A 71,764-nucleotide genomic window follows, 5' to 3' on the forward strand; every position below is an offset into this window, starting at 1 on the left:
AGCTAACCTCAGCCCAAATTCGGCGGCAACACAATCCATCCGATTTTTTCCCTTGCTTGCCCAACCACATTATTGTTTAAAGAATCTCACACCACACCACAGTAATCATGAACAGCATAAATCTGTCAATAAGCGAATATGAACTTAAAAATCCTTTAAAATATATAATATCTTTTTACACAAAATCCAGAAAACTTCTGCTAGCATATCAGTAGATCTTGATCCAATAACCAAACCCTGGAACTTCCCCCAATCCCAATCCCTAAAGAATAATGCAGGCCTCCGACTACCCCAAGCCGAAAGAAACGAAGAGAAAAAACATTAGAGACTAAAGATTGAGACGATCAACGCACGAGAGGGGGAGGGGGGAGAGAGAGGGAGGGAGGGGGGAGGAGAACCCTTGTTTAAAAGGGGGCGGGGGCTCCTTGGCCCAAGAAGGGCCTCAACCCATTGGGATCGACACCCTCCAAGTGGAAGGCGTCCCTGAGCTTGTGGAAACCGTGGGCGAACACCCCGAAGCCGAAAACAAATCCGATCAAGAGGATCACCAGCACCAGCAGGAAGCACAAGCAGCACGATTTGCTCGGAAAGCAGTACATCTCGTATCAAAGAAGAAAAGGAGGAGAAAGCGAAAGTTTAGATTTCTAGGAGAAAAAAATGGGAAGAGACCGGTTTTGCCGCTTTGGCCTTTTTGGAGGAGGGGTTGGGGGGGGAGCGTATAAAAAGGAGGGAATGGGGGGAAGAGACTGGTTTCACCGCTTTGGCCTTTTTGGAGAAAGGGTTGGGGGGGGGGGGAGCGTATCAAAAGGAGGGAATGGGGGGAAGCCTATAAAAACGAGGGGAATATGGTGGGGTCGCAGAAAAAGACAAGGAGCGTTTTACCGGGGGCCACTTACTATCCGGAGCTCTCAGTAAATTAAATATAGAGGGGTTTGGTTTGGTGGGGTTAATTTTGTTTCTATTTCGAGGAAACCGTGGTTTCTACACGGTAGTCGTAGGGATTGGATTTCGATGCCGTCAAAGTGATGGTCAGGGAGACATGGACGAGGTTTTAGTTTGGCCTCGAGCTTCCTTACAAGCCGCAGGATTCTGGATTTCGAGATTTAAATTAGTTTTGTTGGATTTTCTATCGCATCCGAGATTAGCGACTTTGTTTGATTTGAGAATGGTTCTTCAATTTGGTGAAATCCGCCAACAACAAGTCTCAGTAGCAAATTAACAATCTTGACGAGGTTTCATCCAATAACTGAATACCATCCTTATCTTCTTTTTTTTTGAAAATTATATTCTAAATTTATAATATTCATTACAATCTATTAACTTATTTGTGTAGCTTCTAACCCATGATGGACTCATGAGATTGAATCATGATTGGTTACACACACACACACACACACACAAAAAAAAAAGCAAGAGAGAGAGAGAGAGGAGAAAAGAACAAGCAAGTTACAGCTAGATTCAACTGCAAGCACTTATAACAAGCACCACAAACGTGCCACTTACATCTCCAGTTTTGACATGAAACCTAAAGCCAAGTATGGCTTGCTAAACATGAGATGGTTCTGAGAATGGCAAACCCATAATATTTAAAATTAATTGTATCAAATAGATAAGAAGTATTGACCATGTTTTTTACCTGATTACTGCAGTTTGTGACATGTAAGTGGCTCATCAGAGTTTAGCTAGACGTATAATTGGTATTTAAAGCACATGCCTCCTGCCACTTGCATTGTGATGTGCAAATTGAAACCTCAACCGTGTGCAACAATTAGGATCAGTATATCAGTTTTCAAAAGGACGAAAATGCTTCACTGCAACTATAGGAAGCTCTAAGCTGCAATAGGAAATTAAGTTGAGTCGAATAGTTAGAGGCTCGATCTCGACTTGATTCAAAATAGTTGGACTCGAAACTCAACTCGAGGTCGATCGAGCCTTAATATCTAAGCTCGAACTCGGCTCGACAAAAAAAAGTAATGATCGAATCGACTCAATTTAAATATCAACCGAACCATGCTCGAGCTCGAATTCAAGCTTTGGCCATAATTAAAAAATATGGTTAGAACAAAATATAACATAACATTATATTTTAAAATATTAAATTAATAATATATATTATATATTAAATATAATATTATTGAAAATATATAAATACTCGACTAGACTCGCTAGCCAAGTACTTTGCTAGTTGAGCTCGACTCGAAAAACTGTATGAGCTACTCGAGCTCGATTATGGCCGAGTCGAGCTTGAATATAACTTGAGCTGGAGCAGCTCATAAGCTGCTCAACTTATTTGCACTCCTAAGTTGCATTATATCCATCGATGGCATGTGGCTAAACTGTTTTGATCAGTTTCAAAGTAAAGGGAGTGCCTCATTGAAAATGTCGTGGCAAACAAAAAAAAGAACTATTGGTGAGTTTTCTTCCAAGGGTTTTAGAGATAGATTCTGAATTTTTTGAAAATGAAAGATCTATTCCATGCTCTTGCGTTTGGGTGGTGTCTTTACTCTGCGTAACGGGAGATTCTTGCCCACCACCACCCCCTCTCCCAAAAAAAAAGATAAAAACAAAAGATAAAAGAAAAGTCTCGGAACTCAATTGTTTCATAAATCAAAGCCAAGGGATTAGTTTGCAACAAAGTGTTAAGACACCGTAATTCCAACTCAAATGTAGACCTGTTGGCTAGCTCGTGAGTTATGTATGGGTCAGCCAACCTTGACTTTGACATTTTCGAGTCAAGACTTTGAGATCTACCAACTCATAGAGGGATATTTTAACATTCTATCAATTATAGGCACATGCACCACTTCTTTGAAAGATGTGTCAAGTTTGGAAGAATTACCTTTTGGTGTTTGGATATAGCATTAGGGCAAAAAACTTGTTAAACTTGGATCGGCATGCAACATTACTTACAGATATGTAGGTTTAGTTTTAATTACAAATTCTTTTATTTATTACAACAAAATAAATTTATGATAATTTGTAGCGATTATGAAAAACATAGCCATACTATCGAAAGACACTTATATAATCATAAGTTGTCCAAAATAATATACCCATGTCAAGAAAGGTAGACAGATTAATCAGACACCCATATGCAAGAGTCCAAATCCAATTCAAGTCATTTGCTGTCCATGTTTTGTTCATATGCAATGCTTCATAAAGACAATTTTCCTACACCTAGTGATCACTTGAAAAGATGGCAATGAATGAAATCAAATCCTTCTCCATGAAGACAAAGCTAAGGCAGGGCTGTTGAAGGGGCCCTCCTGCCGGGCTGAGACTGGATAGGACCATATCATGCTTTAATGTCGTTCTTGACAGATAATGCAGGTGAATTGCAGAGGTCCAGGTTCCCACCATCCTTGAAGACTGTTACAAGCTGATGACTGAGGTCTGACAATTTTACATGAGTTGATTCTTTTGCTCCACAGCTACAAAAGTACTTAAGTTGTATTGTGATGTTCCTTGGGATAGTGAAGAACAAAATAATTGCATGTTTTGTGGCCTTCGATTGGCCTTTAAATTATCGAGAGAGAGAGAGAGAGAGAGAGAGAGAGAGAGAGCAATAACTCATTGCTTGCAACAAAATTATAAAACATTGCTGCCTGATCACCTTACTAAAAATTGGAAAAACATTGCTTCAAAACAGTGATTTATTCTAATGATCGATGTAGCTGAATACAAGCACTTGCAAAGACTCGATGTCCAAATTTTAGTAATCAAGGAGAAGGAACCCCCTTGGACTCAAGCAAGTGATTCAGTTTTGACCCCATTCACCTGTGCAATAGGTATTCCTGCTGGCAAAATCATGAGAGCTGCTGTTTTGCCATGCTCGAAACGTATCGATAGCTTTCATGTATTTTTTTTTATTCTATCGCCTTTGTCAATTCCTTACTTGAGAATTGTGCAACTGGGGAAGCAGGATGAATCTGATGTCCTTGTAATTGAGTTGTTGATGATGACAGACAATCATGGATGAGGATGAGGTAATGACTTTGAGAAGAAGGCACTCTCAGACAAATGCAAGTTGAGGGAGAGATCACTAGATTGCATATTTATGGAGGAATTATTGGTTGGAATAGGTCCACTGCTGAGTTGGTGGATCAGTCTAACCATGACGCAACATGCACAAAGAAGGACCAAAAAAAAATAAAAAATAGTACAATACACATGTTCGTGTATGTTGCTTCATGGTTGGACTTGTCCACCAGTTCAGTGGGGATCTGGTCCAACTATAATGCCTGATATTTATGGGGTAGTAATCATTCTTTGTTTTATGATTAGTCCATTGATGTTAACAACCAATGAGAGGGAAAGACTCACATATGTCTCACTCAAGCTACAAGCATTCCATTCATTGAGTAGTTGACTCGAGACTTAAAAATAGGTGCGCATGAGGACAATTTTCAAACTAGTGTGTTATAAAAGTACCCAACTCATGAAAGTAACCATGCCAAGGTGGCAGACCAGGGAGAAGAAGCTTGAGATAAATAAATGAATAAGAGTATATAAAAGCAAAAGGTTAACGATTTTTGGTAAAGAAAAAACCTGAACATTTTTCTTCCTGATCTTAGCTCCAAAACCTTATCTAATTTGAACTTATGTATAATTTAGTTGAATGGTTCTCTTCAAAAGACTCCACGCCTAACCCTTTGCACTACTGAAGTTCTATATTTGGACTAGCACTCCCTTTCAGCATGTGAAAAAATTATTGTGAAAATCATCAATTATCGCTTTACATGTAAAATTAGGTGACATAATATCACAAGTCGCTAGGTAGGAATTTGCGTGTGTTTGCAAGAGAATGCAAGAACTTGTACTAACTTCTCTTTAGAAACTAAATTAGATGCATAAGAAGCAATTACAACTTCAAATGACAAGAGAATCAAATATATGTGAATAAAAAGGCGAAAATGTTTCCTTTTTTAGAGAGAGAGAGAGTTCAAGGAAAAACACCTTTCTTGAGTTTGGCAATATCGATAAACTTAGTCATGTATCAGCCAAAGTGGTGCATGATCTAAGTTAATAATTAAGCCGACTGATGATGCCCGTGTCACCAAACAACTTTTAATGAGTTTGCTTTTAACACAAGGCATATATATGTAATTATGTATGTATGTATATTATCATATATTTTGCTAGTGCTATATCTATGAGATCCCCTAGATCACAAAGGTTTTATCTTTTCAAGATAACAAGGGGTTAAAGAATCTCATATTCTGCATACTTCAGATTATCAGGTAGGATGATTTTTTATGGAGTATATAATTGAAACTCAATATAGTGATTTCATTGTGAACAGAATGGCAACTCTCCATTGTATATGCATCATATACATGACATGTGATTTTTACACTTTGTATATAATGGAAAGGTATCAATTAACTCTCAGCATGCATTTCGTGAATATCAATATAAATATTATAGTTGCACCTAACCTCTTCATGAAATAGTTACAATCCATCACTAGCTACATGGTTGGATGCTAGACTCGTGCCAACGAAACGATGAATTATAAGGGTAGCATAAAAATAGAGTATGAAAATAAAGGGGCACTTGCAAGGGTGCATTATTTTCTTTTAAAAAAATAATGAGCAAAATTGCACAAGGATCATTTATTTAATTATTTATTATTTTTAAACACAAGAAAAGTGTTATCTTGAATTATATTTTTCTCATAATGGTTGTACTGTATAGTATCTACTAACAAAGCAGGTTACTGAGATAGAGCATGAAGTTGGACGCTTGTTTGAGCTCATTTCAATTCAGATTCTTCCCTCTCCTCACACCACAACTTTTTTGACATACCCTTCTCCCCTAAGTCTCTCGCACTCTTGTTTGAGTCATATTTCTTTTGGTCAGTTGCGATCTTTAGTTTCTAGTGACAAATTAGATAATATTACAAATGAACATCTTGACTATCAATCTTGTCAACTTGCAAAATAAACAGCATTATGTTTGTCTCATAGTGATTTTGTCTCTTATGAACCATTTGAGTTACAGCATTCTGATATTTGGGTTCATCTCATGTTGCTACTATGAGTGATTCATGCTATTCTGTTATTTTTTGCAGATGATTTTTCTTATTTTATTTGGATCTATCATATGCACAACAAATATGAGCTCTTTGACATATACTCCACTTTTGCCAAAATGGTTCAAACTCAATTTTCTCAAAAAATTAAGATCCATTGCACTAATAATACTATGGAGTATAAAGAGCAAAATCATCTAATTTTTCTAAAACAAAATGGTTCTATTCTTTAGCATTCTTGTCTAGATATATCTCAACAAAATGGAAGGGTAGAATGTAATCACTGGCAAATATTGGAATAATACATGTCTTACTTATTTCTATCTCCTGCCTTAAGTGTTTCTGGGGAGAAGTTGCTCTCACTGCCATATATTAATCGCATCTCTTCTCTAGTCACTAGTAATTAATCTCTCTATGAGCGTCTTTTTGGCATTAGATTTTTAGATGTGCTTGTTTTGTGCAATTGCAATTTCATGAGGGCACCAAATTGGAACCCTACTTTTATTTGTGTTATTTTCTTAGTTACAGAATTGAGCATAAGTGTTATAGATGTTAGGATACTATTTGCAAACGGCTTCGCATTTCTTGTCATATTTTTTCTTTTTTTTTTTGTTGATGGAAACATTTCTTGTTATGTTGTCTCTGGGAATATGAAATGTTTTCTTCTATGTCTCAATTTTTTGTTTCTTCTCCTTTCTCATTTTTTACTGATCCTTCAATTGAGTTGTTTTCCAAAGATTCTAATGCATGCCCTCTAGCAAGCTCACTTAGGCCTCTTTTTTTTTTTTTTTTTGCTAGACCATAAGGGAAGAGGGGGAGTGAGGAGAACCTCGCCCAAGTAGCAACCCCCAACTGGGCCTCCTCCCCGCTGGAGAGTGTTCGATGTGGGTAGAACATGTTTTATTCATACCCTTCCAACCCGTGGCAGAGCCCCCACCAGTGTGGCAGCCCTATCCCCATATGAGTACGTCACACCAGTACCACCTAAGTAACGGCAGACTAGATAGCGACTCCACCGGACAAATCAGGCAGGGGGGTATCTGGTCCCTGCATTTAATCGATGCCTGCGTGTTTCGAACCTGGGCCACTCCGGTGGAATCAAAGCTCCGTTCCCACCGTGCTACCACCTCGGTGGTCACTTAGGCCTCTTTTGATGTACCATCTTTTGATAAGAATGCTCTAACTGTAGATTCTACTCTTCCATCTTGCTATAGATTGAATCATTACATCGTTTTATCAAGGTAACTTCCTTCTCATTTTTGTGCCTATTATTGTTTATCTGCTGTTAATTCTCTTCATTAACCTCGCACCTTTCGTGACGCAAATTCTGATCCTCTTTAGCAGCAAGCACTGGTAGAAAAACTTTATGCTTTGGAGATGCTTGGGATCTGGATGATTTACTTCCTGGGTTGCAAATAGTTTATAAAATTAAAACTCGATAAGATGATTTGGTTGAGTGTTATAAATTTTGTCTTGCTGCCAAAGGTTTTACATAGGAGTATGGCATTTACTATGAAGAAACATTTGTCCAATTGCTCGACTAAACTCGGTTAGAAGCTTTATTACTATTGTTGCTACTAGGTAATTGCCATTTTTCAGATAAATGTCAAGAATGCTTTCCTTAATGGTAATCTTTCAAAAGATATGTATACATGCAGCCACACCAGGTTACCCTAATCCATCTAATAAGGCATGCTAACTTCGTCATGCTTTATATAGTTTTAAACAAGCTTCTCATGCCTAATTTGCAAAATTCAATGCCACTATCTCCCAATTTGATTTTCTTTCACGGTTCTTATGATTCTGCTCTTTTTATTCGCAAGTTCTAAAAATACCATCTCATTAATACTTTATATGGATGACATGATTATATTCAGGAATGATCTCACTAGCATTCATGATTTTAAATAGTGTCTTAATAAACAATTCAAGATGAAAGATTTGGAAGCACTAAGTTACTTCTTGGGTCTTGAGGTTACATCTAACTCTGATGGGTATTATTTATCATAGGCTAAGTATGTATTTGATCTTATTTCTAGAGCTAAATTAATAGATAGCAAGATTACTTTAACACCTTTTGAGACTTATGCCAAATGGACACCCATCCATAGAACTCCTTTTTTGGGTACTACTCCTTACAAACAATTAGTTGGTGATCCTGTGTATCTCTTGATTACTCATCCTAACATAACTTATGCTGTTCATATTATTAGTCAGTTTATGGTAGCTTCTTGATCTACTTATTATGTTGTTGTTTTGTATATTCTGCGTTATGTCAAGGATACTCTATTTTATAGTTTACATTTTACTGCCAATTCCTCCTTGCACCCGAGTACTTACACTAATGCTGATTGGGCTGGTAATTTTATTGATAGACTCTCTATTGCAGGCTATTATTTTCTTCCAGATGACTCTCCTATTTCTTGTTGTAGTAAGAAACAGACGATCTCTAGGTCTAGCACTAAGGCTGAATATAGGACTGATGCTATTGATGAACTCTTTTGGCTTAAATAGTTACTAAAGGATATGGGAGTTACTCATCATGGTGCTACTACTCTTTAATGTGACAAAGTACCATTTAGATTGTTCATAATGATATTTTTCATGAGCGTGCTAAACATATTAAAACTGATTATCACTTTGTTTGCCAACATATTCACCGTTTGCTCTATTTCTTCCACTGACCACATTGCAGATATTTTTACCAAGGCCCATCCATTCAGACGTTTTTGAGACTTAATTTCCAAACTCAAAGCTAGCTTTTAATATATGGCGAGGTGGAGTGTTAATATAACCAATTTATAATGTTAATGAGTTGTTATCATACTCAAAGCTTATTATAGAGCTATGATCGCACTTCAAGCCTGTTATAATTAGGCTTATATACACACTTTGTACAAACTATTGTAAATAAGGAACTTTTACATCAATCAGAGATTTTCACCTTCTTCTTTTATTTTAACAAAAAGAATTATATTTCTCCGACAAGGATAAAAAGATGATTCTTTTTTTGAGGAGATTAAACATCTAAATCAACATGAGAGTTTTCTAAGCTCTAAATGAAACTCAATGTCCCCATGAGAAGCTTCCCTCGTGGCGCCTTTGATGCCCGCGCCCGCCACCCCCCCCCCCCCCCCCCCCCCCCCCCCCGCGGCGCCCGAAAACCACTATTTAACTAGCTGTTTAGCCTCAAAAAATTAGGTTATCATAACTGTACGAAATTGTGCCCGAAAACCACTATTTAACTAGCTGTTTAGCCTCAAAAAAATTAGGTTATCATAACTGTACGAAATTGTGGCGAGATGTAGTGATCCACCGATTAAGTTGTGATCTCTCGTGATGCACAAGGTCATCTTTGTGTCTGATCTTGGACCAACTCTTTCAAGTCTATTTCATCTTAAATCCAAAAATTGATTAACCAATTCACAAGCCTTCCTACAAATAAAATATATCTTTTCAAAACTCACCCACAAACAAAAAACAATATCCTGTTGACCCTTTGCATAAACCAAGTCTTTTCTTGCACAGTAAACATCGGTCCATCCGAATACCTAAACAAAAATAAATACCCAAACCAGATCTCACTAGATCCAGTTCCAATCTTCCCCAGCAACAATGTAAGAAACAAAATCCGAGGCTTAAAAAGACAAACCCTTAATGCTCGTCGTCTGGAATCCTTAATCTAATCTTCTGTCCTCTCTCAAACTCCTCCGCGGGTAAATGGAACTCGGCACTATTTATTACTTTACTCCTCACTTACAAATATTAAGGGTAGTTCTAAATACACCCCCCCTATTGCTCAGGACACCCCCCAAAAATTTAAAAAAAATTAAATACTCTCTACACCCCCCCCATTTGCTAAGGACACCCCCCAAAAATTTAAAAAAAATTAAATACTCTCTACACCCCCCCTAAAAAATTAAAAATTCCTAAATTACCCCCACCCTCCCCACCCCCCACCTCTGCCTCCTCCTCCTCCCCCCTCCTCATCCTCCTCCTCCCCCTCCCCCTCTTCCCGCCCACCTCTGCCTCCCCCTCATCCCTCTCCCCTCCTCCTCCGCCCCGCCTCTGCCTCCTCCTCCTCCCCCCTCCTCATCCTCCTCCTCCCCCTCCCCCTCTTCTCGCCCACCTCTGCCTCCCCCTCATCCCTCTCCCCTCCTCCTCCGCCCCGCCTCTGCCTCCTCCTCCTCCCCCCTCCTCATCCTCCTCCTCCCCCTTCCCCTCTTCCCGCCCTCCTCCCCCCTCCTCATCCTCCTCCTCCCCCTCCCCCTCTTCCCGCCCACCTCTGCCTCCCCCTCATCCCTCTCCCCTCCTCCTCCGCCCCGCCTCTGCCTCCTCCTCCTCCCCCCTCCTCATCCTCCTCCTCCCCCTTCCCCTCTTCCCGCCCTCCTCCCCCCTCCTCATCCTCCTCCTCCCCCTCCCCCTCTTCCCGCCCACCTCTGCCTCCCCCTCATCCCTCTCCCCTCCTCCTCCGCCCCGCCTCTGCCTCCTCCTCCTCCCCCCTCCTCATCCTCCTCCTCCCCCTCCCCCTCTTCCCGCCCACCTCTGCCTCCCCCTCATCCCTCTCCCCTCCTCCTCCGCCTATTCACCCTCCTCCTCCTGCTCCTCCTCCCTCCTCCCTCCTCCTACTCCTCCACCCCTCTACCTCCGCCCCCCATCCCCATCCCCTCTTACTCTGCATCCCCCTCCGCCTTCTCCCCCTTCTTTGCCTCCTCCTCCACCCCCTATTCCTCCCTGCTCCCATTCCTCCTCCTCCTCCTACCCCTCCTCCCCCTTCTCCTCCACCTCCCCCTCCTCCTCCTCCTCCACCTCCCCCTCCTCCAACTACCCCTCCTACCCCTCCCCCCTCCGCCGCCTCCTCCCCACCCTCCTACCCCTCCTCCCCTCCCCTCCGCCGAACAGAAGGATTCTGTTCAGTTGAGGGTTGCCGAACAGAAGCCTTCTGTTCGGCACCGTTCAGCCGAACAGAAGCATTTTGTTCGGCGATCCAGTGCCGAACGGAGCACGAAACGGAGGAGGAGGAAGGGGGGTGTACTGAGAAAATTTCAAGGGCAATATGGTAATTACACTAAAGGTTAGTTTGGGTATTTTTTTTTTAATTTTTGGGGGTGTCCTGAGCAATAGGGGGGGTGTATTTAGAACTACCCAAATATTAATTGCTTCCCAAATCCAAAATAGATTAATATGTAAATTATTAATTCGCCCTCATTTTCCCCCCTCTAACTCTCGTCCTCTCCGCTCCGCTCTTCCCATTTCCCTCAGTTCCCAGATCTCTTAACCTACGCCTCGTCACAACCCGGCGCACGATAGCCTGAACCACAGCAAAACCCTACTCTCCACCGCGCTCCTTCGCCGCTATCGGAGCTGTCACCGCTGCCGATGGCCTCCCCCGCCGGAAACCCCAACCCTTCCGGCCCCTTCGAGCTGCACAAGCTCTTCAAGCCCCCAAACCCCAGCCCGAACCCTAACCCCAGTGCCCCTCCTCCCGTTCCCCTGCCCTCCTCCTACGGGGCCGTCTTACCGCCGGCGTACCCCTCTCCGTCACCCGGCGCCTTCTCCTACCCCCCCACCACCCCGCCCTTCCACCATCACCCTTTCCTCCACTATCCCCACGACCCCCTCCAACGCCCCCCCGTCTCCTACCCGGCTGCCCCTCCCCACCTCCCCAGCCCCAATCCGAACCCTAATCCTAACCCTAACCCTAGTCCCGGCCCCAACCACGGCGCCCGCCTGATGGCGCTTCTGGGCAACACCGCTACCTCCCACCTCGAATCCACGGTCTCGATGCCTCCCTCATCCTCCGTACCGTCGGAGTTCTCCGCCCCGGCGAACCCTCCGATACTCCATGCCATCCCCTCCGCGCCTCCGGCGACCCTGGCTTCCATCGGCCAACCGGCGCCGGCGAGGTTGCCGAGCAGCAAAATGCCGCGGGGAAGGCACCTGGTGGGCGGGGACCGAGCGGTGTATGACGTGGACTCTCGGCTGCCGGGGGAGTCCCAGCCGCCCCAGCTCGAGGTCACTCCGATCACCAAGTACACGTCGGATCCGGGGCTTGTTTTGGGTCGTCAGATCGCGGTCAACCGGACGTACATCTGCTACGGGCTCAAGCTCGGTGCGATTCGCGTGCTCAACATCAACACAGCACTGAGATCGCTGCTCCGGGGGCATACTCAGGTTTGATCTCAGTGAAATTTCTGATCTTTTGTTATCCTTCTCCTCGGTGAATAATAATTCATGTGTTGATTTATCTGTAAGTGTTTACGATCCCTTCTTCTTGTCAGATTTGGATGGTTGTGCAATTGGCATGACTTCGGTGTGTGATAGGAAGGCCAAACTAAAATTTTGTGAGGAGGGTGACATTTGGAACTGACACAGCTCGAACTGGATATGAAGTTTCTTGTTTAGGAGCTTTTTGGATTTTGTGAAAACTCTTCAGTCTTTAGGTTTGTTATGGTGCTTGTTCTTTTTGAGGGTTTCTTAGAAGAAAGTCCATGGTGCTAGTTGATTTGCCAGTGTTTTAAACTCAGGTTATTTACTACTTGTATGTTGGTGTGCTTGATGTCATCCTGGTTTTTGTGAGGTCAGAGAAATAATTGAGCTTATGACCATGTCAAATTTTAGTTGAAGTCCATTCAACTCCATGTTTGCTCTATAAAGTGAGTAAGTTGGAAATTATCACAACAGTGTAATTAATACCATATGTTAATTACTAATTGAAAGACCATATTTTAGCTGTAACAATTGAAACTTGGAGATGAAAAAATTCCAATAGAGACATATGGATTTATTGGAGTGATGATGTGAAATATTATGGAAATGGCTGTTCATGCGTTTGATTTAGCATATCTAGGGTGTTAGTCTTCACTGCATTTTATGGCAAGGGGGATAAAATGAGTTGGGTAGTTGAGAGAATGATAAGATGATATTATGATTGTCCTGTGCATGATATGAAGCTAGGAGAACTTTGGTTGGGATTTGAAATTTTCTTCTTCTGGAGCATGCTATATGAGTATTCTGGGCATTTGCAGAAGTAGGAATATTTGGTGAATGAATAAAATTGACCTCAAATAGTTGGGATGATGCCTGATGGCTGTGCATATGATATTGATTTATCTACAGTTTAGTGATTTATAGTTATTATGGTCACATGTTAATTGGAGTTAAATTGTAGTGAGAGTGTGGGCAAAAACAGGCTGGCTGGTTTGGGGGCAAACTGGGCAGGGATTTAGATAATTATCACATATGGAAAAAGTCATTTACTCATTATCCTGCTGATATGCATCAACTGTTATACTTTGGTTTATTTGGGCAGCTTGTAAGGCGCTCTGTGTAGTGGGCAGGTGATCCAAACTTTGTTATCAACGAGAGGGAGAAAAAGTACAGGACAGACCATGACAGGCATGGAAATTATTTTTGAAGATGACACAACTATAGCAGGGCTTTGAGGCTTTTGTTTGTGGAAAATAATAAATATTACAAGCTTATTCTTACTACAACTGTGTTCATGTGGTCGGTAGTTATTATCTTGTGTATGTGCTTCTTCTCTTTTTTTTTTTCTCTCAGTGAACTTGTATCATCAGACAATTGGAGAAAGAGCTATAATTTGCTTAGATGTGGGGCTTCAGATTTCTTTTGCCGGCTAATGCATATTTTTTGGTACCAAGTTTTCAAGTGTACATCAGCTTAAATTCCACTTGGTGATATGTCTAGAATGCTCGTGGAAATATATGCATAGAATTTTCTGAATAATTAACGGTTTACATAATTATCTCTAATCTTTATTTTTTTCTACTTAATTTGAAGAAAATGCAATCTCATTATGTAACACTGCCTTTGCACATAAATCTTTTCTTTACACATCAGCTGCTATTAAATCTTATATATTATTATAGATCTGTTTGCATATCTGGATATTCCAAGTCTGCTGATATGTTTAACTTGTTTTTTTAAGTGATCGCTTACTTTTAAATAATTTGACATGCTTTAGTTGGAACTTCCTTTTTCTTCTTGTAATGGAAGAAGTTGTTGCTTCTTCTATTATCTCATTTACCTAGAGTGACAACGAAACTCATGGATAAGATATTATTAAGTCATTAAGTATTGCATTTCACATTTTATATGCTTTTTTCCCTTTCTACCCTAGTTAGAGAGAAAATCTGCGGAACTGCTTATGTGAAGGTATTTATCATTAGCATTCCCAGCTGACTGGATTTGCATTTTCTCCAGAGGGTTACAGACATGGCTTTCTTTGCTGAAGATGTCCACTTTCTGGCCAGGTATTCTTCATCTTGTCTTCTACCTGTTTCTTCGGTTATCTTTGCTCTGCAGTTTCCTGGCAATTCACTTATTCTATGTTTTGCAGTGCAAGTGTAGATGGAAGGGTTTTTGTATGGAAGATTGATGAGGGACCTGATGAGGACAATAAGCCACAGATAACTGGAAAAATCATAATTGCTGTTCAGATTGTAGGAGATGGAGAATCCTGTCATCCACGAATCTGTTGGCACTCTCACAAACAAGTAAAAGCTATCATTTGTTTTAGTGCTATCTCATGGATGCTTTCTTAAATGGCTTTATTTCAATATATATACTCAATCCCTATCTTCTCCATTGTCTATTTAGCTTGGAAAGTTGCATCTACTATTGAATTTTCTGCTACGATGGAATGTCTGCAGTGTTATATATCAAGCTCATACTTCTGGTCATCAATAACTATTCTGCAGGAAATTTTATTTGTTGGAATTGGAAACCGAGTTCTAAAAATCGACATAACAAAAGTGGGGAGAGGAAAAGAATTTTCTGCAGAGGAACCTCTCAGATGCCCAATTGAGAAGCTGATTGATGGTGTGCATTTTGTGGGTAAGCATGATGGTGAAGTGACAGATTTGTCAATATCTCAATGGATGACAACTCGTTTGGCTTCAGCATCGAAAGATGGCATGGTTTGTACTTTTTCCTGCAAATCTTCTTGATAATCGTAAAGTTGATTTTCTAACATAGGAGGAACAGAAAGAAGTATGATTGTGATATATTGGAGAACTTGCTGCTGTTATATGGTATCTTATAAAGCTTAACAATGCATAATTACCTAGAAAAAAAATGTATGTTCCTTGAGGCAGTTTTCAAATTTTTTGACAACTTTAGATGATCTCTCTCCAAATAGTCATGCAATTGTTTTTTTTGCTGGCATGAAAAGTTGCCTTTTCATCCATTTTATTTTTCACGTATATCTTGTATGCACCAAAGCCGTCCGTAGCTATATTATTATTTTTATGTTTTTGACTGCATGCAATATTCAGTCTAGGTAAGATTTTCAGCCTTTTCTTGCTGGTGCTCCATGATTTCTTAAACAATAGTTTGAAACCACTTGGTGCATTGGAAGGATCATGCTGAGTCTCTGTTAGCAGAATCTATTATAGCTATATTGAATAGTACAATTTCTGTTGATTTATGCGTCTGTGTGATTTTGCAGACTTTATCTGAATTTCTTTTTAGTTTGATCTTAAGCTTTAGATGCTTTGGGCATCACATTTCAACAAGTCAATCATTTGATGTAGCCCAAGTTTTGTTTGTTTATGCATTTGTATGATTCCATAAACTGTTTGAAATTTTTGCGCATTGGTGTTAACTTTAGATGGTTTGGACATTACATCTCAGTGAGTTACTCCTTCGATTCTCCTTTTAGCGTTTACATGACCAGAATTGTCATGTCCCATGTATAGGAACAAGGTTTTAAATCTCATCCCATCCGTCCTTAATTTTTTTGCGGAATGAGAAGCACTGCCATTCCACGTTGTCCCGACACTTGGGATAAGGCATGCCCCAAGATGTGCCAGCTGGATGCTGGGATGATGGCGGGACAGTCCTGTCCCAGCATTGGGATGGTACCCCATCCCGGCATCCCATGGGACATCCCATTGAGATTTGAAACCTTGTATAGAAGAATTATCCACTTTGAAACAGTTGTGTCCCAACAATTTTGTTAGTCTGTCATGTTGCTTTAGTGTTAATAGGATGGGAATACAGCTGCTCTTGTTACATGACCTGTTTGCTTGTCTTGTTCCTACGAATTATTGTTGTTTCCGTACTTAATTCAAGGATTGAAGTATTGCATGCTGGTGGTTTGCCAACTTGGCACTGCAATGGTATGAATGGTCTGTGCTGTGCCATGCAGCACCATGCTAGTGCTTCGTAGACATCAGCATGGCAGCTTGTCAAGTACAAGCAACCGGCACAATACTAATGTTGCATGCTCGTAAGGCATTGTAAGAGTGCATATCTTTTCTTTCTGGTTCTAAGTCCATGTTTTGGTTCATGGTTCTCTAGTTGGATCACCCAATCTATCATCAACCCTGTTGGCTTTTCTTTGGTCTTTAATGTCAACATGAGTGAGAAGCAAATTTTCCGTGAATGCTCAAAGTTTCACTTATGCAATTTTTTGCATGCACCTATAAAGATATGTTTCTGGTTTTCATTTTATAGTAGTGGTGGCAAGACAGGCAAATCTTGAGCCATTTTGCCTTACTTGCAATTAATTCTTTTTGTCCATATCTTTTTAAACTTGTAAATGCTAACCTAGTCTTTGATGTTCAAGTGGATTTGTTATGATTTATGTTGTTTACAAATGATATTATGTTAATTGGTAATGCAAGGTTAGGAGTTGATGCGCATTAAATTTATGAAGGGAGTTTTGGAGAACAAGGGTTTTTAATCAATCAAGTTCGAACAAAGACTATTGAATTCAACATCAATGAAAATATAAATGAAAATGAGGCCTTGGTTGAAATGGACGACCAAGAGATACCCCAGTGTCATCTTATTTGTTACAAGGAATCAACTATATAGAAGAATGTGGAGATAGTTGAAGATATATTTGATAGAAGAAAGGCCAGTCAAACGGAGAGGTTGGATGTATAGTATGTAATTGTATGCCCTAGACTTGCATCAAATTGACAACTAAGCCTTGCAATGTTTTATGATTTACATTTTGGACACGGTCTAAACACATGAGACAAATATTCTAGAAAAATGAATGACGCAATGCTTTAAAAATCTTATAAAGTCAGAAAGAATGGGGTGACGAGTACAAATGAAGTATTTTCCACCACTCGAATATAAAGAAATGGAGAAAATAATTGAGATGGTTCTGGTGTTACAGTAAATGGGTGGATGAATTGGTAAGGTGGGAAAGAGTGCTGATATATCTTGAAGGTCAAGAAATGAGGAGAAAAGTTGTTAACATTAATAAATTTTTCAGAGAGTGTGTTAGTTTACAATGATGATGCATTAACATGAATTGTTGACAAAGAAGGTTCATATAGCCGAATAGAAATTATTGAGATAAAAAGTTTGATGGTTATGCTACATATTTTGTTTTGTCCATCATGTTGGGCAACAGTTTTTATTTGCTTACAAAAGCCCTATCATGTCAAGGTTGTTACAAGAATTTTACAGACCTGGCATGGTGTATCCATCATCAGGGAATGTTGTGTTGCAAACCTCCATCACACTTGAAATATTTAAAGTTATCAAAAGACTATTTTACCAAGTTCTCTTAGTATGCACGGGCCTCCCTCACCTTTTCATGTCAGGTGGTTTAGAGTGGTATGTCCTTTTTTTTTCTTTGCAGAGCAGCATTTGCTGTTGGTTCCCATAAAAAGATAAGCCTGAATTCATGGTTTGAAGTTTCAGTTAGTTTCAACCTGAATTACCAAATTCCAGATTTGGGGTTTTGGCCGACCGAGCAATTACATGTTTCATGCTTTATGATGAGAACTGTACTTCATATAGTATTCTAGATTTTATATGCTTTCTTGGTTTTCCCTTTTCTTCTGTTAAGTTAAAATAGGAAAGATAAGAAATGAACCATGTGCTAGTAAAGCTTGAAGAACCATTCGAGAAATTACAGCCTGATCCCAGGTACCAAGTGAAGCAGAGGAATAAACATAGAAACAGAGGAGAGGAAAGAACAGAAGGATTTTAAAAAAAAAGGAAAGAAAAGGGTAAGGTAGTGCTGGAAATTTCAACATGATTATGAGGTTCCAGCAAGAAAATGGTTTCAACCCTAGGTCTATGATTGCCACATCTTTTGTTATATCAATTACCAAAGATGTCATTTTGCCTCAAACATGCTATTAAACAAAGTACTCCATTCTGAATGGCAATTTTTTAATATTTAAATCAACTTTTTTCTCTGGATTTCCTCATTTTTGTTTTAAAATGCCTTCATTTTTATTTTCTAGTTATACACTAGAGCAGTTGTGCAAGTGTTATGAATGCTCTTTATAAATCAGTTAGGTCATCAGACGTATGGTAAGAGTAGTTCTTTGCCGATGTAGCTTTTAGGAGGAAGTAGATTTTGTTAATTTATTTTACTTGATGATTGAAAGCTATCTGTAGCCTTTATCAAGAAGTTATACTACCAACTTTTGCGTCACACCTTTGAGATGTGTATGGTGTAAGCATGATAGGAACACTTCAAAAATCTAGGTCCAGTCAATTTTCGAGGGCCACTGGAGTTTAACATGGAAGCAACGGTAAACATAATCACAATGCACAAGTAGGGGGAAAGAAGGCTCTAGGATCCGTTGGGATTTATCAGGTAAGAATTCTTCTCTGCAGGAAAGTTTGTTGGATTGAAGACAGACATTGGACTGAGAAGCAATTGAGCCAGGACTAAAATACACACTCGACTGGTGCCAGATTTTCATTCTTGTTTATTGGGCAGTTATGCTACACCTGCAAAGCAACCAATTGGTCATGCATTGGTTGATAATTGGTAGCTTTGTTAGTTTAATTCTAATTGGAATACTTCATTGAATTGTTATCGGTTGCTCTCTACAGTTTTTTATACTGATAACTTGATTTTGTTGGATGCTTGCTAAGTTAGCAAAATCCAGAAGCTCCACTTTAGATGTTGGTGTGTGATTTACATTTTCAGGAGGAAACATCAGCTATTTTAGCTGGTTTTTACTCGCAGATGGGTGAGAATAACCATTGTTTTTCAGGGCTTCATCACTCACACCCATTCTTTTCTTTGAGGAGTTTCTTTGCAGGTTTTTTTCATGTGATATAACATTTTACATTATTATAAATAGATGGTTGAGCCTTCTTGATTGATCTCTCCCTCTATTACCTATGAGCATTGACTGCTTCAATATTTTAGTGGGAAAATATGGAGGGCATTACCTTTGTATATTTTGAGGCATTTTTTCATGCCATATATTGATTTCCTTTTTTAATATCACCTCATACCTCAGGTTAAGATCTGGGAAGATCGTAAAGCAGTTCCCCTTACAACTTTGAGGCCGCATGATGGTCAAGCTGTCAACTCAGTTGCATTCTTGACATCGCCTCACAGACCTGATCACATTAATCTCATCACAGCGGTATGTGGCCTTTGACTTCATCTAAGACTTGTACAAAATAAACAATATATTCTTCAATATGCATATTTTTGCATGTTCTGTTATTATCTCATATTTATGAGATTAAAGATACTGTAGCAATTTGCTGGAGAATTAACATGCTTTCTGCTATTTCTTTGATGCAATTAGTGGTCTATTGCAGTTACAATTTCTTGTTACAGTGAATATCATGCTGAGGATTTGGCATACAACAATAGCATCTCTAATTGTTTGTCGTTTGTCTTAGGGTCCTTTGAATAGAGAAGTGAGAATATGGGCCTCTGCTGGGGAAGAAGGTTGGCTTTTGCCTAATGATTCTGAAGCATGGCAGTGCACTCAGACTTTGGACTTGAGAAGTTCTTCAGAACCTCGGCTTGAGGAGGCATTTTTTAACCAAGCTGTGGTTTTGCCTCGCGCAAGCCTTATAATACTTGCAAATGCTAAAAAGAATGCTATATATGCGGTTCATGTAGACTATGGTCCATATCCAGCAGCTACACGCATGGACTATATAGCAGATTTTACTGTAGCAATGCCTATTTTGAGCCTTACTGGAACAAATGACTCCCTTCCTGATGGGGAACAGGTGGTTCAGGTTTACTGTGTCCAGACACAGGCTATTCAGCAGTATGCATTGGATTTATCACAGTGTTTGCCACCACCCGGTGATAATGTTGCATTGGGGAAGGATTCTTGTATCTCACGTGCTTTTGACACACCTAGTTCAGAAGGGGTACCAGTTACGGAACCATCCCGTGGACCTATGGTTAGTGATCTTCCTGTAGGAAGTGCTTCACCCAAACCCCCATTAACAGATAGAAGCACTGAGAATCCACCTATAACTTCATATCCTGTAACTTCAGCAGCTTCAGAGGGTAATGGTATTCATGAACTGTCTACATCAAATGTTGAAGTTAAGCCCAGTGCTCCTCCACTTCCAAGTTCAGATGCTGATGCTGCAAACATTTTATCTTCACCTGTTCCTTTGAATTTAGACCCTGCAGGAAAGCTACCTGCCTTGAAAAGCCCTCCAAAAGGTTTTGAGCAGGTACCATCACCTGGTGGCCGCGATGTTGACCCATCAAATGTTGATTATTCAGTTGATAGGAGAGTGGACACTGTTATCACAAGTACGGCTGATGTTCCTTCCATGAGTGATAACTTAGGAAAGGATGGATCTAAAGCTGGCCAAAATGATATTTCTATGGTGCCAAATCATCGTCTTATGTTTAAGCTGGGTGGCAACACAACACATCTGGTAACTCCATCAGAAATCTTATCAGGTGCAATATCTTCATCTGAGAGCAGTCATGTCAATCAAGGTCCTAAAGGTGAGGAAGTAAAGGTTCCAGATGTGACTGTTAATAATAAACTGGAGAATGTAGAAATGGAATTAAAAGTTGCGGGTGAGAGTAGATCAAGTCAGAATGAGGAATTTGACTCCCAAAAAGAGGCTCAAGTTGTTACTGTAGAAAGCAAGGAGAAATCCTCCCAGATTTCAGAATCAAACATTGAGATGGCCAAGGAATGCGAGGCAGAAACTGAAACTTGCAGTATGGAAGAATCTCGCGTTGTTGAGGACATAGCTGTTGCTGAGTCATTGGAACAACCTTCAAGTACTGGCGAGGAAGAAATTCAAGACAGCACAAAGGATATGCCCGAAAAGGTGGCAGAATCTGTTGGTACTGCAGCAACTGCTGCCAAAGGGAAAAAGTCAAAGGGAAAGCAGTCTCAAGCATCTGGGTTAACATCCCCTTCCTCAAGTCCTTTTAACTCTGCTGATTCTTCAAATGAACTGGGGAACAGTGTAGTTGCTCCTTCCACTGACACAGTGTTTCCCCAAATTCTGGCAATGCAGGATACACTGAACCAGGTGATTATGAGAAGCAATTTGAAGTTGCGGATTTTACTTGATTATTTCTGAAATTTCTTAGTACTTGGTTATGAGTGCTGAAATACTCTGTTTATATCATGCACTGTAAAACACATAGTTTGGTCAACTACTACAGAAATGCATAGTTTGGTCAACTACCAAGGAAATGCATGGTTTGGTTGAGAACATTATTAATCCCATAAAATTAAGTATTTTTTTCTGTAAGTGTATTAACGGCTGCTGTCATTATTTGTTAACATCTGTCATTTAATAAAGCGTCCACTTCTTGGCATGTGTTTTTCAGTGCTTGCACCTTGTAATACTTTGTTTTGAAAAACTGGATTGTGGTTTTGTCAAACATCAATTGATTAATTGCCAGTCAGGATGCTAACTGTTCAAATTTTTGTTAAAAGAATTTTTTTTAAAAAAATGTTATGTTTATAGGCCTTTTGAAAATAAATGTGGATTTTGTGCTAGCCATTCTTTTTAAACAGAAAGTAAAATAAAAGTTATGTATTGCTGCTGAAATTGCAGTGGTTATGCATTTTGCATAGTTTGCTGAGGGGAAATGTATTCATAAGATGTTTTTTTACTGGATTTATTCCATTCTTTAAAAAATCTAATATGAATTATGTGGCACTTTCATAATTCGTATTGGTTTTATCATTTGTGTCGTTTCATTGAGAAGAGTTATTTGTGCTTTTTAGTAATTGAACAAATTAATAAATAAGGAAATACAAAAGATCTATTTAACTAAATTAAAAATGAAAATTTTTGAGACTGGGGAACATTTCATTCTGATTCCAATTATCATTTTTTCTAACGAAAATATCCTCAAGCTTGTCCTAGAATACATAACTGATTCTTATTTAAATATACTGACTATTTAAAAATGAAGAAAATTCTGGCTCTTGAAAAAGGAAATAAAATAATAAGATTATATTCTTTGTTTTTGGGGAGGTGGGTTTATGTTGCCCTCTCTTCCTCCCTGATCCAGACCTAGGTTGATTCTAATCCCTCTTTTGAAGGGCGATAACTCGAAGGGGGAGAACATGAGATATCGTATTATTCTCTTTAGATTTATATGCTTATTTATTTTTGCATGTGCATTGCATGTGTCTGCTTGCTAGTGGTAACATGAATTTCAAGAGACTTTCCTCGTATATTTATCTAGACTATCCAATATAATCATGTGCAAGGTTTGGGACAGCCTGCAAGAAATTCTCTAGCCTTTCAGAAAGCCATTCTAATATCCATGTTTTTCCATTCTCCTTTACCCAATAAATTTTGTTATTTGTGTTGGCATTGACTATTCATGCATTCTGGAGGTACTTGTGTTTGGCATGAAGTATCCTTGCACACAAGCATCATCTGTCACCACCATTTTCTTATCTGAATTGTCAAAAGAAGATTCCATCAAAGATTCGGCTTGCCTTTCCGCTGATGGTTGAAGCGAATTGAATTTTGTAATGTCTTTGATGTATAATAGATTTCTGATTTCCAAAGTTGCTAAAAAATCCCATCGTGCTATGGTACTTTGTTTCCTTAGTTATGTAATTCTTAATCTATTTCTTAATAGTGAGTTTGCTTCAGTGTCAAATATTAGCTTCTGCTCTCCTAGCAACTATGTCATAGTCTTGCTTTCCAATAATTCTAGGGGTAACGATTTTCATTATATGACTCACTACCAAGGTTGTAGGTGTAGATTTGATGCATACTTACCTAATATTGATGTTTGAGGTAGTGACTTTTTTTTTTCATTCTTTCAAACATCACATACCTTGTCCCTGCGGGAACTCCGGCAGAAGTCTAAGGCTCTTCCCGGTAGGGGTGGCAATCGGGTCGGGTCAAGCATAAACAGGTCGGGTCAGATACAAGTCGGGTCAGAAAATTATAAATCTGAACCCGACCTGTTTATTAAACAGGTCAGGAATTACAACCTGAACCCGACCTGTTTAATAAACAGGTCACCTGACCCGACCTGTTTAAGGAAAGGAAAGGGTGGGGGCTAGCCGGCTAGGGAGATGGGAGGGGAAAAGACGAGAGAGAGAGAGAGAGAGAGAGAGAGAGAGAGAGAAGCGGGAGGGACCGGAGGGTAAAGCTGCAAAGGACAAAAAAAAAAAAAAAATTTCCTGCTCATCTTCTTCCCCGATCGGCCTCCCACGCCACGGCTGCGCCCGAGCCGCCACCCCGCACCGCCCGTGGCCTCTTCCTTGCCGCGTCGCCGCCGGAGCTTCACCGGTCGTAGAGAAGCTTCATACCTCTCAGTCTTCGGATCCGGCCGTCGAGAAGCTCGTAGAGGAGGACGCGGCGCTGCCATGGGACTGTGGGAGCGGCCGACGGCGACCTCGTGGGCGACGTACTTGTGGGTGCCGACAAAGGAGCAGGACCGGGCAGCGACCGGCTCGGCGATGAATCGGCGGGAGGGGAGGGAGGGGGCCGGCTTGCGGGGGCGGAGAGGCGGTCGGGGAGGCAGGAGAGGTCGTCGGCGTCGTCGGCGCCGTCGGAGGGGTCGGAGGCGGCGGGCTCGAGGGTGGGGGAGGAGGTGGACTAGAGGGAGAGTCGGAGAGGTCGAAGCGTCGCACCAAGAAAAAAAAAAAGGGCATCGGTACCCTAATGACCCGTGGGGAGATTATTTTAAACGGATCCTGACTCCTTGTGGGCTGTGGGCTGTGGGCTGTGGACTGTAGATAAGGGCCCTATCCAATCCGACCCATATATTAAACAGGTTATTAAACGTGTTATGCAGGTTAAACGGGTCAGATATTTTAAACCTGTATCCGACCCAATTAATAAACAGGTTAAACGGGTCAACCTGTTTATGACCCGAACCTGTTTAGGCCAAACCCAAACCTGTTTATGGCGGGTCGAACACGGGTCGGGTTGGCGGGTCGGGTCATATTTTGCCACCCTTACTTCCCGGCTATCAGGGCTGTTAAAACCCCCTGCTCTGGTAGCTCTTCGGAACCCAAAACCTTCTTCAACTTGTCTGTTGTATATATGAGGACTTTCTGCAGGTCACATGTTTGATTCCAATTGCTTTGAGATCTTCATAACCATTTCAAATTAACAGAAGAATCTGTGTCCTTGATGTGCTCTAATCAATACAAAAATTCACATTATTTCTTATCAATTACAATTACTTTATGATTGAACATCTTGTTCTTAGAAGTTTTTGAGAGGAGCAAGGCTCAGACACATCTTTTGTTTTTCCTTTTCTGGTTGGTTTGGGGTGGGTGGGTGTGTGTGTTAGGGGGAGAAGGGTTGGGGGGGGGGGGGGGGGGGGTTGGTTGATGCAAAGCTATTCAGTCTAGCGAGAGTGATTGGTGAATGTTGTTCTCCAATTGGCCAATTCTATAGTGAATGTCCCAAAATAATTTCTGGAATCCAATAACATCTTGCCGTATATCATCGTCATGTAGTTCCTTCATGTACTACTTCAAAAGGTTTCCACAAGAATACTATCTTCAGGAGCGCTATTGCTAAAACTGAATCTATTTTGCTTCCCCAATTGTCTCCTTCGCAACAGAATATTATCTCTCCTAATTATTTGTCTGGTCGGGGGTTGTCTGCATTGAAGAATTAGGTATACGAAAATAGTAGGAAGCAAGAACTTGAGAGTGAATTAAAAACATAAAATACTGTAGTGTTAAATATACTAATTAAATTTGTATATATTTTGGAAAACATTATCAATTATTGAAATTCAAATAGGGCATAGTAACCAGAGTCAACATTGTCAAAATAATCAGTTATCTGTGACATTTGTGTCAAAAGACTACAGCATCTCTCTGGTGGTTATGTATCTTGAATGCTTTTGTTGTTAGTAATACAACTTGGGGTAGTCGAAAACTTATGTGTGCTGTAACAAAGGGGGGAATCTAGCATTTTTCATGATCTCTTGTGTGCAGTTCAGCAGTTGATTTAAGCCTGGATTGCTTAGCGATATTATTTATTTATAGCCGTTTTCATCTATTGAATATATGTAAATCAACATAACCATTATGTTCTATCGTTTGGCCATAGCCATGATGGAGGATTCATCATAAGGGATAATTGCAGTATGACTCTTTTAAATCACATCTGTACTGTGTTAAAAAATGAACAGTATACACCATGACTTTTTTGAAGTGGATATTTTTCTGCTAGATGAGAAAAAGATGGCCATGTTATTAATTAAATTGTTAGATTGTTTTAACAGGAAATCTTTGTGTACATTCTTTCATATTCTACATTAAGTCATTGCTGAGATTGCAAGAAATGGAGTGGATTCTGCTAGCATTTCCAAGGCTGACTTTGGTGGTTTTGGCTGTTCGAAATATGATGACCATCTAGCTATGTCTGAATTGTCTTGAAGATGATGCTTTGTTGTTGATATGAATAAAATATCTAGCATACTTTTGTTAGTCCATTCATTCTGTTATCTGACTTTAGAGATGGCCTATCTTGCAGCTTATGACCATGCAAAAGGAAATGCAGAAGCAGATGAGTGTAATGGTGGCTGTTCCTGTCACCAAAGAAGGCAAAAGAGTGGAGACAGCCTTAGGCCGGAGCATGGAGAAAGCCATCAAGGCCAATGTTGATGCTTTGTGGGCCCGTTGCCAGGAGGAAAATGCGAAGCATGAGAAGCTCGAGAGAGATCGAACGCAGCAGATAACAAGTCTGATCACGAGCTGTATGAGCAAGGATTGGCCTGCCATGTTGGAAAGAGCATTGAAAAAGGAAATCTCTGCAGTTGGTCCAGTCATAGCTCGTGCAATTACGCCAATTATTGAAAAAACAATTTCTTTAGCAATAACTGATGCATTTCAGGTTCTATTCAATTCCTTGCTTACTGTTTTAGCTAAAATTCGATACCCCTGTTGGTGTGTCATCAGTCCCTTGTTTTCAGAGAGGGGTTGGAGACAAAGCAGTAAATCAGTTGGAGAAGACTGTCAATTCAAAACTTGAAGCTACGGTGGCTAGGCAAATCCAAGCACAGTTCCAAACTTCTGGGAAGCAAGCTCTTCAGGTATGCAGGCTTGGCAAGAGAGGTCCTTTTGTAGTTAACTAGTTTTACCTCCCATGATAACCTGTTCAAAGATGAAATACTAATTTTATCCCCATTCTAAAATTCTTGTCTGCTAGTTCCTTTGATAAAGGCATATAAGATATTGCAGCTAGATGGATTTAGTGGAGATCAGAGAGGTGCTTCTAGGGTGTTTTGTGAAACATGCCATGTGATGTAAAGTGAAAAAAAAAAATCATAGAACGGCATTAAGACTTGAAATGTTGTATGGCTTAGCGTACTGGGTAATAAAGAATCTCAGGGAAAACTGAGATGCAACAGAAATGAGAATAGTTAGACGAGCATGTCTGGTAAAACTAGAAAAGGTAAGAGTGAAAGATTGATAAAGTAGAGGAGCTATAGGAGTTGCACTGGTTGTGGACAAAGTTAGGAGCCCTGAAGATTGTACAGGCACATAGAATGAAAATTTGAAAGGACACTAGGGAAATAAATTATTGACAAAAGAGTGCAGAACGAACAAAGGTAGCACAAGTTGAATCTGTGAGAATACTCTGAAAAAGCTTGCAACAACAGTGGTCTGAGCCATTAATTGAAATGATTGGCAAATGAGGGCTCATAGAACCGATATCAACAGTTATATCTTGTGATAAATTTTGATGATTGGGGTTATGGTTATGATTTAAATAAAGTTCTACAATTTGAGAAGAGCATCTGTTTTCTGTTTTGTGATGTTTGGCGAAACATGAATTAGATGTCACTGGTTTGTTTTACACTGTTACAAACTATACTGACTTGTTTTTGTGTGCCAACCTTGTCTTTTTAGAAATTACAGGGCTAGTTTTGGTCTAAACAGCTTCACTTGCATGCACGTGCAGGATGCCTTAAGGTCTTCTCTAGAATCTTCAGTGATTCCTGCATTTGAGCAATCGTGCAAAGCCATGTTTGAACAAGTGGATGCTGCATTCCAGAAGGGAATGACTGAACATACTGCTGCGGCTCAGCAGCAATTTGAGGCATCACACACTCCTCTCGCTCTCACTTTGAGGGTATGTGCTTTCAGTTCTGTATTACCGATCATACCCGGGTGCATTTGGTGTTTGATGTATTAACTTTGTTTTTTGTCCTGCAGGATGCAATCAATTCTACATCAACAATCACCCAAAATCTTACTACTGAATTGATTGACGGCCAGCGGAAGCTTTTGGCTCTTCTTGCTGCAGGAAACACAAAGGCATTGAATCCCACTGCTATGCAGCAAAACAATGGCCCAATGGCTGCTCATCCTGAGATGGTAATACCTGTCAATTTCCATTTTGTTGATCCTGCTTCTCTTTTATGTTTTATATTAGTATTCTCCCTTTTCATCCTTCAGTTTTTTGGAGTCCTGATCAATTGCCTTCTTTGAATGTTGGCTTATTAATGAGTATGTTTATCTTAATCTTAGCAGGCCTTGTCTGTACAACAGGTTGAGGCACCTCTGGATCCAACAAAGGAACTAACAAGGTTAATTTCTGAGAGGAAATATGAGGAAGCGTTCACCATGGCTCTTCAGAGAAGTAATGTTTCCATCGTGTCTTGGCTATGTTCTCAGGTATGATATGCACTATCTTACATATACATCAAGCTATATCATATACATCAAGTAATGTTTAAGCCAGCAAATATTGTTGCAAGAAATGCTTTCATCTTAAGCTTTTTTCTTATCTTGTTTTTCGATTATTTACAAGTCTTAGCAGTCCCAAAGTTCTTTTTTCTTTTGGCTCATACTAATTCTGGGTTTTCAGGTTGATTTGCATGCAATTTGTTCCACGGTGCCACTTCCTCTAAATCAAGGGGTACTGCTAGCTCTTCTGCAGCAGTTAGCATGTGATATCAGCAACGAGACTTCCCACAAAGTGGTATGGATGACAGATGTAGCCGTAGCAATCAATCCGACAGATCCGATGATCACATTACATGTACGGCCAATATTTGAGCAGGTCTATAACATACTGGCCCACCAAAGATCACTTCCCACAACCACGGCATCTGATGCCGCCAACATCCGACTGATAATGCATGTTATCAATTCAGTTTTGATGAGCTGTAAATGATCTGTCTCTTGCCCCTTCTTAATTTGTTATTGTGGAAAATCTCCTAGGGACTTGGTTTGTGGTTAAATCTTGTATAGAAAAAATGGGGAAAGAACAGGAAAAAAAAAGAGAGGCGAAAACCATAATTCAATCTGAAGGGGTTGTGTGGTGTAAATTAGTAGTAGTTTGAACCTGTCTTGCATCATTTTGTTCTGGTTATTTTCATCATCTTTGTTGCAAATGTGAACAAATCAATTCTAGAAGTAATTTCGTCAGGTATTTTGTCGACTTTGGTCATCTGGTGAACTTCTGTGGTTTTCATATGCTTATTTAGTATTTAAGGGCTTGGGTATGTGTTTTTCCATGCATGCTTGAAACACTGAAGGCGTTGGAATTGAGAGTACTTTGTGTTGGGTTTGCAGTGTTTGCAGTTTGATGGCCCAAATTTGGCTGACGAATGCGAAACTTTTGGTTGGGTATGCACTTTTTATTGGTTGACAGTTTATACGATAAAATAAATTATCGTATGATGGAGTAGCGAGATGGAAGAAAAAAGTTTTTAGAAAAAGTTCTCATTGTTTCGGCTTCTTACAGCGGCTGGGCATTTTTACTTATTGTTGTACGATCTCTTGAATATTCTTGCAAATATATTTATATTTTTTGCTTACAAAGAAAAATAAGAATATTTCTTATAACATGTCTTTTGATAAGATCTGTAATTTATCTTAAATGTTGGTTCTTATTTATCTTGATACCGCTTGATTCGATAAGATTATTGGGATTATTGGTTTTATTGACTCGATAAGATCTTTGGCTCTTATTGATGATGCAAGCTTGATTGGATAATATATTCCAGAGTTATTTCCAAGTTGATAGCAGGCTTTTAGAATTGACCGAAGGTTGAATTCAATGTTGAACCTTTTTATATCTCTAGTCAGTTTTAGACATGAATCAAGTTAAATATCTATCGATTAGGCCTACAATTTGTATCAGATAAAACGATCGACCCTATTGTACAAACCAAGAAAAAGATATCAGATAAGAGAAAGCAAATTATAGTTCAGGAAATAGACAACTACTAGCATCCATCTAAATCAGCAATCATTTCTCAGAGAAATTTAGATGAGGACAGCAGTGGGCCGGAGAGAGAGTACCCGGGGAGGCTAATGAGTGATTCATATAGTGACAACTGAATTTCCAACAAGATAATCTTATAATCATAGACAGGATGATTACTTGATTTGCTGGACCTGCCTTGCAACATAAAATGGTAACTTAGTCATTAGCTCTGGTTTTGGAATTATGGATACTAATATTAATGATGGAATTTAAATCCTCCTTACATTTCACTTTATCATTAATAAGATGAAAGCTATATATTAATCAAATCAATGTATTAAGTAAATTCATGTATTAATTAAATGCAGGTTTGCCGGATGGATGCTAATATTGATAATGGGATTTAAATTTTTCGGACATTCCACATTGTCATTAATAAAATGAAAGCCATGTATTGATTAAATCAATGGGTCAAGAGAGTTGATATTAAAAATATGAACAAACAATTATATACTATAGAATAATAATTTTTAATTTATTATATAAATATTATAACAATTATAAAAAATAATTAACATTTGAAATAAATATATCTAACAATCATAGTTTATTTAATATAATATAACAATTATAAATAACAAAAAAAATAAATATACTTTTAATTAATTGCAAAAATATGTTTAATATCATAAAATGTTTGTAATTTAGTTTTAAATCGAACTCAAGCCAATCAACACATTTATGATTTTGAAATTTAGTATAATCTATACTTTAGTCTGCACATATATAATTTATTTCATAGCTTCAAGTAATAGCTACTACAATATCGTGGTAGCACCATAATGGTTTCGGCAAACCTACATAATATGCTAAATATAATTTATTACACTACTATAGTATATTTCAAGAACAATACAAAAATAGATAAAAAATTATATTTGTATATCATACAAGTTATGTGCTAGTATATACTATAATAACGACTCTGTTTATACAGTGCTCTCCATTCATCACGTGGATATCCACATTAATAATACTATTAATAAAGATCTTTATTGTGGATAATAAGTAGGGGTCTTATTTAATACGATTATATATAAGAAGCTTATTAGCTTATTAAATCATATTTAATAGGAAACTTTACTGCTAAATTAATTCATAAATCAATGGATTAATAATAATCATATTTGCTATTGATAATATTGAAAATATTTTTCATTAGTATGTATCCTACACGTATCTCACACAGAACATTAATTACACTAATATTTTATTATTTCTATTGTAATTTTATGACCATGATCTTAATTAAAAGTGATGCAACAACCACTAATGATCTTGTTATATTGTATTTAAATATTTTCTAAATGTAATACTTTTATATTTCTTATTACATGCATGTAGGATCATGATCTTGATATTTTATAATAATATATTATGTTACTATATCGGTAAATATACATATACTATTAGAATTTTGTATAATGATAGTATCATAATATAAATATCAAGAGTTTATGTTAGTAACCAATTAGGCTCTTCTGTTTATTATATTCTATTTTATTTCTACTATTTATTCTATTCTATCTATTCTATATTACGTTTTAAGAATAGTTGAAAAAAATAATATACCCTAGAAGTCAGTCTAAGCTCCGAAAGGCATAAGCACAGGCATTGTATTTGAGTCTCTGCTGGTTCAGCTCCTCATTGTTCCAAACATATGCATTGGTTTGGTCAGTCCTAAATATTGGAAGATGGAGACCCGTCTTACTAAGTATTGGGACATCTAGCACATCAAGTTAAGATAACCCTAATGGAGGTTGTCCTTGGAACTTTATTATTTGAGTGAAAGAAGGTTACAAAGGAAAGAGGATTTTCTAGTTCAAAAAGGGAACCAGTCTTTCTTTCTATCCAAGTTATATGCTGGTATATAAATAAACTGCAACCACAGAAAATACTGCTTTTTATGAGTATTTTATTTTTCCGGGTTGCAAGATACCTCTAAATTTTGGAATAAAGCTCATAAAAGGAAAACCCAGATAGTTGGGGCAAGGTTTGATAGCACCATTGCATGTATTGTTATTGCATCTTTAGAACTTGCAAGGGACAATTTTCATTTTCAACTAGGTGTCAGTGATTTATTTTTATTGTCTTTTATATATCACTCTTGTAGGGAGAGACATTCTTAACATATCCTAATTCCTAACTAGCAATTTGTTAAAAGTTGTGGTTAATGGCTGTTACGCGGTCATCACCATATCTTAAAACCATGGACTGAAAGCCACAAAGACATCTCTTGTGAATTTGGGGTTTTTCTTTGCCCCAGTAAAAGTTAAATTGACACCATATGAGACTAGTTTTTTCAAAAAAATATATATACATTTTTTTGATAAAAAGTTTGATGCCACCGCTTTGCAACTCATCTGTGATTTGTTACAGCAGGCTCGATTTCTCGCAATTTCCAAACCTCGAAGCTGTACATTTTCACAGCTCAGCGCCAATATACGCGAGCTCGGAAAAAAAACAAAAAAAAAAAACCCGTCCCAGCCCATCAACATTGTTTCTTTTCTTTAAAGTTTCGGCATCCAGAATGTTGACAAGAAGGGACCCGGATGTTGATGAGGCATTCAGATGCCGCCACGTTGCAAGGTCGGTGGGCACGCGCTCCGGACCGGGCTCGGGTCTCTCTCGACAACCGAACCGTCCCCGGTTTGGTGGATCGCCTGTTGTTAGCCCGGCGGCCTACCAGCACTGGTCCGTCTCCCATCGCCGGGACCGCAGCGGCCCCGCGGCCGGGAATCCGAGCCGCCCGATGGAGATATCGTACCGCGCCCTCGCCGTCGGGTCGGAGAGCGTCTTGTACGCCCTGTGGATCTCCAGGAAGTCCGCTCCGCCGGCCGCCGGCGCCACGTCCGGGTGGAACCGCTTCGCCATGGACCGGTACGCCGCTTTAATCTCCACGGCCGACGCCGTCTCCTTCACCCGCAGCACCTCGTACAGGCTCTTCGCGCGCCTCACCGCCGTCGCCACCTCCGCCATGGCCACGGCGCCGACCGGCTTGCGGCGTCTGGGGGAGGCAAGATGGGGGCAGGAGCTCAATCCTCCGAATCTTAGGGTTCCGGCCATTTCGAAAGGTTTTGAGGGTTCGAAGCTCTTTCGCCTTTGAAGGGATTGGAAATTTGGAACGCTGAAGAGACGATGTTAGGAGGAGAAGAGGCGGAGGGGGTTTATAAAGTGGGGAGGCGACGATTGCCGTCCGATATGTCGATCCTGATCACGTGGGCCTGGATACCGCTGCGGATCTGGCACACGGACTTGGGGACGGAGATTTCCGTGTGCGGTTTAACGGCGGCATCCCGTTTAGGTACTCTGTACGCGGGTTATTGTATCTGCCGTCCATTGGGTTCCGAGTAGGGTAATTGGAGGTAGATCGTGAGACCGCATAGAAGGTTTTGTACGCGTGTTCTCTTATGGAAAGGCATGAGGTTTCCAAATTTTGGCGTGTGGTGGCAGGCGGTCCCGGCTTCTAGAATGCGAGCAGAATTGGGACGTCGACGGCTCGGCTCGGGCTTCCGCTTGGCATCTAATCCGTGGCGGGATTAGATAGCGCGCCGGTAGATTACTATATAACCTAGCAGCTATTTTTGAAGATTCCCTAGAATGATTAAGGCCTTTTGGCAGACTTTTTTGTGGGCCAAAAGGAACTCTATGATCCACCACTTTTTTTTTTTTTTTTTTGGATAAAATAAAAATATCTGATAAAAAAAAATCAAAAAGCTAAAATAGCTTCTAGAAAGAAGCTCCCATATGGAGATTTTTCGAAAAAGCACTTTCAGCATGCATCGAAAAATTGTTTTAATTTATAATTTGCTTAGACTAAAATATCTATTATAAAATATTATAATTACAAAAAATATTTTTTTATATTATAAAAATCTGCAGAAGTTCCAACAGAAAAAATAAGAAATCCTAATATATTGATATATTATTATATTATACTATAAATATAATATAATATAATATTATATCATAATACATTGATATGTTATATTATATAATATTAAATTATATTATATTATTATGCTATAGTATATAATATTATATTAACTATATTAGAATGATATATTTTTTATGGTCATTTTATTATACTAAAAAGTACCTTCTGAGTTGCCAAACATATATTAAGATTACCAAATAATAAATGTTTTTTTATAAAATTTTTACTTCAATAAAGTTTTACATTAAAAAGCTCTACTACCAACAACTTTATCCAATGGGACTTAAGAATAAATAAATTTTTAGTACTTTGAGAAGTTTGTAGAAATCCACGTGGGATGAACCTGAGGGTTTGGTGGGCTCCACTCACCTTGGCATGTGGTCTACCATACACCGGTTGTTACAGTTGGGCATGGGGTAAATATTACGGTTAGGCCACCGGTTTTGATTCGGCGGCGGCACACAGATTAAAAATCTATTGGAAAGCCGGGGGGACCGCTGGGAGGCGCCTCCTCCACCGCGCAACGTCCCTTTCCCTGATTTTGGATTGGCTTGGGTTCAGCCGACGTGGATCTCCAGTTGTGTCGTGGTTCTTGTGACTGGAATATTTTTTTAATTCCTTTTCTTTTGATGAGAGAGAGAGAGAGAGAGAGAGAGAGAGAGAGAGAGAGAGAGATGGACCCCAGTTAAAACCGCAGGAAAGCAGTACCCAGCTTCCGCTGATTCAGGGTGCGAAGCCTCCGTCCAGCTTCTTGCATCCTTCACATAACCCGCATACAGGTGGCAATTTGAATGCCTTCTCCCAAAATATAAATATGGAAGACAGGGGCATTGGTGAAGCTTTCCACTATGTGCCTAATTAAGCCTTCCGGCATAATCATGAGTCAAGTCTACTAGATCTCTTGAAGAATATGTTGTCGGTGTATGATGTGTCTTAGAGATTCATGAGGAAGGGATGTGATGCTACACAAATGTCTTGATGGACGATTGTCATGTCAACATGGCAAGTTTTGCATACATGGGTGATACAGTAGATTTCCATGGTATATGTACCCATCTACCATCCATAAATGGACAATACTTCAAGATTAAGGAATAGGCCAAGTTGTGTGTCGCGATTTTTTTCTTTTATTACTAATTACTAAACTAAAATATTAATTAAATATTATACTAGTACATATTCTAATACTAATTGATAATACTACACTACTAAATTAATAATGCATTTTTTTTGGAAAAAATAATAGAGGTACCTCCCCAACTTTGGGCCAATCTTAAAGATACCCTCAGCTTTAAAAAGTTTCACATGGATCACACTAGTCTATCGTTTCAATTGACGAAAATATCATTTCCCTTTTTTTTGGCCTATTCCAATATTTTTTTAAGATTTGTGAAGATGGATGAATAATTCAGATAATCTACATGCTCTCTTTGAGATTTGTGTAGATGGATAAATATTTGCATTGTTTCGTGATTTATACATGTGGATGAATAATCCGATCATCCACTGAGCACTTTGAGATCTATACAGGCGGATGAACATTTGGATCATCCACACCGTTGCTTGAAGATATATGCACATGAATGATATTTGCATTTCTTCAAGACCTATGTAGGTAGATAAATAATCTTAATAATCCACTGATCGCTTTGATATCTGTGCATGCGAATGGACATTTAGATCATTTACGGTTGGTTCGAGATTTATGCAAGCGGATAAATATCTGGATCATCCGCGATTGTTTTCAGTTATGTGCAAGCAAATGAATATCTAGGTTATCTCTAGTTGCTTTGAGATCTGTGCAAGCATTATCCCTTTGAATCGTCCCTTCTCTTTTTCTTCTTCTTCCTCCATGTTGTTAGCGACTAACAGAGAGAACATATGGCAGAATCGGTGAGTGTTTCATGACAGCATCAGCAGTACCAACATACCACTCTCTCTCAACTTTGGCAAATCTTTCTCTTGTCTCCAAAATCTAAGGCTCCCCACCCAAAAACTTTGATTTCTCCCCAATTTCTCCTAATCTCTTAACCTTCAACTTTGAATTCTGCCTTGATGATCTCTGGTGTGGCATAGTTTTGATCTTTCCAACCACTCTGATACATTCTCACCCCACCAAACTCAAATCTCTTGAGCTTGAACCATCCACATACCCCTCCCCTTTCTTCTGCCCTCCCATCCTCTCACCTCCATTGGTGGTGTTGGGATCTCCGACAATCAGAGCCCCCTATCGAGGGAGGAGAGGGCGCCTATGGTGGTCGGGGTGGAAGAAATGCCCTTCTCCGTCTTCTTGTTTACACGAATTTGGGTCATCCAGACAACTTTGAGATCTATGCAGATGGATGAATAATCTAGGCTTTCAAATCTATGTAGGCGGACGAATAAACTTAGTTATTTGCTAATCGCTTTGAGATCTATGTAGAAGGATGAATAATGTGGATCATCGATACAATTGCTTTGAGATTTGTGCAAATAAATAAATAATCTGATCATCCACCAACCACTTTGAGATCTGTGCAGGTGATGGATGATCTTGGTCACACACTAGTCATTTTGAGATTTGTATAAGTGGATGAATAAAGGAGTTTGGAACACTTTGGGGTCTATGAAACAGATGATCCAATTATGGATTCATATGAAGGAATGTGAGTCCTGATATCGCTGTATGATGGGTGATCATTTATGATATAAAGGATAGTTTGGTCATAATACAATTTTATGTTACTATGTAATAGTTACATGATACCACTCTATTAGAACATTTTGCAAATTTGAAGGATCTGTTTAAAACTTTTTAAAATTGAGAGGTTGTCTTTGAGATTGACCCAAAATTGAGGGGGTGTCTCTATAGTTTTTCTCTTTTTTGTGCTAATATAAAAATAATTCGTACTAAATAGGCAAGTTGTTTGTGCTTTCTTCTCTTGAGGTGGGATAGGGAGAAGACACCCAAGCCTATGATAGGGTCGGATGATTGCATGGATGTGCCACGGATCTGAACCGAAAAGAGATGTGAGTGGTAGTGGGCTAAGTTCTATTCCGAAAAGAGATTCCTGGTTATCAGACATGTTACTAGTCATTCATATGTATTTTCCTATAATTTATTTGACAATTCTATTTTGTAGTTGCAAAATATGTGGAATATATTAGGGGTATTTTTGATATAATATGACTATTTCTATTTATATAGGAAAAGAGATGTGAGTCGAATGCCTCTTCCTATAATTTAATTGAGAATTCTATTTCATAGTTGCAAAATATATGGAATATATTAAGGGTAGTTTTGGTATTATATGGCTAGTTATCTTGTATTTTTATCGCATACCAAATAGATTATTCATGGATAACCGGAAATCTTTAATCAGTGGAACATAGTATATTAAATATAGTGATTTTAGATCATTGAAGATCATATTGCCCCTGGGATGAGGCTCGCTAGTGATCTAAGACCAGTGTAATGATTCCATTTAGGCCACCAAACACTCTCTTTAGGATTTGAACCTAGGTAATGGCATTATCACTCTATTTTCCAAGAGAGATTTAAACTAATCTACAAGGGCTCTTCTCACACCTCTCTCACATGAAATAATCGGCACTATTGATGGCCCCGGTCCTTCTAAGTCACACTATGGTGTTGAGAAGCGGCTAGATCCATATTTACAAGCAGCGATCTTGTTCAGAAGTCCGGAAAATCCTCCAATCTCGAGACAACATCAAGTTTTTCCAAGGCTTCACATACATTTTGTGGGATTCGTATGATTTAACATTAGCAAGTGGAATGGCAAGCCTACCATTAGACATGGCGCCATCGTTTCTTGACCGCACAATCCATAACCATAACCAATCAATGATTGGGTCAACGGATTCGGGTATCAAAAAGGCAATCTGAGCCTCCACTTTATTTTCCTCCTTGCTCCGTGGAGAACATTAAATTTGACCCTACAATAGAACATACACCAAGTCCTCAAATAGTAACGAGGAGATTACTTTTAATGAACCCAACAAATCCAGATGCTTCTCTCTTCTGGCTAGCCTGGGTTAGGATCGCATCTTTCATGAAAAAGGATAATTGATCTTTTTCTGCAACGTCAACTTTTTTTTTTTTTTTTTTGGGTACACCGGCAGCTCATACTAATCTCGCGGGAGCATTGCCTATTGAGTCAAAGGACAAAATACTCTACAGTGGTGAAGGGACAGATATGCAACGAGTTTAGAAAACCTCTCCAGAATGATGTGCAGCAAAGGAGGCGACTCAGTTAGTAGTTTTGTTCGTTTCTCGGAATACATGGCCAGTCTGGAAGGCGTCACACCTCTGCATCAACCGTCGGACGTCCTGTAGAAGCAGATGGTCGAAGACATTTCGGCCCCTTATGTAGAATCCACTCAACCACCTTCACTGAGTCCTCCTCCAGGATGATGCATCGGGCTTCCAGAACTTGCATTGTATAGGAAACACCCTCCCATGCGGCCCTGTAATATCAACTAGTGGACTGCATTTTGCACAGATCTTAAATCACTTTAATTTTTTTTCTTCGGTTGCTGCGCAGATCTCAAAGTGGTTATTGTGCGAATCATTCTTTCCTGCGAAAGAAATAACCTGGCCCACAAGAGACTAATTAACATCTAAAGTTATTTTCCGAAAAAAAAAACAAAACCGTGGGTGCTGAACATTGGCCAGCTGAAGCTTGACGAAGCCGAGTTACATGACTCAAAGACGCGTCCTCTGCGTCTTTCCATCTCTTTCCCCTTCCATTGGCTGGGTTACGGTCATCTCCAGATGGAAGTGCTGGTTTGGTCTCATCACTTCCTCCAATAATCCTTCATCCACGTAACGTTTCATGCTTATCCGAAAGGACCGAAGCTCTCCATTATACATTTATACTTAATATCAGGAAGGCATTATCGTATGCTGATATCAAAAAGGCATTATCTTATGCTAATAGCAAGAAGGCATTATCTTATGCTGATAGCAAGAAGGCATTATCTTATACCGATATCACAAAGGTATCATTGGAACCTGACGACCCATTTGCTATTACTCTTGTATCCTTCTTTTGTTTTAAAAATTCAAGGGAAAACAAAAATTTAACTAGACTTTATAAAAATTTTCAAGCTTTTGGTAGAAAAGAATTATTGCTGAAGTCAAGATAAAAGTAAAAATTGGCAGAATTTTTGTACAATTGCTATCTTTAATGTCAATCTTTATATGGTACTTTACTAATTTGAAGAAAAATGAAAAAAATAAAAATAAAGATAATACTGAATAAACCTTAAATTACTAAATTATTGGCAACATGAGATGAAATGACTTCAAAAATCTCTAATTATCTAAGAATGAAGCTCTTTGTACTTAATAAAGATTATTTATCTTAATAATGATTACTTATGTGTCAGTATAGTCATGTCTGTTTTCTCAATATTTTAAGAGAAAAATCAAATCCACCTTTCTACCTTATATACATCCACATGTCGTAGGTTAACTCTAATCGAAATCAAATCCCCACCCTCTAAATGGCATGGGTGATGCCATTGGAGCAAGATCTCAAAGGTTAATTTATTAACATTTTGTTGATATTTTTTTATTGAAAGTTGTAAATTGGGTAATATTAAGACTGGCATACGTTGTAAATCTATTCATAATAATTTAACTTTCGAATATCATGATTTTTAATGTGGTAGAAATTGTAATTTTGTTCCATTTATTTGTTCGAAATCTAAGATATGTTGGCATTTCACCTCCTATCAGCATTAAGTTTTAATGGTTAATTATTGGAAGGAAAACGGGGAGTTTGAGTCCATCAGGAGAAAGCCTTAGCATAAGTCGTAATCTAATTCAACTTGAAAACTTAAGCCATTAAGTTTTGGATCCAATCATCTATGCCAATCTATCTATCTCCTACTAATTATTCCATGCAGAACTAAACCTCACATGTGATTGACATTCTCTCTCTTCATGTGTGAACCAACTTCAACTCTTCCCGAGTCCAATCCGCCACTCCCAATCAAACTCTGTGCCAAATCATTTTTATTAGTGCACCACGTATTTGAGCTCCATTAAGAAGTCCACTATTTAAGAGCCACACTTCATCATACTATGTTACTATTCAACCCCAAGAGTCACCCACTTTCCAAGAGCTATATTTTACTGCACCTGTGCAGGAGTACACTTTTTCAAGAACTATACCTGAGCTTATACTCAAATCTAACACTTTGCTCCATCGAGTCCACATATCAAATTAGCTCGGTACATTGCTGCCACCATGACTCAGCTCTCTTGGCCTGCATACAATTATCATCCTTCATAAGAGCCATAAATTTCAACGCTTTTATAGCTCCAAAAGTCGCTTAATGTCATCAACCATCGATTTTAATACCACTTGTCCGAAGAAAACTGAGACTTTAAGTCCAACCAAAATAAGACCTTGATGTAGAAGTAAGAATCCAATAATTAAAAGCTTAAGTCATTAAGTTTTGGTCCCAATTACTATATGAATTCATCTATCTTTCACTAATTGTTGTATGGAAAACTAAATTTCACACATGATCCTCAACAAATTGATTTACATGACAATAATCAAATACTCAAGTTAAAAGTTATTAGGCGCAACTAGGTATATATCACATTTGGATCTAGTAATTTACTTGTGTTGAATCCTCTTCCTCATTTCCCTTTTAAAGTAAAACAAATCCTCACATGCATGAAATTTAGCAAAACTCAATTACTATAATGGAAGATGCTAAAATAAAGTTAAAAACCAAGGTTTTTTTATTTTAGAAAAGGTTTTTTTGGGGATGGGGGGTGGGGTCGGGCTACATGCATGGGTGACACTAATCCATATTTTTTTTATGCCATTTTTTTCAAAGAAAAATTCAATTAGAACATAGTTTAAAATGATCATTCTGTCCATTGGAAAGGCAAAAAAAAAATCTATCTTCAAATGTTATTTTTTTACATCTCTTTATTTTCAATAAATTATAACACTTTTTTTTGGAAACGAATCAACTCGCGGAAAAAGAGGAAGAAAGCTGTCTCCAATACGTGGGTCCTACAGATAACACTGACAAACTTTTTCGAGGAAAAATAACTAAATCTATAAACAGATTCCACTAAAAATCTAGCTCAGCTGGTCCAATCTTCTAGAAGGAGCTCATCTGAAATCTAGCTCGGGAGGCACGGGACTGTGGCTCCAATCTTCTGGATGCTGAAGGCCAGAAGGCCAGAAGGCCGGAAGACCGTGTATTTTTTTTGACCTACCGCGAATGATATAGATGGGTCTTCCACTTGGTATTTTCTTCGTTTAATTATGAGTGGGTCCTAAGCTTTTGCAGTAGCCTTTTCAGCTGGACACGTCACCAGGCCTTTCAGAATCTTTCAACTTGTGGTGCTGGCAGGTTTCTATAGCTCCTTTTCAACTTGTCTTCTAGAAGGCTTCTTCTCTCTGTGGTGTCGTGTGGAATTGGCCTGCGATGTATATGGCCGAGGATGCGGCCATGAGCCGAACATCACCTCTTACCTCATGGTTTCTGGAACGTAGTCTTCATAGCTTTCAAAGGAATTTGGCTGGATTCCGTCTAGTCCAAAGAATGGAAGAGAGTTGTTTGGTTTCTCCGCTGCAATCCAAGTGGATCTTCTCCTCCTCTCCCTATCTTGCTTCTAGAGACTTGCTATGGTCCTCAGGAAGAGGGATTAATAAGTAAGAAAAGAATTAAATATCGACTGTAGTTTTAAAAATCTAAAAGTCCAAACCCGAACTTGAAAGTTAGCTGAATCAAATTGGTTGAAGAACTATCTAGCAAATATCGAACATCAAGACTTTATTGTACATATATACAATTTATAATTTTATAATAAAAAATAAAAATTGAGATATCGATGTCTTTTTGATGTATTATCAACTATTATTTGCATGTTCGCATCGAGCACTATAAGAGGTGCTGAGGGTATCCTCCCAATATGTGCCATATGATGAAAATTAGATATATTGGACTTGCAGGGATGGATGAGAATATTGGTAATAATGGAATTTTGGGATAAGTGTGGAATGGAAGTCCTAATACCTTTATATGCCATTTGTATTTTTATATTTTTAAGCTAAATATACCAAAAACATGCTCCAATAACTTGCTTCGAATGAAAATTTTCAAAAAAGGTATTGAAATGAATGATAGTTAGTGTTTAAGACTCAATCAAATAAATAACTCAGATTGAGTTTTGAGTAACCCGATGAGTCAGCCAGTTAAGACTGATATGAAACCTACTCAAGCAAAATCTTCTATTGAGTCGGCTTGAAAGTTTGCTGAGTTAAGTGACTCGGTTGAGTTTTGAGTCGACTGAACAGGTTTTTAAGCTACGATATCAACAATCCTTTGCAATGTGCTTTGTTATGTTATTCTAATTGTTAATTCTGATTTCAGTGTTGCTGTGGTGCTTTTAAGTTTCCCTGGAGATACATAATCTAGGCCACAAATTCAAGAATCAAGGATCTTAAATGAATGACTGGGTAATCGATAGTACAAGTCACCAGAATTCGATTTTTTTTTCTAACAAAACAATGTCCATGGGCTCATGGCACCACCATAAATTACACTCTACCGGCATCTTCAATAGCACACATGGTCAGGCCTTGCTCTTCTAGCATTACAATGTGACTACTGCTGTGATGATTCCAAACCTCAATATGTCTGCAGGTTGTGAAGGTTAATTTGATAAGCCTGTGTTATGGAGCATAAGGATATAAACTAACTGGGGGCATTTCAGTAAGAGTTTGACATCAGTAACCCTACAAAATGCTAGTTGATTGACTGTCATGTTCCTCGTAATAAAGTCATTCCCTATGGTGAATTTTGGAGCTTGGCAAAGGCAAACTAATGCTTAACACTCCTTGTTTGCTTAACACCATGCTTAACTTTCTATGCAATATCTTTTGAGGGAATCCCATATGCAATATTTAGTGTTACTTGTACTTAATTTCGTGGGGAAACTAAAAGAAGGAAAACATATATGCTTCTTCCATCGTTCCATGTACGATTCAACTATTTTACTTGTCTAATTTAAAATCAGGCGAAACGTAGCTTAATTAGGTTATAACCAGAACCGTTTCAATCATTTTAGCACAACTTCTTTTTTTTTAAAAAAAAAGCTGCATATGCATGAACAAAAACGTGACAACCTGGAGTTTTTGGTTGCTACCTTTCTTGGCTGAAAAGGATCTCTTTTTGACTATATCAGATGGATTTTCCGATGAATTATAATTATTAATCTGTCAATAAATTTTGTTAACAGGTACTTCCATCATGCGATTATTTCATTATTAGATTAAAAGGCTCAAAATGCCAAAATCTTTTAACTTCTTTGCTGTCTATTTTTGTTTTTTCAAAGATTTGTTCGACTAAATGTCACTTTCCTCATACCTTGGAACCACATTGAGTTTTTTATCAACACTGTTTTGTTTGGAGAGGAGAAAATGTTGCACCAGCTTGATGTAATTTCCATGGGTTTGTTTTGTTGGCAGCGGTTCAGAGGATAATGAGATCATCCAAAAGCTTGTAAAGATATTTTTACACACAAACAAAACTTAATGTTGTGAAGTTTATGTAAATATTGGTCTTGTGAATCCATTCCATCTGCACTCATGGATTGGTTACGCTGACTGCAGAGAAGAAATTTCATGTTGTCCATTTAGGTCAAGACAGGGTTCTATTCTCAATTTTCAGAGATAGGAAGAAATTAGTTTACAAACCCAAATGGACCTTCAAATTCTTGTCAAAGTCCAAGTTTAAAGCCACCTTGAATCTGGCCAAGTCTCACCCCATCTTGGTGCCAGCCAAGAAGTCCAGCTTCTGAGCTTCTACTTAAAAACCAGATACGATCAAATTTACTCAGAGGTTCTTGAAACATTATAATTTATGTTCGATGTCGAACAAATAGTATATAGGTATTAGAACTGATCATGGACCGGGTCTCGGGTCTAAACTCTGTTTATTTTTAATCAGGTTTTAGGCTTGGCCTATTTAAAAATTAACCTTTTTTTGCACCCAAGCTGGGCCCGTGATTAGCTCTAATGGCTGTGCCATGACAAACCAGATGTAAATTGAAGACCTACCATATTAAATTCAAGCTTTAAACTTGTGCTTGTTGCTTAATAATTTGTTAATTGATATTTTTTGCAGCTCCATTGCTCAGAGTTGGATTGTGCTGCTCTCGTTCCGTTTTACCAGCTTATTGGATTGTTAGAGCACCATCCATCTATCTCCAATGGAACCATTCTTGATCAACTTGGCCTTCTACTGCATTGACACAAACCATAGTTTTCAGTTCCATAGAATCTCTGGGTCTCAGACCCGGAACCAGAGCCCTTCATAAACTCCTTCAAGAACTTCAGAAACTACTTTAGAAGCCAAGGTTTAACAAATAATCTGGTTTCTAATGAAAACCGATACCCCCCCCATATATTTCATAAAAACAATGATCTGGAGATTTGACAAGCTTTCTCAAGCCTTGAGAATTTGAACCCCTCCATCCCTACAATCTAAACATGTCAATTGTGCGCTTATAAAATTGAAATCTGCAAAGGAATTACTTTGCTGGAAAGTGTTTCGAGATACTGAAGCACCATTGGATTATCCTACCTTAAGTTATGTTTGAAAAATTCAGTAGAATTGAACTAGATTTTCTACAGAAATTAGGCCTCTTGGCCTACCCGGCTCATATTCTTCTAAAGGCGCCTTGTCCTAATCTTTAGCCTAAATCCTATTTGCGGGCTTGTTGGCCTGCAGGAAGAAAAAAAAAAAAAAACTTCTATGGGTCTTTTTTTTTTCTCTCAGAGGATTTGGGCTGAAGTGGTATTGGATTGATATGGGCTTACTCAAAAAGACTGTCCACTCCATGAATCCAATGGAGAATCTAGGCCAATCCTACTGAATTTCGCAAATAGGCCCAAGCAATTATCTTGCAAGGGCTGCTGGATTTGATTTAGTTGGAGCGGTATCATCCCACTTAATGGACATACGATTGTTTAACATCTTGTTTTATGACTTTTAGGAATACCAAATCTCCAAGGACTATATTCTCTGAATTATCCATCCTTTCTCTTTCTTAGCTGCATCACCCTCGCAACTAAAAAATTAATATGCTTCAACATTTTCTCTTCCATAGTTTCATAGGGCAATGTCCATATGGCCCTTTAAAGGCTCAAATGATGGGCATTGGCTGTGCAAGTTAGTTGTATCAAATATAAGCTGGCTTGCTCAAACCACCATGGTGTGGAGATCTAATTATTGACCGAGTGACCTGCCGGTTTCGAGTTCAATACAGATCTTATTAGGTCTAACCACATGGGCAATAACAGATAAAATGATGAACCCATTTCATGGATGGACCTGTGAAATTCCGATCCAAAATGGGTTCTATCATAGTATACATGTCTTTCTGAGTACATTTTTTGAAAAGAATTCTTGGTATAGAATATAATCAAACCACATTTAAGAAGAAGAACTACGAACTCCAACAAATGATAAAATGCATGATTATGATCAAGGCTGAGAGGTGGGCAGCTATATGAATCAATGATCAAGTGCATCACTATGATTTAGGCCATTGAAGTGCACTAGAATACTTGGGTATAGCATACAATCGAACAACATGGCAACAAAAGGCTGTAAGTCGAACAAATGATAAAAAGGCACATAACTATGATCTAGACCCATTCAACAAGCTACTAATTTTATATTAGATAATTTCTAAATACACATTATCATAGATTATATATGCAATACTATGTTTTGAGTTGAGATGTTTCGAGTTAGACTGGCTTAAAATGAACTCAAAAAAGTTAAAATTTTGATCCATGTATACAACTATTCAATTTTGGACCCAAATCCTGAATTGTTGGGTTGGAACTATGTTGATTTCGACCCTCTTTGCACCATCCAGAGGAGTTGGTGTGACATAACAAAAATCCATCAAATAATACAATATGCCAAGGTGCTTGGCAACAAAAAAAATTGTGCCTAGCCGGCGTTCCGTCCCTAGCAATTAAGAATAATAGAGCAACGATAATACATGGCTCTATAGTTGCAAAGTGGAGTGCTGACGACAACTGAGAGCATATATAATGAAGCCTCCCTAAAAGATCCCCATGACAGCCCTTCATGGATGCCTAACTTTTGGACTCACCCTGACGACTTGGCATCTTTTCCTATATATAATTAGGCTAATATGCCATTCCAAACTATAATCTAATGTAGCTGATCACAGCCTAATGGGACATTAGTGATAAGACCTTTATGCGCAAGAATTTCATGCATGCATCTATTCTTTGCCTTGTTATAATTAGCTTCTTTTCCTTTTGTGAGACTGTTGTTGTCCTCATCAGTTTATTTATTCTGACCATGGTGGGATGGAGGTTCTGATGCTCAATATCTTTAGGTGGGAGAGGTTAGGTTGTCCCCCATGGATTTAGACAAGAATAATCTTTACTCGCATCTGTTTCAGTGCTTTCTGGTTTAGGTGAGAATGATTACGCCTCGACAGCCTTACCACCTTTCAGAGTATCTAGGAGTAGATATATCTTTGGAAAAAGCTAACAAGGAGATATGATAGTAAATTACTTGGCTCAGCGAATCACTCATGGTCAGCAACTCTTCAGAATTGCCCGGGTAATCTAATTTTATTTTTCAGGACAAAGCCATTGAGCTAATAGGACATTAGTGATAAGACCTTTATGAGCAAGAATTCCATGCATGCATCTATTCTTTGCCTTCTTATAATTAGCTTCTTTTCCTCTTGTGAGACTCTCGTCCTCATCACTTTATTTATTCTTACCATGGAGGGAAGGAGGTTCTGATGCTCAATATCTTTAGGTGGGTGAGGTTGGGTTGTCACCCATGGATTTGGACAAGAAGAATCTTCACTTACATCTGTTTCAGAGCTTTCTGGTTTAGGTGAGAATGATCGTCTCGACAGCCTTACCACCTTTCAGAGTATCTAGGAGTAGATATATCTTTGGAATAAGCTAACAAGGAGACATGATAACAAATTAATTGGCTCAGCGAATCCCTCATGGTGTCAGCAACTTTTCAGAATTGCCCAGGTAATCTAATTTTATTTTTCAGGACAAAGCCATTGAGATTTTTTAAAAAAATTAGTTTCTTACAAATTTCAGATTTGGTTAACCCTAGTCAGATATCATTCCTAGTCATGTCACAACAATAGATATGACCCCAAAAAAAAATAATAATAACGCTGTCCAGTATCGCTAGACTACAGGAAAATAGGTCTTTCCCGGCGTTTTTTATAGGTTTTGCTAACGCTTATAAACGATGGTAAAAACCCCGCCGACGCTAACCAAAGCATCGTAAAAGCGTCGGCGATATCAGAGTGGGAAAAATTTCAGCAAAAGTATAGCTTTACCAATGCTAACAAAAGCGTCGGCGTATCCTGTTTTTCCGACGCAAAAAAGCGTCGGCATAAACTAGAACTTGGGCGTGGCGGATAGATGCGGGATTTTTTCTTACGGTTATATCAAGTTTTTACTGACGCTTTATTGCGTCGCTTAAAGATTTTTACCGATGCTTTTGGAGCGTCGGCGAAAGCGTGCTAGCAGTGGGGTTTTTAACGACGCTTTAATACATGGGGAGTGGATTTTGTAAAGAAATTTTTTTTTGAAAAAATAAATACATATTAAGAAACATATTATAACAATATAAACCTGCATTACACTTACATCAAAACAAACATTCAGATCATTCAAAAAATTCATATTGTCATATATGATGAAATTTACATAATAAGTTTAGAATTACAATGTATTTTGAAAAATATAAGAAAGATACATATAAAACTCCTTAGATAACAGTCTCAAAAATATCAGGGACCAGATTCAGTACCATCATCATCTCTACGAGCTGTTGAAGTATTAGAAATCTACACAAAAAAAGAGAAACTTTAGAAGTTAAGAATATGAAAATCATTAACTCATCAAAATAAGCGATAATTATGTACAGTCATCAAATATATATAGTTATTTACCTGAGGAGGGAGAAATCGCTGCAACATAGATGAAATATGCTCAAGCTGAGACAGCAAACTTTGCTGGTTCTGCTTCAGCTCTGCCAACTCTGCCTGATGGCGATCCTTCATATCTTCAATTGTTGTCCGAAGTCTACTAACTTCTGCATTGCTACTACCTTCTCCAGCATTTCTTGTATACATTCCCACTGCAGACAACTGAGTGGGGGTAACTCCAACGCCATAATCCCTCACTCGACCATAACGCTCTAGGCCCAATAATTCGGCGAGCACCTGAGCTTCAACATGACTGATCGCGTCGGATGATGATGACTCCCTGACACGCTCTGAAATAAGAGTTGTTGCCCTGTCCTATATCTCTCAAAAGAAAAAGTCATATTAATGTATGGCAATAATAGAACTAATAATAATATCGTTGAAAGATTCAAAGATGAATACATACAACTATATCTCTTGCCTCCTTCCGAACAAAACTACCATCTCGGTGGGTGTGAGTTATCTTATAAAATTCCACCTTACCCGGCTTCCTCCCATTATCATCCATCTACAACAAAAAATATATTGACAAGCTAGTTATCATGATACATGCTATATGATAGAACAGTTTAAAATAGTTTCAAAGAGTTTCAAAAAAACTTACAAATTCAGCTCTACGCCTAGCATAACTCATCGAGCTTGAAGTATGAGGAACAGTCTGAGAGGCTCGTGCAGCTCTACCAATGTTGAAATATATCTTTCCAAAAAAAGAATAAACAATATAATATATTTAATGTATAAATTTGTAATCTATATTATTAGTAAATACAATCTAAGGTATTGAAAAATATACACAACCTGAGCTTTCTCTGAAAACCAGTAGTGGACAAGCTCCCTCCATTGATGAGGGATTACATCAAGAGGACAAACACGGGCCACCTCCTCTTTAGTCATGCCCACGTGCTTCCAGTCCGCCTTTAGCTTCGCCTTATATTCTTTCCATTTGCGGTTGACGGACTTCAGCACCTAATCATGGCTATTTACAGGAAGGACAAACTTTTTCTACACCAAAGTCAAGAATGTTATAACAATGATAAATCAAAAAATAAAATTGTGATAGTAACCAAATTCAATTCTTTACCTCAATAACTTTAAGAAGCTCAACCTTATATGAAGGAAGCATTTCATTCCATTTCGTATAGTTGAGCGGACACAACTGACCCTTCCGCGCAACTGATCCCAGAAAAGTCGATAAAATGCTTGCAGCCCTCTTGATAGGCTGCCCCAGTTCATTGCATTGGACGACGATCTTCTCATCCTCACGTAGGCTCCACACCTGTGCTCGAGTGGGTCCTCGTGTCCTCCTCACTCTCCCCAGTCCATCTATAAAAATAAAATAAAATATCCATGGATTGTAAGAAAAATTAATATAAAAAATGTAAATCAAATTACCCTGGATGTGCACGTCATCCATGTCTGGACAATCAACAGGTGGCACGTGCTCAGACTGAGACTCGTGCTGCTAGAGCTCGTCGGGCTGCTGGGATCGTAGGGACTGATCGGAAGAAGATCCCACGGTGTGTGCTGAAACTCAACATCTCTGAATCGTTTTCCTCGCGGCATGTTGCTACCTAGTATGCACAAAAAGAAGCAATATTAGTTAAATAATAAATACCGAGTATTTAAAGGATTAAAGTTTCATACTGTACCTTCTAAGGAATTGAGACATCGTATGCGGTTCCATCAATTCGTGGAAATCATACGGAGCGCTGAGGTGCTTCTTTTTAACTAATGCATTTATAGTTCACATTCTATCCAAATCAGGTTATATACAAAGCTTTCTGATATATAGAAAAAAAAATGCTCTTAATTTGGAATTCTTTTAGATCTGCCTGATAAGTTTTTTAAAACTCTGAGCCAACACAACTGGTAAAGCATTCATTGAGCTGGGATGTGAAGGAGATGAAAAAACATAATCCATGCATTTCATAAGTTGTAGTTTTCTATAATAACAAAACATAACTAACTTGCTTTTGGCTTCTTATCATCTTTCAAGCATATGGCATGTAAGAATCTTGGAAAGGCCGGTAAACAATGACTAGATTAGGTATTGGGTTTGCACTACGGGAGAAGTGTGTATTGGATTTGCACTACTCTGTTCAGTAGTAGGAGCCTAGCTACTGATTCCCTTCTCTAATACACAACAGTATATAATTTTCAAGAATAGAATTTTGTTCACATTTTTCAAGAATAGCATAAATATCTTTTCTTTACCCTATAAGCACGAGGTGCATCTTTGTAATGAACAAATGGCAAGTGAGGGTTTTATGATTAAGTAATCTGGTGTTCATGTGAATATGTTTTAAACAGTAGCTTATGTTATGATTTTTGTCATTACGCTCATAATTCATGCTTCAAAGATAAATGAGTTCCTTTCACAAAAAGCTTGCTTCCTTCTATCTCATGTTATGATGTTTGTTGTTAGGCCCATGATTCATGCTTCAAAGATAAATGAGTTCCCATCACAAAAAGCTTGCCTCTTTCTATCCCACTATAGAACTAAGTTGATAGACACCTTTGGAGAATCTGCTCTCAGGCTGTTCCCCTCATTAGCATGTCTGCTACTTAACTCTTCCAGACAAATCACATAGGGCAACCACTTAGAAAGCAATATCACACATTTAAAGGCATAGAAACTAACTTTGAAAGCTGTACCTTCAACTATGGCTAACTTGATGTTTCAATCAAATTCCACCATAAGACTGCATCAGAATGGCCCCTAGCAAGGAGAATGTCTTCCTTGAAATTAATGGCACGAATTTGCTCAACGTTTTTTACAAATGGGATGGGAGAAGAAAAGTCAAATATGGGCATGATGAATCAACTAATATACTACAACTGTTTTAGCAAAAAATATATTAAAATTCAGAAAATTTATTCAATGATGCAAAAGGAAACTATAACAGAAAGTTGAACATAAAATTGCAAATCATTAATTAGCTTCTTCAAAAAGTCATATTGATTTCCTCATCAATCTCTCCTTTTCATACAAGTCTTAACCCAAGCTTGCGTGAAAAGCACAAAATCAACATAGACCTGACCAAATTGATACTTTTGAAAACATATAGCCAAAGTTACTTGATCCACTAGGTGCGTACTGGGTGCTGCTAAGGAAAGCTTTTCATTTCGAGCTTTTTATGAACGAGTTTTTTATGAGATATAACAGCTATTAGATATTTTTTATTTTTCCAGTATCCCTTTTCACAAGCATTATGCTATTAAAATAATAATTTTCCACTTTTAGCTGTTGCCATTATTCTTAACTCACATATGCACAAGAAACATCCCATGTTTGTAATCATAATTCTTCTGGCTTTTGCTACTAGATTCATCAAATCACATGCTTAATTTATTTTTGGCCAAATATGAAATTGTATATTAAAAGTAACTATATCATCTTTTAATGTTACCAAAGTACAATAGTGCATCACTCATATTATCACTACTTGTATAATCGGTTTTTTCCTCTTCATGTGACAATTGGTTTATAAAAATCTTAGGATTTTTAAATTGTCAAATAGACATTATTTACTTTGAAAGGCACAATTTGTTGAACATATTTCATGGTTGCTACATTATAGTACCCAATACACCCTTCTCTGATGGTAAAATTTACTATCATGTATGAAGGATGAATGGAATGTTGATGTAAAGTAAGATTGATTTATGAGGAGATTTTCACATGCTAACCTAGATTAATCCAAAAAATCACAGCGTGATTTAAGGACCCCAGGCCCAAACCAAGGAAGCCAACCAACATACGCATACAAGCTCAAAGCTTTCAGTATTACAACAATAGAGCTAAAAGAATTTTTTCTGAAAAAAAACAATGTACCTCCATAAAAGACGGTATGGAAATATCTAAGAAATATAATTTTAACTGCCCATTAAAAACCAACTGACTGCAAAAGAGTGGAAAAGACAATTATTTTGAGAGAAAACGAATTTACCTTGTCATCCCTTCAGATACCGATCGAAGAGGTTTTTGAACTGCTAGTTCAGATGCTGAGAAGGTTTTTGAACTGCTTCTCTCCTATGAACCGCTTGTAAATCAGTACTTTCTCTAAAAGATCGTGTCATAAAACATGGAGGAGGGACGAGAGGAGGGGGATGGGGTCGGCTGGTTGGCACCGCAGAGGAGGGAGGAGGAGAGGAGGTTGCGCCGCAGAGGAGGGAGGACTAGAGGAGGTCGCTCGGTGCCGGAGAGGATGGGAATGGGGCAGTATCACTTTCTCGGGCGGAGGGGGATGGGTCGGCCGGTCGATCGGCGCCGCAGAGGAGGGAGGAGGAGAGCGCCGCAGAGGAGGGTGAAGGACGGGACAAGGGTCGGCGCCGGAGATGAGGGAGGAGGAGGGCACAAGGGTCGGCTAGCTCTATTAGGGCTTGATCGATCGAAAATAGAGGGAGAAGGGGGGTGGCCGCGAGTTTTTTGATGAGATTTGGTTTTCAACGACGCGCATAAGCGTCGTCTTATCCCAAATCTACGACGACGCTAATAAGCGTCATAATTAGCCGACGCTTTTTACAAGCGTCGGCTATTTTTGGCGGTAGGTCGCATTTTTGCTGGTCGGCATGGAACAAGTGTCGGCAAAAATGCGTCGTTAAAACCCATATTTAACTCTTTCTTAAAATGCTCCATTAATCAGATTAGTGGAAAACACGAGGTTTGTAATTACTGGCGTCCAATGCATTGATTAAACTATAAAACAGTAATCAATGGGGCACCAATTGAAGTCTGAAAAATTTTGGTGTTGAAGCATTAGACATCTGATCATCATCAGTGCGTATTTTAGCTATTCTTCAAGGAGAAACACATATCTAATTGCTGTAACTCGAAGAAGACAAATGATTTGGATTTGTACCCCATCAGACATCTGATAACTTTGTTCTAATATTCTTGATCCTGATCCAACAAGAAAATTATGATTGCACAAATTGGACCATTCATTGAATCGAGTGATACTTTCTGAAGCAACTGAGACAATAGAAACATGCTTATTGAGAAAATCCTATAATCTCTCTCTCCAACATACCCAAGCTTTCAAAAATGTAGCCGTAAGCATCAACATGTTCCTTGATGGGAACATCCATAGAGTAATCAGAATATCGAATTCAAAGGCTGGTGTGACATCTCATATAGACAAATATTATTTGCTACGCTTATCTACCATTTTGGTTCTCCCCTCAAAGATGAGAGGCCTTGAGAATTATCCGGCAGACCATACATGGTGGATGTTAGACAAGTATGGGTGATAAGTGGTTCCCTCTCTCTTGATCCATTGGACAGTAGTCTTCAAGTCCCCTTCCACTCAAGGACACCAGCCTGAAGGTGTTTGATTGCATCAGCCTACACACTAACAAGCTCTACTGTTGGTACAAATGTGCGATTGCATGGAACTGCATCGGCAATCTATACCCTTGTTAGGATTGTTGTTGATTTACTCCAATCCACCCTTGATCATCACATGTGTCACTTCGACCATGCAACATGACTGTTGTTATGTTCAACATGGGCATGAGCTTGAAGATCCTTGAATGATACACATAGAGTAGACTATGGGTGTTTCGTTTGGAGTGTCTTAGTGGCTCAAGAAATTGAATTAAATTAATGGCCAATGGATCTATTCATTTGCTTAGGCTAAAAACTTTCTTGAAAAGGTTATGAGATGTTGAATTGTCGAATGATGCTTCTATAAAGATGAGCTTGTTATTACACACAAAGCTCACCCTTCAAAGAGAATTCACTGCATTGTATGTAGGGGACATTATTTATTGGTTGATACCTAGGTTAATATTAACATTAAGTGCTTTGAATTGTAATTTGCTCTATTGAATTCCCTATTTTTCCAACAAATGATTGTGCTCAACCCAAAATTCCTTCCTCTCAATAAATTTTTGACATCCACCAAAACTCTTTCTTAAATAAGAAAACCAAATAAATCCTTTTATTTTCTAATATGAAAGTATAATCATATGGCTTCAAAAGAGAGGTTTCTATTTCTCATGAGTATAAGATCTTATTCAATACCCAAAAAAAGAAAAAATAGAAAAAGGTCAGTTATGCTTAATGTCCTCCTAGTTTAGGTCAGTTTTTAAAAAGTTTCTAAATTTCAAAAAGCTCTTAATCTCTATTATTTTGCAACTATTTTAATGTTGTTATTTCCCCTAATTCCGGCCATTTTCTCTCACTAGAAATCTCAGCTGACATTAACTGATGATCACATGGCCAATTACATGGTAGAAACAATTTAGATAGAAGATTACATGGCCAATTGGTGATGATGTGGCATGTGCTATGAAATTTTCTGCTAAAAAATGCTCAATCGCTAAGTGTATGTCACGTCATCATCCATGCATATATTATAATTATGTTTTTAATTCTCTAAGTTTTACTTTTTTTGCATGGTCTTTATAGTTTAAAAATCTCTAATTAGGTCCTTTGATTTTCAAATGTGATGTAATGTAGCCTCTTCAGCCGATTCCAGCTATAGTTTTTGATACCAGAAATTCCCAAGAACCGTCCAATTAGAACCCGTATGCCTCCATTCCTTCTCTTTGGCTTCTTCCAGCACTCAAACCGCTCCTCCTCCTTCACCGTTGAGATGACCCAACTATCTCATCTTCCCTTCCTCTTCCTCCAACTCTGCCCTTGGCAACGACCAAGCCTCCCACCCTTGTGATGACCTAGCTCCCCCCCCCCCCACTCCTCCTTGCATGGCCTTCCTCCTTTCGTTCCACCCCGACCTCCTTTGCCAAGTCCTCACCCTTCCTTCATCATTGAGCTTGCCACTTGATCTTGTCATCGCCTTCTCTCACTCGAGCTTGCAATCGCGTGGCTTTCCTCCTCCTTCTTACTAAGATGAGAAAAAGAGAGAACTCTTAATTTTCTCTAGAATCTTTGAACAATCTTTTCTTTTCTCTATTTACATCACTTTTATATTTTATATTTTCTAGCTAGAAAATTATGAGTGGAATCATATTCATCTATCCTCATCATGTTTGGTAAGAAGGATGAATTGGAAGGAGGATGAATGAGAGCCATATGTTTAGTAAAATATAGAAAAAAAGATGAGAATGATGCTCTCCTCTATTTGGTATAGGAGGAATAAAAGAAGGATGGATAATATTTATATGACATTTTACTAAACTATCTTTTGATAAAAAAAAGTGGGGCATGGACCACTTATTTGTTCGTCAAAAAATTATTGAGAGATAATTTTATCAACTTAGAAATTCACCCCTTACATGCTCTATTTATTCTTCTTTGCATCCTCCCAAAATTATGGTGGGCCAGGATGGATAGGCATTTTTTTTTTTTTATCCATATTTTCTAAGGTGTGTATATATATATATATATAAATTGGATGATTTAAATTAACTGAAAAAAGATATATCCGTAGAAATAAAAAAATAAAATATTAGAAAACTGGATAGAAAAACAGGTAAAGACATCTAAAGAGTAGATTTTTATATGATTTACCATATACGATGTCATCCAATCAACAGTATGGTTCATTTCTTTATAAATATCCGAAATCTCAAAAGATGGTAGTAATAGCAATAGTCTCCGGCAAGTTTCTAAATTTTTTCAAGCAAACGATCGATGGATCCCTCCTTCCAATATCGTCCATCCTTCCTCTCGTGATCACAATTAAATTTAGGATTACAGTCGCTTAATTTCAGCTGTTTGGCCATCATGCGAGGTCACAAGTCACAACTTCAACAGCCTTTGTCACTCATTTCACAAGCATTTCAAGGCCCGGCCCTAGATTTCGCCGGTGAAGGCATCAGCACGGATTTTTCGGGAGCTAAGACAGACTTTTAGCGGCGCAAGTAACGTGAAGTCGGCCGCGCTCGGAGGGACGTGTCATTGCCGTCAGTTCTATGGCAAGGCAGGTCGCCCGTCACGTAAAATGATAAGGACCGACAAGGAATTTTCATGTATTTTATGGTGATTTAACAAGACCAGCTCACGCAATCTAATCATTAATTTCTTTGATTAACCAAAATGCCCTCAGCCTTGTAGAGAGACAACTTTACCCTTCTTATTTATATTGTTTTATTTTTTTACCTTTGCTGCTTCCTAATAATCACCTCCTGAATGTTCATGCGTTGGGTAAACTTCTCTTACTGCAAATATATTGAACCTTGAATAGAACCACTATCACTAAAAATAAATGCTACATGAACTTAGCTACAATACTTATCTAATTGAACAGCTAAAAATGTAAAATTAATAAATGCTACATGGATACATGGATTTTTTTTTTTTTATATAGTGATTGAGAATTTATTTGTTAAAATGCTTATTTAGACGTAAATTGAGTATTTATATCAGACCATATAATAAGTCAATGAATAAGGTTTGTAGCACCTCACCCCAATCCAACCAAACAAAAAGAAGGGGGAAAAAAGAATGGAGGAAGAGATAGTTCTATTATTCGTAGCCTAAGTAGAAACTTATTTAATCAAATATAAATAAATAATATATTATTAAACATAAATTCAACATGTTTGAGTTATTTCTTTGCATGCCAATACACCCCCAAATAAACTTTATACAAGGACAAGGTTAATAGTTTTTATATTGTATGAATATGTGAATAATCCACAAGAAGACTAATGATAATAAAGTGCTAAAAGAGACACGAAAGAAAACAATAAAAATTTAATTCATATTTATGGGAATAATTAACAACAGTTGATATTGCATGCGATTCATTGATATGTGAGAATGATGCCAAAAGAGACTACATATGTGTATCTAGGAAAAAACCATGCATTATCGTTGGGCAATCCCAAGAATTTAGTTGAGCTAGTCAAGATCATCTTGAAATTAAATTGAAACCTGCTTTTTGTCCTATCTATATTGTTTAAGATTACTAATATGTGCTCAATCAATATCAACGTATGTATCATCACATTCAAAGTAGTTTGTTGTTTGATTTATTCTTAATGATTGTCTATAGTTACTTGACTAAATCACAAGTGACATTAACTTATGTTAGTATCCATTCCTTTCACATCCTTGATATTCTTTTTTTCGCTTTGCAATTCGAAAACAATTTACTCCTGAGCAATCTTATACTCATTAGCTTTTAAAACAAAAAGACCATACATTCAAATGAACAAAATTAAAGTATACTCTTCACATCTCGTATAATGCATGCCATGTACAATGCATCCATAGATGTATAGTCGTATAGAATGTTTGCCAAATACAATTTCAAATATGTAAGCACTAAAATGTCGAACTACCAGTAACCTAGCTCAGCTTTCGTTTTTATTTCTTATCCATTAAGAGCATTTTTGTTAAAAAATTGGATCCACAAAGCAAGGGGTAATCCAGTCATTTCACTATCGCTCCATCCGCAGGCCCCTCGCACGCGATTTCGGAACCGACATCGGTGACGCCACGTATGGTCCGACGCGGACGATAGCGGCTCGTCGACGTAATCCCACGTCGAGTGTGCGCGGCGTTGACAGCCACGTCATCTTAGGTTGGAAGATCTTTTTCCTCCGGCGGTCGCTGCGCCAATTGAAGAGCCAGATATTGTGTTTCCACGTCAGCAGTGCAATTGCTTTAGACCCACCCACCTGTGACGAAAGTGCAATGAAACGGACCGTTTGCCTTCCCTCCCGTCCATGCCTCGGCAATGGTGGGGAGGGGAGGAGTCCGATTTAAAGGGCCCCCTGGCTCTGGTCGGATCGCATTGAGTGTTTTCTTGGGTCTGTCAGATCCATTGAGACCCTCGTCCTCCTCTCATCTGTGATTTGTTGCCTCTTTCTTTTGCGGGTTTTAGCGGGGTTCTGGGGGTATCACTGGGTCTTATTTGGAGGGGATTTTTTGGGTTGATTTTTTTACAAGTAGTTTGGGCGGAGAAGATGACGGTAGGGGCGGGGATATCGATTGCGGATGGGAATTTGATGGTGCTGGGCACCAAGATCTTGTCGGATGTTCATGGCAACGTCTTCTTGACGCCGGCATGCGGGAATGGGATGATGAACGGGGCTTTCATCGGCGTCAGATCCGATCGCGCTGGGAGTCGCAATGTTTTCCCTGTCGGAAAGCTTCAGTAAGTCTTTTCGTTCTTTCTTCTTCTCTCCCTGTTTTTTCTTCTTTTTTTTTTTGTCCTTTTATGCTTCATACATTTTTCTCCTGTTTATACGAGTTTCTTTTTTTGTTTGGATTATGGTTTAATCGTCTTTTGTTCTTTTTTTCTTTAAAAGAGTATTTCTTCCATTAAAAGATCTTTTTTGTTTTACGATATCTATCCGGTTCTTTAAAGTCAGTCTACCATGGTTCGATGGATTTCTTCCCGTTTCCTTTGCCCTCATTTTTTTTTCTTTTTTGGTTTTTTTATTTGATCATGTCGATGGTAGATGTATTTCTAGGTGAAATATTTTGTTCTTTCGTTTCTTAAAAAAAAGAGAAATATTTTGCTCTTTCCAGTGATTTTTTTTCTTGTCTTTTGTTTGAAGGTAAATAGAAGGGAGTACCAACCAAAATCCATTTTTTCTGATTGTAGTATTAAGTTGACGTACAATCCTTTTGGGAAAGTATCTTTTTCCCGTTGATTTTTGTGGAAAAAGATTCGCTTGTCGACTTTTAGTCTTCTTCTGTTTCTTCAAATAATGATCATATATTTTCCCCTTTCCTGCCCATAAATGCTCAAGTTGCATGCTTTCCTATAGTTTAGGAGTTGTACAGTGGATTTCCCTTTTAAAATGTCATTTTAATTTCAGTTACTAAAAGAATTAATGATCTGAGTGCACTATTTTTTGAGAAATTTTGGATGTGTTTTCACCATTCTATCGGATTGCAGGGATTTACGGTTCTTGTGTACATTCCGATTCAAGCTGTGGTGGATGACTCAGAGGATGGGTTCGTTCGGCCGAGACATCCCCTTCGAGACCCAGTTCCTGATCGTCGAGGGAAGCGATGGTTCTCACTTTGGGGAGGGAAGTGAAGATGGGGTGGGGCAATCTGCTGTCTATACTGTCTTCTTGCCAATCCTTGAGGGAGCCTTCCGGGCAGTTCTTCAGGGAAACGCAAATGATGAACTAGAAATTTGTTTGGAGAGTGGTAATAAATGAACATATTTTTCTTTCTCTCTTTGGAAAAAAAAGAGAACTTTGGTTTCTTTCAAAAAAAAAAAAAAGAGAGAAGAAAGGGAGACTCTTTTTTTTAAGATGGTTTTTCAGGTTATTTTTATTATGTATCACTTGATTGATATGCATATACTTATCAGAGGCTTACCTTTCAGGTGATCCAGCTGTTGAAGCATTTGAAGGAACCCATTTAGTTTTTGTGGGAGCCGGATCAGACCCATTTGAGGTCATTGAAGACGCGGTAAAGTAAGTAGTTTAATTTACTCTTCCTGTCTTTTTACCATTCATCACTGTACTTTGGTTTACACTTGCTTGAATTTTTTTTTCCTACCATACTGCGAAATTGAATTGCTTTTTCAACGTTTTTATCTTATTCATGCACTGAATTATGTAAGAATTCTTTTTTAAAATAATGTGTCGAAGCCTTCTGATCTCTATCTATACCTTATGGGTTTGTTACTACAAGCCGAACGTATCTACTGTCAATAATCTTGTTGCTAGATTTTATGGTAGTTCTGTGAAAAATTGTTCAATATCTAACATATTGTTTATGGCTCCAGGAAAAAAAATCTGACATGTTGTATAAGAAGGCAAATTAGATAAAGTCTTTGTACTATTCATATATCATATTGAATAATTTCTCTTATTTACAGGTCAAAGAAAATAAAATAAGAAAAAAAGCTGCTCAATACCCGTCAGATACTTTTTAACTGTTCCTGCAATTGAGATGTGTAGGTTTCAGTTAATGAAGAAGGTGGAACCCTTGGTTCTTCCTTTTCTCAAAATAAAAAATAAATAAATAAATAAAAAGAAAAAAGAAACGCCAAGGCTTTAGTTTTCAGTTTGATATTCTTGTCAAAGCTTATAACTACTTCAACACCATGATTTGGAATTTTGTTGTGAAACTGGCAAATACCTTTATATATACCTGCTTTCACAAAATAAAATGAAAGTAGTACGTTATAGGAAGGTTTTGATATTTGTTTGTAGCATCCGGCATTCCTAGAATTGGGATATAAGTAAAATATTTATTGAAGTTGAAGTTCTCTCCATGGTTTAAATGTATTTGCTTCTTTATAAAAGATGGTGTACTTATGAATCAATTATGCTGCTTTCAATTTGAGTTATTTGCAAAATTTTCATAAAACAATGCTTTCTAGCAGTTGTTATTATGGTAATATATGGATTTCCTATGTCCATCACTGGATGTATACAAATTATCAGAGCGTATGTTTTAATGAATTTTTTTACTTTGAATTTTCGCAGGACTGTTGAGAGGCATGTACAGACTTTCTCTCACCGGGAAAAGAAGAAAGTATGTTCATTATTCTAGTTTCTTTTGATATATCTATTATATTTTTGAGTTGGTTTGAATTAAATCCATAATCATGTTCCTTTTGGCAGATGCCAGATATGTTAAATTGGTTTGGCTGGTGCACATGGGATGCCTTTTATACTAATGTGACTGCTGTGGGGGTTAAACAGGGATTAGAAAGGTGCTTATATATTCCTTCTATGCATTTCATTGGTTTGTGTCAAGTGTTATATAATACTTGAATAATACTCTAATGTGCATTCCTTTTTCACCAGCTTAGAGAAAGGTGGAGTTCCCCCAAAATTTGTCATAATTGATGATGGTTGGCAATCTGTGGCTATGGATGCTACTGGTATCGCTTCCATAGCAGATAATGCAGCAAAGTAAGTGCTTGTTTAACACCCTTTTATTTTGGGCCCTAACTTTTAAATATTCTCATTGATTTTTTTTTCTTTACTTTCTAGATAATGGCTGGTGATTAAGTTTTTGTCTGTCATTTTTTTTCCAGCTTTGCAAACAGGCTAACCCATATCAAAGAAAACCACAAATTCCAGAAAAATGGCAAAGAGGGTCGCCGAGATGAAGATCCTGCAAATGGATTTGCTCACATTGTCACTGAAATCAAGGAAAAACATGACCTAAAGTAAGTCGTCTTTAAAATTTTTCGGATGGCCGCAATGCTTGTGGTTGTTTAGGTTGCAAGTGGTCAAAATTTGTTATACTTGTCTATTCTTCTGTCAAAATAACTCAAAATTTGCTATACCTGTCTATTCTTCTGTCAAACTAAACTCACCTTTTTGCTTCCAGATATGTATATGTCTGGCACGCAATCACCGGGTACTGGGGTGGTGTAAAGCCAGGTGTTACTGGAATGGAACATTACGAGTCCAAGATGCAATACCCCATTTCATCACCAGGGGTTCAGTCAAATGAACATTGTGATTGTTTGAACAGCATAACAACCAATGGCCTTGGCCTCGTGAACCCAGAGAAAGTGTACACTTTCTACAATGAACTCCATTCATATCTTGCATCTGCTGGGATTGATGGAGTCAAAGTAGATGTGCAGAACATTCTGGAAACCCTTGGTGCTGGCCATGGTGGTAGAGTACAACTTGCCAGAAAGTACCACCAAGCTTTGGAGGCTTCAATTGCCAGGAATTTCCCAGACAATGGAATTATATCTTGCATGAGCCACAATACTGACAACTTGTACAGGTATTAGATTTTTTATCTCTCATCTTTCATTCTTCTTAAGGTTGAAAGGGCTAAGTATTTTGAAGTTTGATCTAATGTGTCTGGGTATAGCTCAAAGAGGACTGCTGTTGTGAGGGCCTCCGATGATTTCTGGCCAAAAGATCCAGCATCCCACACAATTCATATAGCATCTGTTGCATATAATTCTGTTTTTCTTGGAGAATTTATGCAACCTGATTGGGATATGTTCCATGTAAGCAAAGCAAAACTCCCTTTATTACATGTTCTAAACTGCTATACCATAGTTTGGTACACCTGATGGGTGATTTGTGTTGTTAATGTTCTCCACCCAGAGCCTCCACCCAATGGCTGAATATCATGGGGCGGCACGTGCAATTGGTGGCTGTGCCATATATGTCAGGTAGCTCAAGTAGGTAATTGTTTTTCGTCTTTTGGAGAGGTATCAGGATGGTTCTCTCATGTAAGAATTGTTTTATACAGTGATAAACCAGGTAAACATGACTTCAATTTGTTGAAGAAGCTTGTGCTTCCTGATGGATCTATCTTGAGAGCCAAACTCCCTGGCAGACCCACAAGAGACTGCTTGTTCTCAGATCCTGCGAGGGATGGTAAGAGGTGAGCATTATATTTTTTCCTCTTTTCCCTGTTCTACTTTAGATGCTTGCTGATGGCATGTCTTCTGACAAACCGATGCTTGTTGGCATTGCAGTCTTCTGAAGATATGGAATTTGAATGACTACTCCGGAGTAATTGGGGTCTTCAATTGTCAAGGAGCTGGCTGGTGCAAAATTGGAAAGACAAACTTGATTCATGATGAACAACCAGGCACAGTCACTGGAGTTATCCGATCCAAGGATGTGGATTATCTTCCAAGGATTGCTGATGATGGCTGGAATGGCGATGCAATTGTGTATTCTCATTCAGGAGGTCTGTCTTTGATGATTTCAGTACATTACCATGTTTCTTTATTATATTTGAAAATACGTCGTAATAGATATAAGCTCCATACGCAAATCTACCTTAGGTGTTTTCATTTTTGTTATCTAAAATCTAAATTGCTTCAACATCTGCTGCAGGAGAGGTAACTTACCTGCCGAAGAATGCATCCATACCCGTGACGTTGAAAGTCCATGAGTATGAAGTCTTCACAGTTGTTCCAGTCAAGGAATTGTCCAATGGAGCCTCTTTTGCTCCCATTGGTCTGATCAGGATGTTCAATTCTGGTGGAGCCATCAAGGAGCTAAGATATGAGTCCATGAAGAGTGCAAAAATAGAAGCCAGGGTACACGGTTCTGGCATGTTTGGGGCCTACTCATCAATCAGGCCCAAGAGAATAACGGTTGATTCAGATGCAGTAGAGTTCACCTATGATGAGGGGTGTGGTTTGGTTACATTCCTTTTGGGGAATCCACAGCGAGAATTATACCTGTGGAATTTAACTGTAGAGCTGTAAATTATTGGAGTTCATGATGTCAATCCACTGCAAGATTTAACGATTTCACTGCCTTGTGAAAAACATGTTGCAAGGCCTTTCGACTACCTTGCTAAACATTGTTGCAAGGTTTCATGGAGTAGTTGAACAGAAGCTCTATGAAATGTTAGACTTCATATATGCAGTGAAAGGATTTGCTTTCTTGACCAAGGTCAGAATCTTCTGTTCTGCCTGAGATTTGGATATGTCCTTGCCTTCAGATATAACTTTCTTTGCATTGCCTGAAAGATTTGGTTACATTCCTTTTGGGGATTCCACAGCGAGAATTATACCTGTGGAATTTAACCGTAGAGCTGTAAATTATTGGAGTTCATGATGTCAATCCACTGCAAGATTTTACGATTTCGCTGCCTTGTGAAAAACATGTTGCAAGGCATTTTGACTACCTTGCTAAACATTGTTGCAAGGTTTCATGGAGTAGTTGAACAGAAGCTCTATGAAATGTTAGACTTCATATATGCAGTGAAAGGATTTGCTTTCTTGACTAAGGTCAGAATCTTCTGTTCTGCCTGAAAGTTTTGGATATGTCCTTGCCTTCAGATATAACTTTTCTTGCATTGCACATAGAATAGCGGATCAAGCATGATGCAAGATATCATCCTTGAATTTTTGGTATTTTCTGTCACTCAATGTGAAGAAGAGCAGAAATAAAAGTCACTACCTTTGCAAGGCAATAACTGGTTTGAAGAAGGAAACAAAAAGGTAAAAATTGTGCAGTTCAAATCTAGGAGAGCTTCCAAGGGTACTAAAAGAAATGACGCAGTTGAAATTCAAGGAGGGTTATAATTTGGAATTTGTGGTTGCTTGCAACTTTAGCATCCCTACAGAATCTGAGTTCTTTGTACGTGGCATGAAAATAGCTGCTTCTTTTCGGCCTCCTTAAGCTGTGCCAGACTGCAGTCTTTGTGGTTTATCCATCCTGATGTGTCATCTCAAATCACCAAATGAACATTTCAAACATCTGGGATCTGCAAACATGTGGTTGTATCTCCCTTGCTGTGACTGCATAAATGGTTGTGATCTCCATTAAAGAAGCTACTTCTCAAAATCATTTCTGTATTGATTACCTCTTTAAATCAGTATATGTTCATTCATCTTTCACTTATGAAAGGATCTAGAGATGGTCATCACATACCATCTTGCCTTGGTTTTCCATAAGGAGGAAAAGCTTGCTCTTCTGTAATTGGGAAGGATGCCCTCACCATGTTTGCATGAGTTTGCTTCATGTATTTTGCTAGAGGTGCAAGTATGAGCCCTCACAGTATTGCTTCTAATATATGTAAACAGATGTGGCTTGGGCTGTGCTAGCTAATTTATGCTAGAGGCGAAAGTTGCAGTGTCCTTTTTTCATTTACACCTTTGAACCCCAATGTGGAATGCAGTTAGCTTAAAACTATCCATAAAGCCAGTTCCAACCATGGTCTACAAATAATTGAAGGTACTATGACTCCAGCCTGTGATTTTAGCCAAAGAAAGATGAGAATGAGAACATAGAGGCTCTTATCATTGCAGAAGCTTGATGTTGGTCTTCTTTGATGGCATAAGGATGTTAAATACATGTAAGCATGCCATGTTAGGCACACCTTCCCTCGGATCAGTTCTGTTAGTAAGGCGAGGTATGTCGCAAATCCATGCACGCAGGCAGAAAGTGAACTGCAAGTTTGTAGGTTCTGCATGGTTCAACAAGTAGCTTTTTATCTGGATGTGTCTCATCCTTCATCAACAGTCGCATAGATTTAGCACCTGTCTAGTTACTAGCCATCAAAGTAGCTGGTAATCACGAGCACAAATCGGCAATGTATTCCGAAGTTCTTCAGTTTTCAGGGAGGTTGCACCCTGAAATTACCTCAGAATTCATCCAACGGCAGGGAGGTCAGAAATCGCTGGGTGAAGCAGCTGCTGGTCGTCCTATCAATCAAACTGGGAAACGTGTGCGTCCAATAGACCTGTGATGCAGTCGAAAAATTTACTGACATGCAGATCATGCTTTATTTACAAACCTCAAAGTTTCAATTGTATCACCAATGTCACCACAAAGTTTTGCTTGTGCATCCTAGTGGACCAGACTCATACCCAATGGCAAACTGTAGGGATGGAATATGGGCAGGTTAACTCGAGAACGCAAAACTAGGTTATTGATACGGCCTAATTACACCATAGATTATATATTTAGGATCAATTATGAACTCTCATTGTATTTTAGATCAAAAGGAAACAAAAGTTCGTAATCGCATTAGATTTGGATTTTTTGGTGGGGCAGAAATGTTATACTATTCTAGCGTATATACATCCATTAGAATTAGAGAACGAGAGATCTCTAAGATAGGGACATGAGAGAGAATGTAACAACCCGGGACCTCATTCAAAAAAGCTACTAGAAGATAATTTTTGAGTTCTTTAGTCCTATATAAGTACTCAAAATTTTCTCGACGAATATTTAATGTCGGACTAAATATACGCCCACATGGGTCTTCACGTACTCCTCTCATTCAAATCGACATCCTCGTCAAGCTAAGAATTCACATCTATTCAAATCTAATCACAAGCATCACGATCGGCCTATGATCAGTCTCCATGAACTCGTGTTGCAGTGTTCTCTAATTCCAAATAATACCTTCTGATTAGTTTTTTTTATAAGATCTTGGGTTGTTATAAAAAAAAATTAAAAAAAAATTCAGTCTGGTTAGTAACATGAGCAAATATCCAGTCTACTGCATCGCCTTTCTGGATATTTTGGGTCATCTTGAAGCAGTTTAGGTAGATGTGTAACGGTGAATGAGCAGCTTTCACCCTCGCCGTGATTGGATTTGGATTTCCATGGTCAGATTAATTTAATCCAAATACCTAAATCCAAGTAGGCATGGGAAAGAACCAAGAAGGAATGGTTTCTTACAGTGTTTAGAAAATTGTGAAGCCCTCGTAGGAATAGGGGCAACTTCACGCCGAACTGAAGTCGGAATATACTCCCGTCCGTCCTTCACACAAACTGTAACAACCCAGGACCTCACCCAAAATGGCTAGCCGGAAGGTATTATTTGAATTCCTTAATTCTGTATAAGTACCCAAGATTTACCCAGCGAATAACCGATGTGGGACTAAACACACGCCCGCACGGGTTCTCACACAAACACTTCCATATAAACTATCACTCCTCAGAATACCTATAAACTCTGCATGTATTGCCCCCTCCCACCTCCAATTCCAAGCCTTTTCAGCCAAAGCCATGCGCAGCGAATACCCCTTTTCTTTTGGCAAATATGAATACCTTTTAATCAGTATTGTTTTAGAATCTATTGGCGGGACAAGATTTCCATGCGTTAGAATCCTTTAATCCATATTGTTGCAATGAATTAATGGACAATAATCCTGTCTGCAGGAAACAATGGGAATATCCAAGCTCTCTGGCATTGGCCGGATTTATGTTTAAATACTGAGGAAACTTTCAGCAGCGCCTAGTGGTAATGTTGGTTATGCTATCATGATCTTTGTTGGGGGGAATAAAGTTTCCCCCCAAATGACATAAATGCCTCTAAGAAGCCGTACAACCTCCGACCCCGGACAGCCGAAGTCAGCGTCCGACCTCGGAACGCTCGGCCACAAGACGACCGACCCCGAAACCTCCGACCTAAGAGAAACCCCGATGTCCGAGGACCGTACTCTAACACCCCTCCGGCATTTATTGCGCATGGCCGCTGTAATCTTCCGGCACACTCAACAATAAATGCGGATCTCCGGCTTACTCCATAATAAATGCGGATCTCCGACTTACTCCACAATAAATGCGCATGGCTCCTGACATCTACGGACCCCCAGCTCTCCACGGCAAATCGACCCAGCAGGGTCTAGTCGACTATGATAAGTCTCTGATCTCGGCCATACCGCCGACATCAGCGCGATGATTCGCCTGACCGAGCGCCGACCTGAACAACATGCCAAGCCGTACTACGGCCTCGCCCTGTTACATCACAGGTAAACCGACCCCCGCATATAAAAGGGAGCCTTGGCCTCTCAAGAGGGGATTGGAACATTCATACACCCAAAAATCACTGTTTATCTCCTTCTCCCCACTATTTGCCCCCTCCCTGACTTGAGCGTCGGAGGGCCGGCGCCGGAGAACCCGGCCACCGGTTCGTATGCAGGCACCCGGACGGAGGACGCCGCCAGCCAACGGATCGTCGCCCCGCTGCGAGGACCTGCTGTTCCTTCTCTCCGATCGCCCCGGACGCAGGACGCCGCCCGCCGACAGACCGCCGCCCCGCCGTGAGGACTAACAGTCGCTCCCTCTCCTCGACCGAAGATTGCCCCCGGGTCCAATTTCCAGCAACAGTTGGCGCTAGAGGAAGGGCCCGAGTAGCAGTCATGAAGTTGAGAAGTAAGGGAGCCTCTAACGTCTCCCGGCGTCCCCCGCAAAGTCCTGGACACTCCGTCCAGAATTCTCCAACTCCGGCTGACCCAGCTCCTCAGGTCCAGCCGGAACAGTTCAATGCCCTGGCACAGCAAGTCCAGGCCCTGGCCGCCGCCGTTCAGGGCCTGCGGCGCGTGGAGGCTTTACCGGCACTTCCCTCGCAGGCCCAGGCCCCGCCGGAGTGTCTCCCCAACGGCCCGGTTCTCCCCAGCCAAAATTTGCATGGCTCCTCCAGAGCCAACAATGGAGAACGAGCTTCTCCCCGGAGAGAGTTACCGGGAGAAGGTTTCGACCGGAGACCCCAACTTTCTGAGGCGGAGTCAGCCCCGGATCACCGTGAGCTGGCGCATACCACAGCGACAATCCCACGGGTGGGGGAGCTCGACTGAAAAGTCGAGCATCTGGAGCGCCAGATTGCGGCACTCCACAGCAAGAAGGCAAGACAGGAAGGGGACTTTGAGTTCACTACCAAGTCCCCCTTCTCCCGCCAGATCGAGGATGAGCCAGTTCCCGCAAGGTTCAAAATGCCCCAGGTGGAGCCCTACAGCGGAATCACCGACCCCCTCGACCACTTGGAGAGTTATCGGGCCCTCATGGCCCTACAAGGGTCCTCGGAGGCCATACTCTGCAAGGCCTTCCCAGCAACCCTCCGAGGGACCGCTCGGCTTTGGTTCTCTGGTCTGAAGCCGAACACGGTGTCCTCTTTTGAGCAGCTCGGCAGGCAGTTCGCCACCAACTTTGCTGCCAGCCGGCGCCAGCGACGGACATCAGACTCCCTCCTGGACATCAAGCAGAAGGAGGGGGAGTCCCTCAAAGAGTACCTGGACCGCTTTACCGCCGCCACATGGGAGGTTCGCGAGCTAGACCAGTCGATAGCTATGTCGGCCCTGAAGACTGGGGTCCGCTCCTACCGATTCCTCTTCTCCATCGAGAAGAGCTTCCCGGCCGACTTCACCGAAATGCTGGCCCGAGCCCGGAAGTACGCCAAGGCCGAGGAGGCAGTCGCCTCCAGGCGGGGGGCAATCGAGCCCACCTCGAAGAAGCGGAAGAAGCGCCGCGAGGAGCGCGGTCGACAAAGGAGCCGGTCTCCCCGCCGAGAGAAGAATCTCCCCAGACTGAGGAGCCCGCCCCGTCAGCAGGGGCGACCTCAGCAGAGGACACCTCCTCGTCCGAGGTCTCCACCACGGCCCCGGACGTACCAGGCGAGGTACGAGAACTATACACCCGTCAATGCTCCTCGGGCCGAGATCCTGATGGAAATTGAGGGTCGGGACTTCTTCCGACCCCCGCCTCCTATGCGAGACACGGGATTTCCCCGAAACTCCAGGAAGTACTGCCGCTTCCACCGAGATCGCGGGCACGACACGGAGGACTGCTTCCAACTCCGGGACGAGATAGAAGCGCTCATCAGACGGGGAGTACTGAACCGGTTCGTGAGGAACCGACATGAGGAAAGGAGGCCGGCGGAGAATGTCGCACCAACCGAAAATCCTGGCGGCAACAGGCCTATCGCCGGCACCATCAACATGATTGGGCGGACCTCGGCAGGAACAGCCGCCCAGGGAGCACCCCCGAAGCGCCCACGCACTGATGAAGTCATCTCGTTCTCGGACGAGGACTTAGAAGGGGTCGAGACCCCTCACGATGACGCTGTGGTCATCTCAATGATTGTAAATAGGTTTGATGTAAAGCGTGTCCTAGTTGACAATGGAAGCTCAGCCAACATTTTGTACTACCATGCCTACCAAAAAATGGGGTTGACAGAAGGACACCTCCGGAGAATCAATGCCCCGCTGGTCGGGTTTACCGGAGATGCGGTCCCGGTTGAAGGTGAGGCTAGCTTCCTTGTCACAGTTGGCCTCGCCCCCCGGGAGAACACTGTGAGGATGGACTTCCTGGTGGTCCGTCTGCCCTCGGTCTACAACGCCATCCTTGGGCGCCCAGGGTTAAACGCCCTTCGAGCCGTGGTTTCAACTCGCCATTTGCTCATGCGGTTCCCCACCGGCCAAGGAGTGGGCGAGGTCCGCGGAGACCAACTGGTCGCCAAGCAATGCTACATGGCGGCCCACACAGTAAAGCAACCAGCCGAGGCACCAGACCGCCCGATGGGCCCTTCACTGCCCATAGAAACCCTCGATGCGAGGGACACTCTCTGGAAGAAGCAAGTAGAGCCCGGTGAGCTCCTTATTCAAATCCCACTACAAGAAAATTTTTCCGAGCTAACCGTGCAGGTTGGCTCCGGCCTCGGCGCCCATGAGAGGAATCGCCTCGTCAGCTTCCTGCGGGACAACGCTGACGTCTTCGCCTGGTCGCCCGCGGACGTGCCAGGAATTGACCCCGAGGTCATGGTCCACCGACTCCAGGTGAGGCCAACCAGCAGGCCTGTAAAGCAGAAGAAAAGAGGCTCCGCCCCTGAGCGACAACGAGCTGCGGCCGAGGAGGTGGACAAACTCCTCGGAGCCGGCTTCATCCGGGAGGTCTCCTACCCGGATTGGCTCGCCAACGTAGTCCTCATAAAGAAGGCCAACGGAAAATGGCGTATGTGCGTGGACTACACCGACCTGAACAAGGCCTGCCCAAAAGACAGCTTCCCTCTCCCGAGCATCGACCAGCTCGTCGACTCCACTTCAGGACACCAACTGCTAACTTTTATGGACGCCTTTTCAGGATACAACCAAATCCGAATGGCGCCAGAAGACGAGGAGAAGACGGCCTTCATCACCGACAAGGGCACCTACTGCTACAAGGTGATGCCCTTTGGCCTGAAAAACGCTGGGGCCACCTATCAGAGACTGGTCAGCCAAATCTTTAAAGACCAGATCGGCCGGAACATGGAAGTCTATGTGGACGACATGCTGGTAAAGAGCCAAGCGGCGGAACACCACATAGCCGATCTCAACGAGACATTCGCCAAGCTCAGAAAATACCAAATGAAACTCAATCCGGCGAAGTGCGCGTTCGGAGTCACCTCGGGCAAGTTCCTGGGTTTCGACCCAACGCGGAATTGAAGCCAACCCGGAGAAAATCCGGGCACTGCAAGAGATGTCGCCTCCAAAGACAGTTAAGGAGGTGCAGCGGCTCGCGGGGCGGGTAGCCGCCCTGGGAAGGTTTGTTTCTCGATCAGCCGAGCGTTGCCTCCCCTTCTTCAAGAGCCTCAAACGGCCGAAAGACTTCCGGTGGACAGAAGAATGCCAGCAAGCCTTTGAAGAGCTTCGGAAACTTCTGGCCTCTCCCCCGCTGCTCACCAAGCCCCAGAAGGGCGAAATTCTTTACTTATATCTGGCCGTCTCCCCAGCTGCAGTAAGCTCGGTCCTCGTCCGGGAAGAAGACAAGCTCCAAAAGCCGGTCTATTACACCAGCCGGGTCCTCAGGGATGCTGAGACCCGATATTCTAAACTTGAGAAGACCATCTTCGCTCTCATCATCTCGGCTCGGAGACTCAGGCCTTACTTCCAAGCCCACACGATAGCTATATTAACCGACCAGCCTATGAAGCAGATATTGCAGAGGTCGGATCGTGCGGGGAGGATCGCCAAATGGGCGGTCGAGCTCGGGGAATTCGACCTAGAATATCGGCCCAGGCCGGCTGTCAAAGCTCAGATACTCGCCGACTTCATCGTGGAGTGCACCCTTCCGGACGACCCCGAGCCGCCATCTGAGTCCGTGGAGGAGACCCCGAAGCAGCCATGGGTCCTGCACTCGGATGGGTCTTCGACCCCGGGGGGCAGCGGGGCCGGACTTATCCTCACCAGTCCAGATGGAGTGGTGGCCGAGCAAGCTCTGCGCCTCGAGTTCCCGGCCTCGAACAATGAGGCCGAGTATGAGGCTCTCATCGCCGGGCTCAAGCTGGCGAAAGAACTAAAAGTGGGAGACCTGACGGCCTTCAGCGACTCCCAGCTGGTGGTGAACCAGGTCCAAGGAGATTTTGAAGCTAAAGAGCCATCCATGCAAAAGTATCTCCAAAAGGTGCGGGAACTCACATCTGCCCTGAATTCTTTCAATATTCAGTATATTCCCAGAGCGGAAAACCTCAGGGCAGACCAGCTATCCAAACTGGCCACCTCCCGCATGAGCGAGCTTCCCAAGGGAATAGCGCTCGAGTATCTTCGGGTCCCCAGCACGGAGGAACCCGAGCCCACTATGTGCATCGACTCTGAGCCAAGCTGGATCGACGGGCTCTTCTGCTATCTTCAGGACGGAACTCTACCTCATGACGAGACAGAGGCTCGCCGAATCAAGCGCCAGGCTCCCCGGTATGTCTTGTACGAGAATAAACTCTATCGACAATCATTTACTTCTCCCCTTCTCAGATGTCTCCGCCCCTCCGAGGCGAACTACGCCCTCCGAGAGGTCCATGAAGGAATCTGCGGAAATCACCTGGGGGTCGAGCCTTGGCCCATAAGATCCTGCGGCAGGGATACTACTGGCCCACACTCTAGAAGGACGCAACAGATTTCGTCCGCAAGTGCGATCGGTGCCAACGAAACGCCAATATTCAGCGCCGACCTTCAGCTCTGCTGACCTCCATCATCGCCCCCTGGCCGTTTGCCCAATGGGGGATCGACATCCTGGGGCCCTTTCCCCTGGCCACCGGACCGAGAAAGTTCCTAGTCGTCTCCATCGACTACTTCACCAAATGGGTCGAGGCCGAACCTGTTGCCCGGATCACCGAGCAAAAGATGCGGGACTTCGTGTAGAAGTCTATAATCTG

At 40.1% G+C, this 71,764-nt stretch overlaps 4 protein-coding genes across 7 annotated transcripts; 2 read left to right on the forward strand and 2 right to left on the reverse strand.

The window, feature by feature from the left end:
* The first annotated feature begins 11,199 nt into the window (after window positions 1–11,199).
* On the forward strand, window positions 11,200–28,690 carry LOC103696209 (enhancer of mRNA-decapping protein 4-like). 3 transcript variants are annotated; one of them, XM_039130544.3, is made up of 12 exons: window positions 11,200–12,208; window positions 14,261–14,310; window positions 14,397–14,553; window positions 14,758–14,976; window positions 19,294–19,422; window positions 19,688–21,313; window positions 25,766–26,125; window positions 26,205–26,324; window positions 27,197–27,367; window positions 27,451–27,612; window positions 27,769–27,912; window positions 28,106–28,690. In XM_039130544.3, exons 1-12 carry the CDS (start codon window positions 11,414–11,416, stop codon window positions 28,412–28,414), a joined length of 4,242 nt encoding a protein of 1,413 aa, XP_038986472.3. In that variant the 5' UTR covers window positions 11,200–11,413; the 3' UTR covers window positions 28,415–28,690. The 3 variants fall into 3 exon arrangements, with proteins under 3 accessions (XP_038986472.3, XP_088571769.2, XP_088571770.2); XM_088715643.2 differs by having other exon boundaries at window positions 11,216–12,208; window positions 27,766–27,912; XM_088715644.2 differs by having other exon boundaries at window positions 11,216–12,208; window positions 27,787–27,912.
* A 3,504-nt stretch (window positions 28,691–32,194) lies between these two features.
* LOC103696211 (chaperone protein dnaJ 11, chloroplastic) lies at window positions 32,195–32,491 on the reverse strand. Its single transcript, XM_088714091.2, has one exon. It carries the CDS (start codon window positions 32,489–32,491, stop codon window positions 32,195–32,197), a length of 297 nt encoding a protein of 98 aa, XP_088570217.2.
* A 14,666-nt stretch (window positions 32,492–47,157) lies between these two features.
* LOC149768256 (uncharacterized) lies at window positions 47,158–51,197 on the reverse strand. 2 transcript variants are annotated; one of them, XM_089928834.1, is made up of 7 exons: window positions 48,904–51,197; window positions 48,593–48,834; window positions 48,310–48,513; window positions 48,116–48,208; window positions 47,918–48,019; window positions 47,476–47,826; window positions 47,158–47,370 (listed from the first exon to the last, which is right to left on the reverse strand). In XM_089928834.1, the coding sequence occupies exons 3-7, from the start codon at window positions 48,403–48,405 to the stop codon at window positions 47,314–47,316; spliced, it is 699 nt and encodes a 232-aa protein (XP_089784960.1). In that variant the 5' UTR covers window positions 48,406–48,513; window positions 48,593–48,834; window positions 48,904–51,197; the 3' UTR covers window positions 47,158–47,313. The 2 variants fall into 2 exon arrangements, with proteins under 2 accessions (XP_089784960.1, XP_089784959.1); XM_089928833.1 differs by having other exon boundaries at window positions 48,593–51,197.
* Window positions 51,198–57,054: 5,857 nt separating this feature from the next.
* On the forward strand, window positions 57,055–64,002 carry LOC103717145 (putative galactinol--sucrose galactosyltransferase 1). The gene is made up of 13 exons (XM_008805425.6): window positions 57,055–57,587; window positions 58,338–58,597; window positions 58,779–58,869; window positions 59,890–59,938; window positions 60,028–60,119; window positions 60,214–60,321; window positions 60,447–60,581; window positions 60,746–61,156; window positions 61,247–61,388; window positions 61,489–61,556; window positions 61,637–61,771; window positions 61,866–62,083; window positions 62,233–64,002. The coding sequence occupies exons 1-13, from the start codon at window positions 57,397–57,399 to the stop codon at window positions 62,607–62,609; spliced, it is 2,277 nt and encodes a 758-aa protein (XP_008803647.3). The 5' UTR covers window positions 57,055–57,396; the 3' UTR covers window positions 62,610–64,002.
* Window positions 64,003–71,764: the final 7,762 nt, after the last annotated feature.

The sequence above is a fragment of the Phoenix dactylifera genome, chromosome 2 (genome assembly GCF_051530095.1).
Source record: "Phoenix dactylifera cultivar Ajwa chromosome 2, Ajwa_hap1_PhDact_Kaust_v1.1, whole genome shotgun sequence".
Lineage (NCBI taxonomy): Eukaryota > Viridiplantae > Streptophyta > Magnoliopsida > Arecales > Arecaceae > Phoenix > Phoenix dactylifera.

Coding starts and splice junctions, on each gene's coding strand:
- LOC103696211 (XM_088714091.2), bottom strand. CDS start 32,491: ATGGCGGAGGTGGCGACGGCGGTGAGGCGCGCGAAGAGCCTGTACGAG.
- LOC103696209 (XM_088715643.2), top strand. CDS start 11,414: ATGGCCTCCCCCGCCGGAAACCCCAACCCTTCCGGCCCCTTCGAGCTG. Junction 14,311..14,396: donor GATGTCCACTTTCTGGCCAG/GTATTCTTCATC, acceptor TATGTTTTGCAG/TGCAAGTGTAGATGGAAGGG. Junction 21,314..25,765: donor TGCAGGATACACTGAACCAG/GTGATTATGAGA, acceptor CCTATCTTGCAG/CTTATGACCATGCAAAAGGA.
- LOC149768256 (XM_089928834.1), bottom strand. CDS start 48,405: ATGACTAAAGAGGAGGTGGCCCGTGTTTGTCCTCTTGATGTAATCCCT. Junction 47,827..47,917: donor AGGAGGCAAGAGATATAGTT/GTATGTATTCAT, acceptor TGAGAGATATAG/GACAGGGCAACAACTCTTAT. Junction 47,371..47,475: donor AGCGATTTCTCCCTCCTCAG/GTAAATAACTAT, acceptor TTTTTTGTGTAG/ATTTCTAATACTTCAACAGC.
- LOC103717145 (XM_008805425.6), top strand. CDS start 57,397: ATGACGGTAGGGGCGGGGATATCGATTGCGGATGGGAATTTGATGGTG. Junction 61,157..61,246: donor AATACTGACAACTTGTACAG/GTATTAGATTTT, acceptor GTCTGGGTATAG/CTCAAAGAGGACTGCTGTTG. Junction 61,557..61,636: donor GGCTGTGCCATATATGTCAG/GTAGCTCAAGTA, acceptor TGTTTTATACAG/TGATAAACCAGGTAAACATG.